Here is a 72089-nt window from a genome sequence, read left to right as displayed (position 1 = left end):
GCACAGGCCTGAGTCAGAGGACCTAGGTTCTAATCCTGGATCTTAATCCTGGGCAAGTCACTTAATTATCTATGCTTCAGTTACCTTAGCCATAAACTGGGATTAAGACTGTGAGTCCCTTGTGGGACAGGGACTGTCCCCAGTGTGATTATCTTGTATCTACCCTAGCCCTCAGCACAGCACTGGGCACATAGTAAGTGTCTAATACCAATAAAAGAAAAAAGAGGTAACAAACAAAAAGTGAGGAGCTACTGAGTGATACCAATCTATAAACTGAAATGGTATATAAATAGAAAAGCTGGAATCCACAAAAGTTTAAATACATAAACAATAGCTCAATGCGGCCTAGCAGTGGGCAACTTGGCAAGGTTCAGGAAGAGCATGACACCGAGAGGAAAAGCAGGGCTATACACTATTGATAAAAATTCTAGAGGGCAACAAGGGTCAATCCTTACGTGTACATAATGTCCTAAGGAACCAGCGTGGCTTAGTGGATAGAGCAAGGGCTTGGGAGTCAGAGGACATGGGTTCTAATTCCAGCTCCACCACTTGTATACTGTGTGACCTTGGGCAAGTCACTTAACTTCTCTATGCCTCAGTTACTTCATCTGTAAAATGGGGATTAAGTGGGAGCCCCACATAGGAACAACCTGATTACCCTGCATCTACCCTAGCGCTTAGAACAGTGCTAAGCACATAGTAAGTGCTTAACAAATACCATAATTATTATTATTATAAGGATGGGCCATTGCACATTTGTGTTTTCAGCCCTACATATCACATAAACTCATAAAATCTCACTGAGCCTGAAGACAGCTATATGAATCCATATGTATTTCTTATTTCCTTGTGATTTGTCACATCCTTCTTATTAACTCCAGTTCAACTTGTTCCTCAATATTTATTTTCATTTCTTCCACTTAATTCTCCATTTCCCTCTTTTTAGTTCTCCTTTTCCATTTGCCCTACTCAGATTTCTTGAGACCACAAACTTAGTATGTCCCAAACAGAACTCATCTTCTCACTTAAACCTTGTCCTCTCCTAGAGTTTCTCCATCACTGTAGGCAACATCTCATGCTCCCGGTGGTAGTAGTAGTAATAATATTATTTATCAAGGGATTACTGTGTGCAGAGCACAGCATCGGGACAGAATACACAGGTGGGAATTAGACATGGTTCCTGTCCCTCAGAGTGCTCACAAATGATAACCTTGGCATTATCCTTGACAGTTCTCTCATTCAACACACGTACTGAATCTGTCACCAAATCCTGACAGTTCTACCTTCATATCTCTATAATCGGCCCCGTTTTCAGCACCCTATTACAAGGCTGATCTAGTCAGTCAGTCGATCATGAGGCCTGTGGTGGCTCAGAGGGAAAGTAACAGCCTTGAAAGGTTGGAGGCCTGGGTTCTAATCCCCCCTCTTGTATGAGAGTTGAAAAAAGATTGTAAATACCTAGGAGGGTTTAGAATAGATCACCTAAGAGTGCTGAGATAAAATTTTCCATCCCCCCATCTTACCTCCTTCCCTACCCCAAAACACCTGTATATATGTATATATGTTTGTACATATTTATTACTCTATTTATTTATTTTACTTGTACATATCTATTCTATTTATTTTACTTTGTTAGTATGTTTGATTTTGTTCTCTGTCTCCCCTTTTAGACTGTGAGCCCACTGTTGGGTAGGGACTGTCTCTATACATTGCCAATTTGTACTTCCCAAGCGCTTAGTACAGTGCTGTGCACATAGTAAGTGCTCAATAAATGCGATTGATGATGATGATTTACTGAGTGATTACTTTATGCAGAGCACTGTATTAAGTGCTTGGGAAAGTACAATATAACAAACATATTCCCTGCCCATAACAAGTTTACACTTATATCCCACCTCGACTACTACCAGGGAAGCAGTATGGCTCGGTAGAAAGAACACAGGCTTGGGAGTCAGAGGTCATGGATTCTAATCCTGGCTCCGCCACTTGTCAGCTGTGTGACTTTGGGCAAGTCACTTAACTTATCTCTGCCACTTGTCTGCTGTGACACCTTAGGCAAGTCACTTAACTTCTCTGTGCCTCAGTTATCTTATCTGTAAAATGGAGATTAAGATTGTGAGCCCCATGTTGGAAGACCTGATTACCTTGTATCTACCCCAACGCTTGGAACAATGCTTGACATAGAGTAAGCGCTTAACAAATACTATTATTATTAGTATTATTAGTATTATTGTATCAACCTTCTTGTTGACGTATCAGCCTTCTATCTCTTCCCTGTTCCAGTCCATTCTTCACTCTGCTGCCCAGATCAAGTTTCTAAAAAAGTTCTTCTGCACTCATCAAAACCATTCAATGGCTTCCATCAACACTGAATTACTGTTACTGATATGCCAATACTAATAGTGGCTATAATATTTGTTAAGCACTTACTCACTGGACTGAGTATAAAACAGTCCCTTTCCCACTTTGGACTCAGTACAGGGGCAAAAGTGAACAGTTATTGAATCTCCATTTTACAGATGAGGAAACAGGCACAGAAAAGCAACTTGCCCAAGATCACACAACAGGCAGTAGCAGAGCTGGGATTAGAACCAAGATCAACTGAATTCTGGGTTTCTTCTCTTTCCATTGGGCCACATTTCTTCTTAGATTCACCACAGCAGCCGCAGGGAGAGGAGCCAGATTAACCCTTCCTTGTGGCCCAGGGTAATCTACCTGGCAGGACTCCAATATGAAGCATGACACGGTTGCATCAATCTACATGGCACATTGAAATGACATTATATCATGCTATGACAGTTGGACAGAGACTGCCTTCCATGGATTTGGCCCAGGTTCTGTCCAAGCATGGCTTCCCATCTGTGTCTGTGAGCAAACTTGAGGCATAAAATCCTCTGTGTCTCCATTACCATGCTGAGGTGGGAAGGAGAAGCATGGCCAGGGCCCAGTCTCCATGGCCAAAGCTGTTCTTTCCGGCTGGGATCAGAGTGTCATCCCAGCTCTTTGACCCTTTCCTCATGGCACACAGACAAGAATAATAGTGGTACTTATTAAGTGCTTACTATGAGCACAGTGCTGTTCTAAGCACTGGAGTAGATACAAATTAATCAGATTGGACACTGTCCCTGTTCCACATGGGCCTCAACTTCTTTACCCCCACTTTGCAGATGAGGGAACTGAAAAGTTAAGTGACTTGCCCAAGGTCACACAGCAGACATGTGACAGAGCCAGTAGGAGAACCCAGATCCTTCTGACTCCCGGGCCCGTGCTCGATCTACTAAGGTAAGTGATGTCACACTGGCTCTCTCCATGGTTTACACTGGGGAAGTAACAGGGATCACCACTGTGATCCTGACAGAAAACAGCCCTCAGCCACAGTAACAGGGCAAGAGAGGGAGCCCCAAGGGCAAGGGAATGGGAAGCTGCTTGCAGGGACAATATGGAAGTATTCACTGGCTCTACTAAAAGCTATGAGAAGTACAATAGAAGCAAAATATGGAATCCCTGTTCAGAAGAAGCATAATAATTATAACTGTGGCATGTGCTAAGTGTTACTATGTGTCAAGCACTGTACAACACTGAGTGTTGGGGGTAGATACAGGATAATCAGGTCAAAAGCAATCCCTGTCCCAAATGGGGCTCACAGTTTTAGGAGAGAAATCAGGTATTTAGTGCCCATTTTACAGATGAAGAAACAGGAATACAGAGCAGTTAAGTGACTTGCCCAAGGTCACACGGCAGGCAAGTTGCAGAGCAAAGGATAAGATTCCAGGATATCTGATTTCCAGGCCGATGAACTATCCACTAATCCAGACTTCTTAGAATCAGGTCAAGATTCAGTGGATATTGAAACAATTGTTCTGGGCCACCACGGACTGTTTCCTACTTGGAAGATTTTATGGGCACCAAGCTCCACACCCCATAGATTTGCAGGGTTGTAGGTAAACACCATGTGGCCCAGAGCCTCTGTCTTGCCAGCTTCCCCTGCCTGCCTGTCCCCACGTGAGCCAAACCTGCCTTCCCATCTTTGAGAATGCTGGGGTGATGAACAAGAAACAGCAGCATGTAGTGGAAAGAGTACAAGGTGGGGCTCAGAGGACACTGACTCTAATCCCAGCTCTGCAACTAGCCAGGTGTATCATCATCATCATCAATCGTATTTATTGAGCACTTACTATGTGCAGAGCACTGTACTAAGCGCTTGGAAAGTACAAATTGGCAACATATAGAGAAAGTCCTTACCCAACAGTGGGCTCACAGTCTAAAAGGGGGAGACAGAGAACAAAACCAAACATACTAACAAAATAAAATAGAATAGATATGTACAAATAAAATAAATAATAAATAGAGTAAGAAATATGTACAAACATATATGCATATATACAGATGCTGTGGGGAAGGGAAGGAGGTAAGATGTGGGGGATGGAGAGGGGGACGAGGGGGAGAGGAAGGAAGGGGCTCAGTCTGGGAAGGCCTCCTGGAGGAGGTGAGCTCTCAGCAGGGCCTTGAAGGGAGGAAGAGAGCTGACTTGGCGGAGGGGCAGAGGGAGGGCATTCCAGGCCCGGGGGATGACGTGGGCCGGGGGTCAATGGCGGGACAGGCGAGAGCGAGGTACGGTGAGGAGATTAGTGGTGGAGGAGCGGAGGGTGCGGGCTGGGCAGTAGAAGGAGAGAAGGGAGGTGAGGTAGGAGGGGGCGAGGGGATGGACAGCCTTGAAGCCCAGGGTGAGGAGTTTCTGCCTGATGCGCAGATTGATTGGTAGCCACTGGAGATTTTTGAGGAGGGGAGTGATATGCCCAGAGCGTTTCTGGACAAAGATAATCCGGGCAGCAGCATGAAGTATGGATTGAAGTGGAGAGAGACACGAGGATGGGAGATCAGAGAGAAGGCTGATGCAGTAGTCCAGACGGGATAGGATGAGAGCTTGAATGAGCAGGGTAGCGGTTGGGATGGAGAGGAAAGGGCGGATCTTGGCAATGTTGTGGAGCTGAGACAGGCAGGTTTTGGTCACGGCTTGGATGTGAGGGGTGAAAGAGAGAGGAGTATGGCCACAGAACAGTTAAATTCTCAGTGTCTGAGTTCACTCATCTGTGAAATGGGGATAATAGCATCTGCTTCTATCTGTCTGACAGGAATATTGTGGTGCTAAAAAGTAGATAAGCAATGTGAATGTGCTTTGGCAAAGTAAAAGTGTTATAAAGAGTCATACAAATATAAATGTATAGAATTTATTATTTTCATTCCTTAACCTGTTTTCATTGTAATCATAGTTTGTTTTTCGTATCTGTTTTATCCCAGCAGATTGTGAGCCCTTTGTATGCCATAGGCCAGGTCCTAAATGAACCCAGCACTTAGTAAAGTGCTTTGCATCCAATAGGCACTTAATAAGTGTTAATTATGGTAATAGCAAAAATAATCAATAACCCTAGTCTGGGAAGAGGGATAGTTATATTTCAATATACATTATCCATAATTTCAATTCATCTCTACTATAAGATGTTTTACTTCATCTTGTAACTTGAATCAGTGTTGAACTCTTTATTCCCTGAAGGATCCCTTTAATGGGTGTCTGTGGCAGGGTGATTTATGAGTTTTATTATTTAAGGGATTTTTCTTTGTCTCAATTAATTTTCTGAAACAGTCTCCTTGTATACACATTCACAAAATACTTTATTGGCATTTTTGTTAGGAGAGGTCTTTGGGGGAGTATTACAGAACCAGATGTTCCAAGTTGGAATATTTTTATTTGCCAGGTCAAAAATAAAATATTGTCCCTTCGGATACGTAACAGAGTCCCAAGAAAGACTGGCCCATTTAGATGTTTAAAAATGATAAAGCTCAGCCAGAAAGAAGACCTAATTTCCACACAGTCTGCAGAATAAATGCCCTTTTATTGAACATTATTCTCTACTCCCTTCCAGCTCCTCATCTTTGTATCTCTCACAGGAAACATGGAACCATAAAACTGGACTCCCTCCCTAAGTATCTTCCAGGTCTCAGGCAGTGTTCTACATATCTTTAATAGAGAAATATGCTGCCCTGTTAGTAGTAATTCTCAGAAGAAGGCTCATATCCATTCGTTCAGCATGGTTTCAATCAGTCTCATTAAAGTTCTGCGGAATTTGCACTAAATGAATTATGTAGAGAAATGTCTTTGAAATTTCCCCATACCCTCTGCATTGCACAGCTGTGGTAGAAATATGCCCAGGAAAGGGTATCTTTTGAAGGAGGCAAAGAAAAAGGAGAAGTAGAATATAAAGAGAAAGAAAAGAATGCAGTCTAGGATGTCCTTCAATCAATCAATCTTGTTTATTGAGCACTTGGTGTGTGCAGGGCACTGTAGTAAGCACTTGAGAGATCATAACACAATATAACAGACATTCCCTACCCACAATGAGCTCCCAGTCTAGAGTCTATTACAGTCATCTATTACAGTCCATTATTACATATTTTACTGATAATTAGATGCTATCCATGTAAAACAATTACAATGGTGTTTCTGCTACATCAAGCAGAAACTCCTCACTAATCAATAAAATCCATGCCGTTTATTGAGCATGTATTGTGTACATAGCACTGTGCTAAGCATTTGAGACAGTATTATGGTGTACGTAGACACAGTCCTTGCCCTTAAGGAGCTTCCAATGTAGTGGGAGAGACAGATGTTAAAATAATTTACAGGGAGGAGAAACAACTGAGTATAAGATGTGTACCTAAGTCCTGTGAAGGGGTGAGATGAATACTTAAGTGCTCACCAATTGGCTTTAAGATAGTCAATTTTCTTTCTGCCATCTGTCCTTGTTCCTCTCCTAACACAAAACAGCTTGCACACTTTCTCCTCTAATGCACAGCGACTCACAGACTTGCTGTCTCTCTCATATTTGGCCTCTCGCTAACATCTTCCTTGCTGCCTGGACCTCCCTACCCCTTCATATTTGACAGACCAACAGTCTTCCCATCTTTAAAACCCTATGAAACTCATTTCTTCTCCAGTAAGTCTTTCCTGACTAATCTTTCATTTCTCTGTCCTATTTTCCTCCTCTCTGTATCACTTATGCACTAGAGTCTATAGCTCCTAAGCACTTTGTCACCCCTCTCTCTCTCTCACACACACACACACACCTCCTAATCTCAGTTTCTTCCCCTATTCGTAATTCATTTTAATGCCCTGCTGCCCCACTAGATTGTATTCATTCAATCATATTGATTGAGTACTTATTGTGTGCAGAGCACTGTACTAAGCACTTGGGAGAGTACAATACAACAACAAACAGACACATTCCCTGCCCATAACTAGCTCACACTGTAGGCACCTTGAGGTCAGGGATCACCATAATTTGCTCTCTTATACTCTTTCAAGTGATTAGTACAGTGTTCTGCAGCCAGTAAGTGCACAATTTGTACCTTTGATGGATTGTGTCTGGAAAATTAATTCCCTACACTGTACACATGAAGACTGGCCTGTCATGCTACTGTGTTTGTTATTTGAAGCTCCAGTATTTGTTTTCAAACCTCTTTGCCTTCCAATAGTCACCAAACCTCTGATAGACAAGATCAACCCTATCCTGATTGGTCTGTTGGAGCAATTTTCTCCCAATAACCCACTGTTGGAGCACATCTCTTTAGGTTGCATTACTGTGGCCTTAAAATACTTATCCTGCCTGTGTCCTCTTTAAATTCACTATGTACCTAGTGAGTATTCAACTATGACCCATTCTCGTTATATGTTCCACCCAGATAAACTATTTTGTGAAGCAGCGTGGCTCAGTGGAAAGAGCACAGGCTTTGGAGTCAGAGGTCATGGGTTCAAATTCCAGCTCCAGCCAATTTTCAGCTGTGTGACTTTGGGCAAGTCACTTAACATCTCTGTGCCTCAGTTACCTCATCTGTAAAATGGGGATTAAGACTGTGAGCCCCCCGTGGGACAACCTGATCACCTTGTAACTTCCCCAGTGCTTAAAACAGTGCTTTGCACATAGTAAGTGTTTATTAAATGCCATCATTACTTCAATGCTAGTTATCCAACAGCATTCTATCACTTCATTAATGGTGATATTGCCTTGCTCTTAGACACTGAGTGTGCCTTACCGACAATACTGATGCAGTTATTCAAAAAGTTGGTGGTGTCTGCTAGGTTAGCTCCAAGCCTCACATTTCTACATAACATTGGCCACTAGTCCAGCTTTACAGACTTTAAGTATGAAATTTGATACTTTGTTGTTATTCATTCTTTGCTAATCTCCTAGAGGAGATGCTGGTAGTCTTAATTTGATTTGCTTTTCTACTCTGTTCATCTTTGCAATGTTCAATGGAGTACCACCCAAGTAATCAAATGACAACATTCTGCGCTATGTTTCTGATGGAAAACATCTGTCATAAGAAAATGTTCTCTGGTTAATATCTTAAAGTTTTACAATGCTTTTATTTTTCCAAAGTTTTTTCACATTAATTTTCTCATCTTATCCCCCAAACATTTCTATGAGGCAGGGAGATTTGAAAGATGAAGAAACTTGCAGAAAGATATTAAGTGACTAACCCTCCCCACTGCAACCTAACAAATGCCACTGTGCCTCCCACCATGCTCTACGGCTTATGTGCCACAGCTATGCCTTGAATTCAAAGTCACAAAGAACCCGAAATTCTTCTCTTCAAGTCTCAGTACCCTACTGATCTTTGTCTTGATTTTGTGCATTTGTCCTTATCTGTTTTGCTGTTTTAGTGTTTTCTTGTTTCGTCACTCCTAATGCGTCCCTCTCCTTTCCCCCTTATAATCTCAGATTGAGAGTCCTTTTAAAGCTAGGGACTGTTGAAATTCCAACTGTGCACTCTTTCCCAGTGCTTAGAACAGTGTTCTGCACACTGTAAGCATTTAATATTATTACTACTGGAACTACTACTTTACTTGGCAGAGTTGTGGTTGGAACCCGATACTTTTTCTACAATAGCACGGTAGTTCACTTTGGTTCAAAATATTAAGTTATTCTTCCACCATCATCAGTACATATACCTCCCCAGTGAGCATTGAGGAAAATGAACACTTCTGCAAAGATTTAGACAGACTCAATTCAAGAGTGCTAATAGTTAACAAACTGACCAGTGAGATTGGAGGATTTCAAATCCTGATTTGCTAGAAATGCCAGGTATCGAAAGAGTCAGACCCTGTGTGCTTAGAAAGTGATGATAATAGTAATAATTGTGGTATGTGTTAAGGGCTTACTCGGAGGCTGTCACTGTACTAAGTGCAGGGGTGGATATGAGCAAATTGGGTTGAACAGAGTCCCTGTCCCACATGGGGCTCACAGTCTTCACCCTCATTTTACAGATGAGGTAATAGGCACAGAGAAGTGAAGTGAATTGTCCAAAGGCCACAGCAGATGAGCGGTGGAGCTGGGATTAGAACCCATGACCTTCTGACTCCCAAACCTTTGTTCTCTCCACTATGCTATGCTGCTCAGTGAAAGTGCCTCACCATCAGATGATTACTCACGATTTTCCATCTAACAATGAAAAAGACCCATCATGCTAAGCTGTGAATCCAGGAGATTATATTATAATTTGGCAGAATAATGAGAAGTGTGTCCAGACCTCAGCAGCCATGTTCAGAGCAAAGTTTTGGTCAATCTGCTGATACTTTCCAAGCTGACTAGACAGTTAAAATGTAACCTCCTAATAATGATGACAACTGTGGTATTTGATAAGTGCTTACTAAGTACCAAGGACTGTAGTAAGCTCTGGGATAGACACAAGATAATCAGGTCCCACGGGGTGCTCACATTCAAAGTGGGAAAGAGAACAGGTATTGCATCCTGATTCTGCAGATGAAGAAACTGAGGTACAGAGTAGTTAAGCCACTTGCCCAAGGTCACACAGCAGTTAAGTAATGGAAACAGTATTAGAACCCAAGTCCCCTGATCCCCAGGCCCGTGTTCTTTCTACTAGTCCCTGCTGTTTCTTGTCACCAAGACAGAAAATCTTATTCCTGGAAAATGAAGGCAGCAAAGATCCCTGCAGGGACATTTCGGCAATGCTTTTGGGAACTCCATCCCCACTGCAAACAGGGATTAAATGTGTGTCTATGATGTTTGAATGACAAGAAAACCATCAGGATATTGGGTATGGCTTGTCAAAGCCATTACTGAAAATGACTCTGGTAAAAAGATTACTTTCAGAAAAACAAATAGTGACTATGTCAACGGCATATTGGAGCACCTTACAGTCCCGACGAAAGATGACAGGCTTGACCTCTTTTCTTCTCAGCAGTGTTACATTTACTCCAGCTTCCAGAGCATCTCTGCTTGACTGTTCCGCTAATACCTTAAACTTAGCATGTCTAAAACAGAACTTTTTATCTTCCCACCCAAACTCTGTCTTCCTCCTGACCTTCCTGACACTGTAGAAAACACCATTATCCTCCACATCTCTCAAACCTGTAACTTTGAAATTATTCTCAAAAAAATCAAATCGATTAATTAAATGTTTACTGGGCTCATCCCTCATTCAACCAGTATCTTTAATCTGTCATGAAATCCTGTCAGTTCTCTTTTCCCAACATATATAGAGTCTGAGATTTTCTCTTCACCCAAACTGCTACCATGTTGATCCAAAGCACTTTTATCCCACCTTGACTACTGAATCAACCTCCTTGCTGACTTCTTTGCCTCCTGTCTCTCCCCTCTCAAGTCCATACTCCCACTCTGCTGCTTGGACCATTGTTCTCCCCCCAACCCCCGTGCCCAAAGTACAGTCCACATAGTAATAATAATTATGGTATTTATTTAGCCCTTACTGTGTGTCAGGCACTGTACTAAGCACTGGATCTCCCTATTCCTCAAAAATCTCCAAGGGCCATGTCCATCCATGTCTAACAAAAACACCATACTATAAGCTTTAAGACTATCACCACTCCCCCTTTTACCTTACCCCACTGATATGCTACTACAGCCAAACCTGCATGCTTCACTCTGCTAATTCCAACCTACTCACGGTACCTCAATCTAATCTATTTCACTTCCAACCCCTTGTCCACATCCTCTCTGGCCTGCAATTCTCTTCCCCTTCATATCTACCAACTCACCACTCTCTCCAGATTCAAGACCTTCCTAAAATTCACATCTCCAAGAGGCCTTCCCTGACTTAGCTCTCATTTCCCCTGTCAATCAAATTGTATTTATTGAGCGCTTACTGTGTGCAGAGCACTGTACTAAGCACTTGGGAAGTACAAGTTGGCAACATACAGAGACAGTCCCTACCCAACAGTGGGCTCACAGTCTAAAAGGGGGAGACAGAGAACAAAACGAAACATACTAACAAAATAAATAAATAAATCCTGCCCTCTGCATCACCTATGCACTTACCTTTGTACTCACTAAGCACTTTGATACCTTACCTCAGCCCCACAACACTTATGTGAATATCCATATATGCTCCTACTTCCCAATCTGTAATAAATTAGAATGTATGTCTTCCCCTGTATAAGCTTCTTGTGAGCAGGGACTGGGTCTACCACTGCTAGTGTATTATATTTTCCTAAGTGCTTAGTGTTCTGAACACAAAGTACTCAATGAATACCACTGACTGATTGCCAAAATGGAATATGTTTATGGCTTTACACACCATGACCAAACCTAGGATCTCTACATATCATTAAAGAAGCTATAGTATCCCCCTACTCACTATGGATAAGTAGCGTGGCTCAGTGGAAAGAGCACAGGCTTTGGAGTCAGAGGTCATGGGTTCAAATCCCAACCCCACCAACTGTCAGCTGTGTGACTTTGGGCAAGTCACTTGACTTCTCGGTACATCAGTTACCTCATCTGTAAAATGGGGATTAAGACTGTGAGCTCCCCGTGGGACAACCTGATCACCTTGTATCCTCCCCAGTGCTTAGAACAGTGCTTTGCACATAGTAAGTGCTTAATAAATGCTATCACTATTATTATGGCATCATCATTGAAAAGTGAAGTTCCAGTCTTATCACAGACAGGGAATTAATGGTATCCACATTTCAGTATTTCCTAAACATAGTCCACGGTCAAAAAGCAGAATCTTGCAAAACAGAGAAAACCAAGCAACGAGTGAAAAAATTACACTTGTAAAAAATCTTCAAGTTGTCATGGTGGTCAGAGCTAGGAAAAATGGAATATCACTTGGCCATTGAAGCATACCATTTTCATATGCATCATCATCATTATTTCTTATCAATGGTATTTATTGAGCAGTTACTACGTGTAGAGCACTATGAACACAATACAACTGAATTAACAGTCACTTTCCCTGCCCATAATGACCTTATGATCTAGAGAGAGAGACAGACATCAATATAAATAATTTAAAATATGTGACAAAGACACGTACATAAGGGGTATGGGGCGAATATCAAATGTCCGAAAGGTCACGGATCCAAGTGCATAGGCAATGCAGAAAGGAGAGCAAGCTGGGGAAAAGAGGGTTAATGGGGGAAGACCTCTTGGAGGAGATGCATCCTTAATAATTATTTGAAGATGGAGAGAATGGTGGTCTGGCATTTATGGAGGGGAAGGGAGTTCCAGGCTAGGGGGAGGGGGTGAGAAAGCAATTGATGACAAGATAGAAGAGGTTGGGGCACAGTGAGTAAGCTGGGGCTAAAGGAGTAGAGTATGCTGGCTGGACTGTAGTGAACATACAGTGATCTGCCCACAGAAAGTGCTTAAAAACTATCACTATTATTAATAAGCAGTCACTATATTCTGACAGAAATTGTGATTATACATACTTAAGATCTTTCCCCCTTAAGTAGAAGTGCTCACCCCAACTCCCACGGTACCCTTTTTGAATTGGATTGCAGAGTACAATAATAATAATGGTAATAATGGCATTTATTAAGTGCTTGCTATGTGCAAAGCACTGTTCTAAGCGCTGGGGAGGTTACAATGTCATCAGTTTGTCCCACGGGGGGCTCACAGTCTTCATCCCCATTTTACAGATGAGGTAACTGAGGCACAGAGAAGTTACGTGACTTGCCCAACGTCACAGCTGATGAGTGGTGGAGCCAGAATTTGAACCCATGACCTCTGACTTCCAAGCCCATGCTCTTTCCACTGAGGCATGCTGCTTCTCCTAACAGGCCAAAATAATAATAACAATAAATATGGTATTTGTTAAGTACTTATTATGTGCCAGGTTGCTGGGTTAGATACAGCGTTGGGCAAAGTCCCTGTCCCTCCTTGGGCTCACAGTCTTAATCCCCACTTTACAGGTGATGGAACTGAGGCACTGAGAAGTGAAGTGACTTGCCCAAGGTCACACAGCAAACTAATGATGGAGTCAGGATTAAAACACAGGACATTTTTTCTCTTAGGCCCATGCTCTACCAACTAGGCTATGCTGCTTCTCTGGGTTAACTAGAAATCCAGCAATGTGGGAGCGAGATAACACCATTATACTGTATTTCACACAAGATCCAGCCTTTGCTGAGCTGCTTGTTGAAACAATCAATCAATCAATCGTATTTATTGAGCGCTTACTATGTGCAGAGCACTGTACTAAGCGCTTGGGAAGTACAAATTGGCAACACATAGAGACAGTCCCTACCCAACAGTGGGCTCACAGTCTAAAAGGGGGAGACAGAGAACAGAACCAAACATACCAACAAAATAAAATAAATAGGATAGAAATGTACAAGATAAATGAATAAATAAATAAATAAATAAATAGAGTAATAAATATGTACAACCATATATACATATATACAGGTGCTGTGGGGAAGGGAAGGAGGTAAGATGGGGGGAGACGAGGGGGAGAGGAAGGAAGGGGCTCAGTCTGGGAAGGCCTCCTGGAGGAGGTGAGCTCTCAGCAGGGCCTTGAAGGGAGGAAGAGAGCTAGCTTGGCGGAGGGGCAGAGGGAGGGCATTCCAGGCCCGGGGGATGACGTGGGCCAGGGGTCGATGGCGGGACAGGCGAGAACGAGGTACGGTGAGGAGATTAGCGGTGGAGGAGCGGAGGTTGTGGGCTGGGCAGTAGAAGGAGAGAAGGGAGGTGAGGTAGGAGGGGGCGAGGTAATGGACAGCCTTGAAGCCCAGGGTGAGGAGTTTCTGCCTGATGCGCAGATTGATTGGTAGCCACTGGAGATTTTTGAGGAGGGGAGTAATATTCCCAGAGCGTTTCTGGACAAAGATAATCCGGGCAGCAGCATGAAGTATGGATTGAAGTGGAGAGAGACACGAGGATGGGAGATCAGAGAGAAGGCTGGTGCAGTAGTCCAGACGGGATAGGATGAGAGCTTGAATGAGCAGGGTAGCGGTTTGGATGGAGAGGAAAGGGCGGATCTTGGCAATGTTGTGGAGCTGAGACCGGCAGGTTTTGGTGACGGCTTGGATGTGAACAATGTTCTTTATAATGGGACATACTGGAAGAAAACAATTAAGCCATTGGGAACTATTAAAAACTAACCCCCAGCCCTTTGAATCTCTTGTGATTTAGGTGTAAGCTGTTTTAGCAGTTTATTTTCTCTCACTAAAATGATGTTAGAAAGTGGCAATAAGCTATAACACCTGGAATAACTCAGTTTTAGGGGAAACATTAAATATCTTTCTTGAAGATTCTAGGTAATAAGAAAAACATAGTAGCTTTAGAAACTCATTTGGGGAATATTTCAAGAAAAATGATTTGATCCTTTTCTCCAACAAAGCTTCGGTAACGGAGTCTAAATTTTAATGTATGGGTCCTTTTGAATCCTGATTAGAGAATCACTTTTAAATTGCTTAATTTTACGTTGTCATCTACAGGTAGCAGACAATCTCAAGGTGTTTCATGTTAGAAAGTGGAGAATGTAAAAGGAGAAGCAACCCCTGTGAGAAGAGGAAAATTATATTTTGATTGAATTATTCTTTATCTATAAATTAATTTCTTTTCCACACTTTTCCAAGCAAAGGTGTTTCAATTTTCTTCCACTGTGCACTTCTTTATACCCTCGAGTTTCCCCAATTTTTTCCTCTCATGATTCTTTCCCACACTTCATTCCTCCATACTAGACAATGTGCTTACACCAGAGAGAATTCTTGATCTTCTAAATGCCAGCATGTTCAATTTCACTTTGCTGTCTATGGACTCCACATAATGGAACAGGAATGTACTATGGTGGGAAAACAGATCTGGACACAATACAGGTTGGAACAATTAAAACAAGAATATTCCCATTACTACTAGATTCTGCAAATGTCTCCTAATGGATTGGCTTTCGATGGTTTATAGTAATGTGCTTGAAAAATCCTCTCAACTAATTTCCTAACCAAAAATGATCCCATAATCTGGACCTACATCGGAAAGCAAGGCAAGAGGAGAGGGAGGGAGGAGCAGATTGATAAAGGAAAGTTTGCTGGGAACAAGAGGAGGGGGAGAAAGATTCCTTGATCATGTAGGTCTAGCAAACTGGAAGTGAACAATAGCAAAGGCAGCTGTCTCCTTAAAAAAAAAAAAAATCTCTCCTCTTGTTCAACTCCTGTCTAAATAATCACCCTCTACTGGGACTACTACACATTTTTGGATTACTATGTGTTTTCCACATCATCTGAAAACCTTTCAAATTCATGTAGTGGCAATGATTTTGAGAATTGATTTAAGATGTGGGTTTGAATTAATGATGCATATTTATATACATCAAAAAATCAAGTTTCAAAAGAATTACCTCTACATAGAGAATAAAATTTAATTACTACTTCTATGAAAACAATAATCTGGTTCAAAATACAGGAGAACTTCCTCCATAGACATATTTCTCCAGGTTCCTTGGATATTATTTCTTCTTCCACTCTATGGCTCTTTACACAACAGGTTATCTTTGGTTTCCCCAGTTATTAAATTGCCAATATTGAACTCTATTATCTTGTAGGAATGCAGGTATGCAGGTACACATGCAGGCTGACCTGAAAGCAGACATTTTTGCCTCGATCTCTGCATCACTGAGTCCTCTTCAGCAGTATAGTTAATAATAATTTTTACCCTATGTGTCAAGCACTGTTCTAAGAGCTGGGATAATAATAATTATAATAATAATAATAATATTTATTAAGCACTTACTATGTGCAAAGCACTGTTCTAAATGCTGGGGAGGTTACAAGGTGATTAGGTTGTCCCAAGTGGGGCTCACAGTCTTAATCCCCATTTTACAGATGAGGGAACTGAGGCCCAGAGAAGTGAAGTGACTTGCCCAAAGTCACACAGCTGACAATTGGCAGAGCTGGGATTTGAACCCATGACCTCTGACTCCACAGCCTGTGCTCTTTCCACTGAGCCACGCTGCTTCTCTGGGTAGCTGCAAGTTGATCAGGTTGGACATAATCCTTGTTCCACATGGGGCTCACCCTCTTAATTCCCATTTTTCAGATGAGATAACAGTCACAGAGAAATGAAGTAACTTGCAGAAGGACACACAGAAGACATATGGTGGAGCTGGGATTAGAACCCAGGTCCTTCTGACTTCTAAACTGGTGCTCTATTCACTAAAAAACTCTGTTTCTCAAACACAACTGAGCCACCACAACGCCTTAGTCCAGTGCACCCACAGATTCAATAGGATTAAGTCTGGATGACATGCGGGATTCCAGTATTTGGAATAGGCTTGGAGGTGCCACTCCACCCTGGAACAGAATAACAAGCGGCCTTGCCCTGGATACTCATTGTAATTTCATGTCTTCTGTCACCTGCGGATGGGTCCGGGAATCAGTATGGTGAGAGAAAGAGATTGGGTTCCAAAGGGTGAGTCATACAAAATATATTCCGTATGGTGAATTGAACTTCCCTTTTGGGAGGAATATAATTATGTGTTTGGATGTGGTGAAGGGATTTTCCCTTTGGGAGGAATTCACTTATGCGCTACCCACCCATAGTGAAGCACCCAACTCTCAACCATGAACGCTTCCACTGGGAATTCACTTATGCATTGCTTGCCTATATTGAAGTACCCAGCTCCCTCCCACAAGTGCTCAGCGAAACACACACCTGCCCCACAGTCCTCACTTTAGCCCACTGTTGTCAGAGCAGGTGTCCAACACTCTGGACAGGGTTGACATGTGAACAGCTGCTGCAAGTCTTGATCCACTGTGCAGAACATTGGAGGAGGCAGGTATTTATCACCTGCACTTCATTCATTCAATCGTATTTGCTGAGCACTTACTGTGTGCAGAGCATGTGTACTAAGCGCTTGGGAAGTCCAAGATGGCAACATATAGAGACGGTCCCTACCCAACAATGGGCTCACAGTCTAGAAAGGGGAGACATTCATTCATTCAGTCATATTTATTGAGCGTTTAGTGTGCAAAGCACTGTACTAAGCACTTGGGAAGCCCAACTGGGCAACATCTAGAGCCGGTCCCTACCCAACAATGGGCTCATTCATTCATTCACTCAATCATATTTATTGCGTGCTTCCTGTGTGCAAAGCACTGTATTAAGTGCTTGGGGAGTCCAAGTGGGCAACATCTAGAGCCGGTCCCTACCCAGCAGTGGGCTCCCAGTCTAGAAGGGGGAGACGGACTACAAAACAAAACATATTCACAAAATAAACTAGAATAGCAAATATGCTCCCAGGCTTCGTCCCTATTTCCCAAGTGCGGTGACTGAGGCCCAGCACAGTGAAGTGACTGGCTCATTCATTCAATCGTATTTACTGAGCGCTTACTGTGTGCAGAGCACTGTACTAAGCACTTGGGAAGTACAAGTACTTCCGAGCTGTTCCAACTTCCCATCTTCCCTGACCTCCCCACCTCCATACCTGATTTGATTGGCACAGAGAGGGACACATACTTCTGCACCTCTGGCCTGGGATGACACAACCCACTCTTCTGAGTTCCACCTTGCTTGCTCAGGAAGTCAAGGATATTCATTAACTCATTCATTCAATGGTATTTATTGAGCACTTACTGTGTGCAGAACACTGTACTTAAGCGCTTGGGAAGTACAAGTTGGCAACATATAGAGACAGTCCCTACCCAACAGCAGGCTCACAATCTAGAAGGGGAAGACAGACAACAAAACAAAACATGTGGACAGATGTTTTGACGTTGAGATGGTGGGTGCCCGGGTTCACCTTGGCACACCTAGCAGAAAGAGCTTGGATCTAGGAGTCAGAGGCCCTGAGTTCTAATCCCAGCTTTGCCTCTTGCCTGTTCTGTGACCTTGGGCAAGTCAATTAAATCCTCTGGAAAATGAGGATTCAAAACAAGTTTTCCCTCCTACTTGAATGAGCGCCACATATGGAAGGGATTGTGATGTCCAACCTGCTTACCTTTTATTTACCCCAGCACTTAGTACAGTGCTTGGCATGTAATAATTACTTAAAAAATATAATTATTATTATTATACTCTGGATACTTCTCCGGAGGTCACCAAGGGCCATGGGTGGCTGTGATAGCTGAGGGAGAGTGCCCAGGGATTTGCCCACACAGAACTTAGCCCATTGCTACTCATAGGCCTCAGAAAATCATGTCATGAGAAGTAGGCAAAGGCATGGCAAGGTTTGGCAGTGTGATTGCTCCCTGGGCCCTGCCAGTGCCACTCCTTGAGTTGTGCACCAATCAATCATATTTGATGCACAATCACCAATCAATCTCCATCCCCCCATCTTACCTCCTTCCCTTCCCCACAGCACCTGTATATATGTATATATGTTTGTACATATTTATTACTCTATTTATTTATTTATTTTACTTGTACCTATCTATTCTATTTATTTTATTTTGTTAGTATGTTTGGTTTTGTTCTCTGTCTCCCCCTTTTAGACTGTGAGCCCACTGTTGGGTAGGGACTGTCTCTATATGTTGCCAATTTGTACTTCCCAAGCGCTTAGTACAGTGCTCTGCACATAGTAAGCGCTCAATAAATATGATGATTGATTGATTGATTGAGTGCTTACTGTGTGCAGAGCCCTGTACTAAGCGCTTGGGAAGTACAAGTTGGCAACATATAGAGACAGTCCCTACCCAACAGTGGGCTCACAGTCTAGAAGTGGGACACAGAGAACAAAACCAAACATATTAACAAAATAAAATAAATAGAATAGATATGTACAAGTAAAATAAATAAATAGAGTAATAAATATGTACAAAGAGGAGCCACAACAGGGAAGTAGTATAGCCTAGTGGATAAAAGACTGGGTACCAGAGGACCCGAGTTCTAATCCAGGCTCCACCATTTTCCTGCTCTGTGATCTTGGGCAAGTCATTCTGCCTCAGTTTCCTCAACTGTAAAATGGATATTCTATACCTATTTTTCCTCCTACTTGACTGTAAGCCCCACTTGGGACAGAGACTATCGCCCACCTGATGAACTTGTATCCATTCAAGTGCTTAGAAGAGTGCTGGACACATAGTAAGCATTTAAATACATTAAAGCCTGGCAAATTTCACTTCCAGATGAAGTTAGACCTGACTTCCCAAGCAAACTATATATGCCTTACCCCACCTGTCAACCATGTGCCATCCACGAACCCCCAGCCCCACTTCCCCATTTCCCAGACAGTCAATCGTACTTATTCAGTGCTTATGTGCAGAGCACTTTAAGTGCTTGGGAGAAGGAGAGGCAGCATGGCTCAGTGGAAAGAGCCCAGGCTTTGGAGTCAGAGGTCATGGGTTCAAATCCCTGTTCCACCACTTGTCAGCTGTGTGACTTTGGGCAAGTCACAACTTCTCTGTGCCTTAGTTACCTCATCTCTAAAATGGGGATTAAGACTGAGCCCCCCGTGGGACAACCTGATCACCGTGTCAACTCTCCAGTGCTTAGAACAGTGCTTTGAACATAGTAAGTGCTTAATAAATGCCATTATTATTATTATCATCATTATCAGACATCCCCTGCCCATAGCTTACTTATAGTTCAGCAACACCCGGCTCAGCCATCTTCACCGCCCCTTGTTCCCTTTACCACTGCTCCTAAACCCACCATTTCGTAGAGCATTTATGTGGCCACCAAGTGAAGCGAAATGCCTAAGAGGGCTTGGAACACCACATCTCTAGGCTGTGCTTCTCATGGGCATAGAGAGGAGCAGCATGACCTGGTGATAAGAACATGGACCTGGGATTCAGGAGACCTGGACTTAAATCCTGGCACTTCCCCTTGCCTGCATTATGACCCTGGGCAAGTAGCTGGATTTCTCTATGCTTCAGTTTCCTCATCTGAAAAATGGGGACTGTTGTCCCTCTGCTGTACCTTTTATGCTGTAAGCTCCATGTGGGACAGGGACTGATCTTATTTCATTGTCTCTACACCCACGCTTAGTACAGGGCTTGACACTGACTAAACATTTAAATAACATATATCACTATTATTATTTTCATTATTAAAATGAAATTCAATTGGCACTTGCACCACTTTCTCTCGTATCCACTCAAAACCTTGTCACATGTCTCAGAACAAATCATGCATGGGGGATAGGGAGGCTACCCCCGACTTGTGCAGGTAGCTTAATAGAGGTGAGTCAATGAAATGTTTCTTTTTATCATTCTCTTGAACCACCTCTTTACCTCCTGCCAGCTCCCACTTTTCCTTCCCATAAATCCAGCTTGTTAAAAACTACTCTGTCATTTAGACATGTCTCAATGTCCTTATTCATTACACAGCCTTGTCACCAACAATGATTTAATTCTTAGTTACTTATTGCACAGTATATTGTGCACAGCAATGCCTTAAAATCACTCATTATGCTACTTTCTATCAACTGACATCTTGTACTTTGGGGTACTTCAGGATATTCCATTGTGTAAAAGAAGCTAGGAAACATTAGATTTTGTACCCTATAACCCCATTAGTCCCTAGTGCTGAAAATACGATTGCTGACAATTTTAGATCTTAAGAACTCATTTATTGCCCATTTAGATATTGTTCAAAAGTTTCTGAAAAATAACTACCTTGATAGAAAGAAATTATACACTTTCTAGATATCTCTTTTCAGAATGCCTACACTGGACCTGGAATAAAAGGTTCCTTTCTGGAAATGCCAAATTGACTAGAGTGACTTTTAAAAATCCAGTAACAAGAAGGGCTATGTTTTTAAATAAGGAATCAAATATCCAGTTTGTGAATATTCAATGGTACCAAGATTGGAGGTTATCGTAGGGAAAGGCGACAAGATAAGTTGCTGAGAGGGGCTGTTTGTAGTTTGGGTGGTGGGTAGAGGGTTAGTGTTTTATAATTGCTTATATTGATTTTTTAAAAATGTACTGCTCAATGAGGATGAAATTAATTGTATATTTCAGTCCATTCTGACAGCAAGCAAGATGAGACAGACCTTCAAATAGATTTTCCCCAACAACTGAAGAAGTCACCCTTATGTGTATTAGTTTATGGAATTTATATTGATGCTTTCTAATGAACCAAATCAACTTTTCCATTTGGAAGGGGATCAAATAGCACGAAACACTGAAAATTTCAGAAAGTTCAATGTCATTAAAGAATGAGAATTCTTATCTTGTGAGGGATGTCAAAATGTTGAAAATGTCATTGTCAGAGGCTGAGTAAAAGCAAATATCAGAAGAATTTTCATATGTCCATTGACTTCAAAGCACTTTATGCCTGTCAGATAAATATGGATTCTCTTACAATAAGCACTTTTCCTTTTCCCTTAGCAGATAAAATCAATTCTATTTATTGAGCACTTACTATGTGCAGACCACTGTGCTAAGCACTTGGGAGAGTACAATGCAACAGAATTAATGGACATTTCCCCTGCCCATTATAAGCTTGCAGTCAAGTCTTCAACTATCAACTAGTTCAACTATCATCTCTATGCAGATAATAACCAAATCTACATCTCCTCCCCTGTTATCTCCCCTTCCCTCCAGGCTCGTATGTCCTCCTGCGTTCAGGACATCTCCACCTGGATGTCCACCTGCCACTTAAAACTCAACATGTCTAAGACTGAGCTCCTTATATTCCCTCCCAAACACTGTCCTCTCCCTGACTTTCCCTTATTGTAGATGGCACTACTATCCTTGGTTCATTCATTCATTCAATTGTATTTATCAAGTGCTTACTGTATGCAGAGCACTGTACTAAGCACTTAGAAAGTACAAATCGGCAATATATAGAGACAGTCCCTACCCAACAATGGGTTCACAGTCCAGAAAGGGGAGAAAGACAATAAAACAAAAAAATTAGACAGGTGTCAATACCATCAGAATAAATAGAATTATAGCTATATACACACACATTAATAGAGTAAAAAATATGTACAAATATATACAAGTGCTATGGGGAGGGGAAGGGGGTAGGGCAGTAGGAGGGAAGGGGGCAATGGGGAGGAGGAGGAGAGGAAAAAGTTTGGGGGCTCAGTCTGGGAATGCCTCCTGGAGGAGGTGAGCTCTCAGTAGGGCTTTGAAGGGAGGAAGAGAGCAAGTCTGGCAGATGTATGCAGGGAGGGCATCGGCCAGGGGTTGACAGCAGGACAGGCAAGAACAAGGCATAGTGAGGAGGTTAGTGGCAGAGGAGCTGAGGGTGCGGGCTGGGCTGGAGAAGGAAAGAAGGGAGGTGAGGTAGTAGGGGGCGAGGTGATGGACAGCCTTGAAGCCAAGTGTGAGGAGTTTTTGCTTGATTCAAAGGTTGATAGGCAACCACTGGAGATTTTTGAGGAGGGGAGTGACATGCCCAGGGTGTTTTTGTACAGAGATAATCCAGGCAACAGAGTGAAGTATAGACTGAAGCGGAGAGAAATAGGAGGATGGAAGATCAGAAAGGAGGCTGATGCAGTAATCCATTCGGGATAGGATGAGTGATTGAAATAACGAGGTAGCGGTTTGGATAGAGAGGAAAGGGTGGATCTGGGCGATGTTGTGAAGGTGAGATCAGCACACTCTGGTGGCAGATTGGATGTGTAGGGTGAATGAGAGAGTGGACTCAAGGATGACACCAAGGTTGCGGGCTTGTGAGACAGGAAGGATGGTAGGGCCATCTACAGTGATGGGAAAGTCACTGTAGCCACGAGCAGCAGCGTGGCTCAGTGGCAAGAGCCCGGGCTTAGAAGTCAGAGGTCATGGGTTCTAATCCCAGCTCCGCCACTTGCCTGCAGTGTGACTTTGGGCAAGTCATTTAACTTCTCTGTGTCTCAGTTCCCTCATCTGTAAAATGAGGATTAAGACTGTGAGCCCTATGTGAGACAACCTATTCACCTTGTATCCCCCCCCAATGCTTAGAACAGTGCTTCACACATAGTAAGCATTTAATAAATGCTATCATTATTAAAGTCAGGGAGAGGACAGGTTTTGGGAAGGAAGATAAGGAGCTCAGTCTTGGACATGTTGAGTTTTAGATGGCGGGCAGACATCCAGATGGAGATGTCCTGAAGGCAGAAGGAGATATGAGCCTGTAGGGAGGGAGAGAGAACAGGGGTGGAGATGTAGATTTGGGTGCCATCCACGTAGAGATGATAGTTGAAGCCGTGGGAGTGAATGAGTTCACCAAGAGAGTATAGATGGAGAACAGAAGGGGACCAAGAACTCTCTCATTCACCCCACGCATCCAATGTCACCAAAACCTCCAGTGGTTGCCTATCAACCTTCATATGAAGCAAAAACTCCTCACACTCAGCTTCAAAGCTCTCCATAACCTTGTCCCTCTTTCCTCACCTCCCTTCTCTCTTCTACAGCCCAGCCCACCCACTCCGCTCCTCTGCTGCTAACCCCCTCACTGTGCCTCATTCTCGCCTGCTGTCAAACACTGGCCCACTTCCTACTTTTGGTCTGGAATGTCCTCCCTCCTCCCATCCACCAAATTAGCTCTCTTCCCCCCTTCAAAGTCCTACTGAGAGTTCACCTCCTCCAGGAGGCCTTCCCAGACTAAGCCCCCCTTTTCCTCTGCTTCTCTGCCCCATCGTCCTTATTCCCTCCCTCTGCTCTACCCCTCCCCCACCCTACAGCACTTGTATATATTTGTACATTTTTATTATTCTATTTATTTTAGTAATGATGTGTATATATCTATAATTCTATTTATTTTGATGCTATTGATGCCTGCCTACCTGTTTTATTGTCTGTCTCCCCCTTCTAGACTGTGAGCCCATTGTTGGGTAGGGATTGTCTCTGTTGCCAAATTGTACTTTCCAAGTGCTTAGTACAGTGCTCTGCACACAGTAAGCACTCAATAAATATGATTGAATGAATGAAGTCTTGTACTTAAAAGTTCATATTCATGGACCTGCTATCATATCTCATTTTAAACACAGGGCCTTTTTAGCTATTTTGCATGTAATTAGCATCTTTAATACATCTAAGTTGCAAATTATTCTTCTACAGTGGTAATGTCCAGAGTTTCACCCAAAAGAAAACCAAGGAAATTTTTTCTCCCAGCCCAGGTCAACATAGAGGCTTAAGCAAGATCACAGTAAATTAAAGCACAGTTATAACATTCATGTCCCAAACCCTGTTTCTGTTAGAGTGCAAACTCCTTGTGGACAAAGAACACGTCACTTGGGTATTCTGTACTTCAAGTATTTGTACAGTGCTTGCATCAAGTGGGTGATATGTAATTGATACTTCTAATGCTTCAAGAGAAGCTAATTAACTGATGGTAGTTGAAGTAAGGTTGGGTTTGAGGGAACATTCATTGCTACTTCCACACAAACCCGGAGGCAAGTACCTAAAGCAGATCAAATAGAATAGCTCAATCTGAACTTCCAACTGATGGAGAATGAGATCTGGGGAAAGGATCCTTTTTATTATATAAACAAAGTGTGGAGGGATAGGGCAGGAAAAATCTATCTGCTAATTCTGTTGAACTGTACTCTCCCAAGAGCTTAGTACTGCGCACATGGTAAGACCTCAATAAATAACATTTAGAGTAAGAATCGAGGTGGAAAGGGAGGGATGTTTTTATACCTCTAGCATTTACATTTATTTTTCAAACATACTTTTGTTGCTCTTACGTCAATCTCAAAGATACAGCAAAAACCTCTGTAATTCAGAATGTCAATAGTATTTACTGGGTAAAAACTATGTGGGGACCATTGCAATGAGCAGCTACTAAGCACACAGCACTTTGGATTATACAGTAATCAATTGATTAGCTATATGTGCATAATTAATTGATAATAAGCTATATATAATAGCAACAATTGAATATATATGGGTGAGAGAGAGAGAGAGAGAGAATAAAAAACTACTTATTCTTTGCCAAGCACTACAGTAAGTGCTGGGGCAGACAAAACCTAATCAGTTTAGACACAGTACTTGTCTCATGTAGAGCTCACAGTCTTACTCATTTTACAGATGAGGTACTTAAGGCTCAGAGAAGTTAAATGACTTGGCAAAGGTCACACAGCAGACAAGTGATAGAGTCAGGATTAGAACCCAGATCTTCTTTCTCTCAGGCATGCATTCTTTCCACTAGGCCACACTGCTTCTCATATTGAGCACTTCCTTTGTGCACAGCACTGCACTAAGCATTTGGAAGAGTATAATAATGTTGATAGATATGATCCCTTGCCATGAGTTTACAGTTTAGAGTAGGACATAGTTATTAATATAAATCCCAGGTCAGGACATCCACCAAGTACAACAAAATGCACATAAGTGCTATGGGGATTGGTGTGTGAGTGTATGGCGGTGGGGGTGGGCTAAGTGCTTGGGAGCAGGACTAATAGCATTGGAGAGATAGTAAAAGCAGAAAAAGAGGTAAATTGAATCAAGTGGTTAGTACAGTGCTCTGCACACAGTAAGTGCTCAATAAATACAATTGAATGAACATTGAAAACAGAAAAATATGATCCTCAACGACACATCTACAATTTGTGATCATTTGCCACCTCTTTCAACCAAAGCTAGGTGATCATGTGTGTGTACACACACACACACACACACACACACACACAATCTCCAGTATCTGAATCCCCTCTACTTGCTCAAATTACGATCTGTCTTTTGGACTCCCTAAAATGCAGAACACCCTGGCTTCAGCACTGCTCTCTCCACTAAATTAGGTCCCATTTCCCCTTCTGCTCTCCACTGCTTATGAAATGCCAGCTTCCCATTCCTGAATTACTACCCTGGTCCTTCACTCTTTCATACCTGAGTATTTCTGAGTTTTGTGGGGGGTTTTTTTGTTTTTTTTTTAAAAAGGCCACCTTCTGCACTATAGGTTTTACCCTCACGTCCTTTCATCTACACAACACTGCTTAACTCATTCATTCATTATATTTATTAAAAACACTTACTGTGCGCAGAGCAATGCACTAAGAGCTTGGGAAAGTACAATATAACAAATGAGACATTCCCTGCCCTTAATGATCTTTCTTTGTCTATTGTCCTGGTCCTAGAGGGCACAGAAAACTGAAATAGGCACTTGAGAGAGTACAGTACTCTGTGCTGACAGTCTAGGTGGAACTTCTCTCCCTCCTTTGTTCATTTGATAGGATTTATAGAATGCCTACTATGATAAAGCACTGGCTAAAGTGCAGGAGAGTGATAATTCAGGTCTAGCCTTGAATACCAAGGGGATTCACAATGTAAGGGGGAAAAGGGAGGGAACTAGCATTGGACAAATGGGGAAAAAGCAGAATGATTAAACACAGCAAAATCAATGGAGAGCAAGGACAATAATAAAACAGTGAGTTTCTAATTCCTACCTGTGTATTCTTTCTCAGTGTTCAAAACAGTGCTCTGCATACAGTAACTACTTAATAAATAGTATAACTACATTACAGGTAAAGGAACAGCTCCCACGGAGAGCTCTTCAGCCTTCCAGAATATACAGAGGAAGATTTTACCTTTTTGTATCAACTGACACCACTCATCAATAAGTACAAATCTAAGTACTCTGAAAGTCAAGTTTCTATACATTAATGCTATTATTCCTTGTTTGAAACATCCATTCCCTAATTGCTATGTCATTCCCCTAAAGTCATATTTTTTTCTTCTTCATTTAAATAAATTTGTCCACGTGCTTCATTATTGTTTGCTCATTTATGCTTTTAACTTTAGCTTTGTTTAAAGAGCTTAAATTGTGAGATGTGACAAGGCCTCCATAAGCTCTTCAAATCATTTATAAAGAAGAAAGAATTTATTTTAGGAATATGGGTGGGGTGGGAGTGCCACTTGGAATAGCTCTATTGGAAGGATTTAATGATTTTAAGACAAAATCTCTCTTCTATTATGTTACCTCATCTATTTTTACTTTGGATTCTCCCCCATTCCTTTTCGAGATTTTGTCAAACTCTTTCCCAAAGGGAAACTATCATGGAAAGTCTTTGAAGAGATAAATCAACATAAATAAGAAAGTACTGAGATTTACTGGTGCTGAATAGCACAGAAACAGAGATTAGAGAAGCATTCTCACTGAAGAAATCCAGAATGAATGGGGGATTATTGAAGTCAGAGGATAAAGAGCTGATTCATCAAAATATCTCTTGTCTTTGTCCTTAGTCCCTACCAAGAAAATAGTATATTTTTACATCCTCATACTTATGTTTTTAAAGTACCTCAGGAAACCTAGTTAAAAAAGAATTCAGCAGGAACTACAAAAATAAGTGATAGAGGGAAGATGAATTAACCAATTGTTTTAAAAAGATGGGCATTAGTAATTCAACTGTGATAAAAATTGATTACATTTGCACCAGAGGAGTGATCAGCACTTCCCCAGAAAAAGCAATGAAGAACTTTATATTTTTTTTATGTGAATTATGGGTATCTTAAGTGCTGAAGGAGTTATCTTCAAGTTTTGATGCTATAAAGTAGTACTAATATCACAATAATGGCATTTTTAAGCATGCAATATGTAGAATGCACTGAGGTGAAATAAGCGAAGGAGTAGATGGAAAAAAATAATGATTATTATATTTAAGTACTCACTATGTGCCAGTCACTGGATTAAACTCTGGAATTATATTGGACACTGTCCCTATCTTACATGAGGCTCAAAGTCTAATTATAATGGAAGACACTAAGGCTCTGATAAGGTAAGCAACTTTCTCATGCTCTTTCCACTAGGTCACTCTGCTTCCCTACTTATTCCAGGGCATTTCTACAAGGATTTCCCACAGGCCTCTAAATGTGCCTTAAACTGAACTCATACACAGGTGGGAATTAGAAACCCCTATTGTTTTATTGTTGTTCTTGTTCTCTTCATTTGCTTTGCTGTATTTATCATTCAGATTTTTCTCCATTAGTCAAGTCTGTAACCTGGGAGGTATCATGGCCTGGTGGAAATAACAAGGGCCCGGAAGTCTGAAGATCTGGGTTCTAATTCCACCTCTGCCTCTTGAATACTGTGCGACCTAGGGCACTGAATTTCTCTGTGCCTCAGTTACCTCATCTGTGAAATGGGGATTAAGACTGTGAGCCTAATGTGGGACATGGACCGTGTCCACATGATTAGCCTGTATATACCTCAGAGCTTAGTATAGTGCCTGGAACATAATAAGCACTTTAAAATACCACTTTTTTGGAAAGTGCTAAAATACCATTAAAACAAAGCAAAAAATTCAGCAGTATTTTTGACTTCTACCGAAATCCTGTTGGTTCTTTCTCCACCATATCTGCAAAATCCACCCATTCCTCTCCATTCATACTGACCCCATACTAGTCCAAGCTCTTGTAAGCCAATTTGGTCACTATGCCAGCCTCTTCACTGACCTCCTTGCTGCTGTCACAAGCCTCTGGTTCATACCAGCCAGGACCTTCTTGGAACGGAGAAGCTTCAGTGACACGTAGTAGAACTCAAACCACACCTCTGATCATCAAGGTCACTGTGGAAAGTGTTTTTACTTAGTTTTATCAGAACGCAAGGAAGTAACACATACACACCCTCACTCACTCCATCAAGGGTCCGATACCAGCCTGTAGTCAAAGGATCCCATTTTGCCAAGGTTTCTTCTTTCTGCTTCCAAGTGCTGCTGTGCTGCTCCAGGTGCTTCCCTCTTACTTCCTCTCTTTGCATGCTTTTTGAGTGCCTCATGCTCCTCACAATTCAAAGCAACCTCCTTTTAACTGCCTTAGGCATCGCAGCTGTGGCTCTATGTGGCAGTCAGTGATTGGTCCAGGCCCGTTACTGGGTAGACCAGGAAGAGAAAGCCCTGCCTCCCACTTTGCTACATCCCCCACAGGCCAGCAATCACCTGTCTCAGGTATAGCCCATCAGTTCCTTTGCAAAGTCTCTCCCTTGTTGTAGCTGTTTGCGGGATCATAAACAGTCACTAAGGAGGCAGCTTGCTGTGGGCTCACCACAGCTACCAGTCTCCCCTCTCCAATCCATATTCCACTCTGTTGCCTGGATCATTTTCTAAAACCTCACTCTGCACACACTCCCCTATCCTTGCATTTGCATCCTTTATTCACTCCTCCCTGCACCTCAAATCACTTATTTACATATCCAATTTATTTATATTAATGCCTGTCTCACTCTCTAAACTGTAAGCTCATTGTGGGGAGGGAAATTATTTACCAACTCTGTTATACTGTACTCTCCCAAGCACTTAGTACAGTGCACTGCACTAATAGTAAGTGCTCAATAAATATGTGTCACTGATTATCCTTAAAATCTCCAAAGCCAATCTAGTCACTGTGCCCACTTTTTTCTTTCTCACTGTTGACCTCTTGTTCACAACCTCCCTTCTGCCTGGGACTCCCCCCCTCTTCATATCCGACTGATCACAATAATCTCATTATCATAAAAGTGCTTCTAAAATTACTTCTTTTCCTAGAAACCTTCTCCAATTACTGTCAGATCTCCCACTCTAAATTCTTCCAAATTCCACTTCAGCACTTCCTCACCACCTAAGCACTTGGGTTTGCACACTCCCTTCTGTGACATTTATATTCAGATCTTTATACTCTATTACCTCAGTCTGTATGTAATTAAATTTGTCTCCGCCTTCACCACTAGATTGCAAGCTGCTTGAGGGTAGTGATGATGCCTCCTAAATTTATTTTAATCTCTAAGTGCTCAGTACAGTGCTCTATACATAACAGATGCGCAATACATGCTGCTGGCCAAATGAATGATGGTAGTGGTAATTTTTATTAAGTGCCTCTGTAGAAAGCATTTTGCTAAGTGCTGGAAGGAAAAGATGGCCAGTGACATATAAAGAAAAATGAAAATGAAAACAACATAAAGGACAAGGATAATGATAACTAGAGCAAGAACAATGAGACATTCCAGATAAAACAGAATTCCAGGCTATTCATGGCTCTGACTTAGTCACAACAGTTACCACAGCCACATTCACATTTTTTTTTTGAGGGGGAGGCATAGGGGGGGCTCTATTTATTAAGCACTTATAATGCACAGAGCTCTGCCAATTGCCAGCTATGTGACTTTGGTTAAGTCACTTCACTTCTTTGGGCCTCAGTTCCCTCATCTATAAAACGGAGATGAAGATTGTGAGCTCCCCGTGGGACAACTTGATCACTTTATAACCTCCCCAGCACTTAGAACAGTGCTTTGCACACAGTAAGCGCTTAATAAATGCTATTATTATTATTAGTATTATGTGCTGGGAAATAGTATACATGTGGGAATTAGACCCAGACCCTGTGCTTCAGAGGTCTCACAATCTACAGCCTTTCCATCATTCTAACTTGGAGAAGGTACACTGTTGTCCCTCTTCATCCGGGGTGGCAGAAGGGGCATCTGGGTGGCCTTATTGGGGGCAGGTGAGTTTCCCTCCGAAAGTGGTCTCAGCATTCTAATGGTAAACTGGTTAGGACTTTGAAAATGTTGGTGGTGTCTTTAATCCTGTGCAGTAGACTCAGAAGCTTAATGAACTTAGCAGGGCATTTACTTAGCTGTGTCTGGATCTAAAATGGAGTCAAATGTCCGTGGTGCTTGGTACTACTCCTTGCACTCATATACCAAGGCAGGATACCAAAGGGAAAGCTGAGAATTTGAAAAGGAAGTTAGGGATGTCAGAAGGTGTATCTCTAAACATTAGGAAGAGTGTCAAATTGAGAAGCCATCGCAGTGAATCTCCAAGCACCTTGTCACTGTCAGATAGTGGGAGCAGCGCTTCACTTCTAGCCAAGCAAAACATCTAATAATTATCACCTCACCTTCCTGAATGCCCTCTGTTCCTTGCCACCACCAAGGCTGAGGAACTCTCTATCTGCCCCTGGCTTGCTCTGCTCTTGACAGCTCAGGCATAAAAGCTGCAGCTGAGTCCCTTTGCCCCCTTTCTCCATTGCTACTAAACAAACCATATTTCCTGTGGGCCCTTGACTTTCCCACCATTATTGAAGACCTCTCTGCCTGCCCGTGGAATGATCTGTGCATGCCAGGCCAGGTATAAAAGGTGCCACTCTGCCTTCTTCACCTTCTGAGACAAACTAAACAACCAGCATTTACAGCCTCTCCTTCCTGGGTATTCTTAGTCTTCCTTACTACAGCTGAGCCAACTGCCTTCCTTCCCTGTGTGACATTAAGCTGACCCCATCCCATTTTGTTTTCCACTACCCTGGCAGGAATGAGAACAGCACCTGCATCATGAGGTCTCATAAAACCTTAGAAAAGGGATTGGCTGTGTGGCCATTGTTGTAGAATGAAGAATGCTGTATAGAATGTTGTTGTAGAATGAATGAATGTTGTAGAATCATGAAAAGAAATTCTGCTTCTCTACCCACAGCTCCCTACTATTTATTTATATTGATGTCTGTCTCCTCACTTCTAGACTGTGAGCTCGTTGTGGGTGGGAATTGTCACTTTATTGATATATTGTACTTTCCCAAGTGCTTAGCATAGTTCTCTGCACAGAGTAAACAATATGATTGAGTACTAATTTTGATTTATTTTGTTTATAACGTATTTGTCCTTATCGCTTATCCTGATTTGCTGTTTTAGTATTTCATTGCTCCCAATGTGTCTGTCAGTAAGCTTCCCCACACCCTACCCCACTACTTATATTCTTAGGTTGAGAGCCCCACATGTGAGAGGGTCTGTGTTTAATTCCCACCTACATACTCTTGGCCACTGCTTAATACATGGCTCTGGGCACAGTAAGAGGCTACCATAGTTAGGGGGGTGTGAGGCAGGAAAGGGGTCTGTGAAAGACAATGAGAATGAGTGTCCAGGGAGATAGGAGGAGAACTAGGATAGGACAGTGTCAATGAAGCCAAAGTTGGGTAATGTTTCTAGGGGAAATGGGTGGTCCACAGTGTTGAGGGCAGCTGAGAGGTCAAGAAAGATTAGGAATGGAACAAAAGCCATTGGACTTGGCAAAAAGGCAATGATTGGTGACTTCGGAGAGGGCAGTTGCCATGGAGTGAAGAGAGCTGAATCCTGATTGGAGGGGATCAAGGAGAAAATTGGAGGAAAGGAAGTGAAGACAGATAATGTAGACAACTCAGTGAAGGAGTTGTCTACAGTCCTGTAGTACTCAGGTTCTTGTAAAAGAGCTGTCTACAGTCCAGTAGTACGCAGGTTCTTGCAAAATTAATTTGAAAGGATTCCCTCCTGTGAAAAGTTTTAAGAATATTGAATAAGCATTGTTGATCCCCTTCCCAGCCTGGTCTCTGGAAGAATTCCAATTATGAAGATCATCTCTCTAGACTATTGTTGGTTGCTTTATTTTTATCAACACAAAACACAAGGACTCAGTCTTCAGTTATCTACGATCATGATTGTTTCTATATTAGTGAGACTATACTTAGCTCACCAGTAGGCAAATTTCACTGTTAATGGCATCTCTGAGTACAAAGGATAACTACATATACACATACAGTCAGTGGAATTAAAAATGAAGCCAAACTGCTACTATGCTGATTCAAGAACTTATCATATCCTGTCTTGACTACCACATCAGCATTTTCAGTGACCTCCCTGCATCTTGTCTCCCCTCTTTAGGGGACAAGACATGTCAAGATGTGTCTGCTGTCTTTCTTAAAAAAAATTACCTTCAGTCCACATCTCCCCTCTCAATAGCCTCCAATAGTTCCCTATACACCATCATGTTAAACAGAAACCCCTTACCTTTGGCTTTAAAGCATTCTATCAGTTCTCTCCTCTTATATTACCTTGTCAATTTCCTACGATGACCCAATCCACTCACTTCATTCTTCTAAAGCCAATGTATTCACTGTTCCTCAATCTTATTTATCCTACAGCTGACCCCTTGCCCATGTCCTCAAACAACCTTTCCCTTTATATACAAGAGACAACCCACTCTCCCCATTTAAAGGCCTTATTAAGATCATATCTTCTCCAAGAGACCTTCTCCATCTAAGCCCTCATTTCACCCACTCCTTTTCCCTTCTGCATCACTCTTGCACTTGATTTGTACGTTTTAAGCATTTGATAGTTACCATGCCATCAGCCACTCAGTACTTAGGGACATATCTGTAATTTATTTTAGTGCCTTTCTCCCCTTGTTGACTAAGATCCTTGTGGGAAAGGAACATGCCTATCAATTCTATGGTACTGTACTCTCCTAAGCTCTTAAAGCAGTGCCCTACTAGTTCTCCTCCTTCCTCTAAAGCCCTACTGAAGCTCACCTCATCCAGGAGGCCTTCCCAGACTGAGCCCCCTCCTTCCTCTCCCCCTCCTCATCCCCCCGGCCCTACCTCCTTCCCCTCCCCACAGCACCTGTATATGTTTGTACAGATTTATTACTCTATTTTACTTGTATGTATTTACTATTCATTTTATTTTGTTAATATGTTTTGTTGTCTGTCTCCCCCTTCTAGACTGTGAGCCCGCTGTTGGGTAGGGACCATCTTTATTTGTTGCCAACTTGTACTTCGCAAGCTCTTAGTACAGTGCTCTGCACACAGTAAGCACTCAAATATGACTGAATGAATGAATGAATAAGCACTCAAATACAGTTTGATTGGTTAGACATTTAAAAGATTCTTTTCTTATGGGTTAACCATCCACATCTAACAAGACTCTACAGCACAGCCCCACTAAACTTACTGAATATCATTTTTCATTGGCCTAACAATTGTAACATACTTCCCATCGTTAATGTTAATGGAAAAAGAAAATAAACTCACCAAGCCACAATAGGAGTATTGGTTTCACAATCGAATTTACTAGCTTATACAAGACTCCAAATATTTCAATTATGGAAAGGAAGCAGTATGTCCTAGCAGAAATAGCACAAGAGTCAGAGGACGTGGGTTGTAATTTCGCCTCTGCAACCTGCTTGCTGTGTAACCTTGGACAAATCACTTATCTTCTTTGTGCCTCAGTTCCCTCAGCTGCAAAGTGAGGAGTTCTTCCTCCTGTTCAGGGAGTCTCCTGTTCTCCCCTCTTCTTACATTGTGAACTCCATATGGAACAGGGATTGTATCTGACCTGATTAACCTGTATATATCCCAGTGCTTAGAATAGTGGTTGATATAGTAAGTGCTTAACAAATACCCTAAAAAAGTGGCTAACATTATAAATATATCTAGAAACAAATTATTACCTTCATGTGTTACCCAGGTAGTGGCTTATGATAGCAGGATCCCAACATATTTGTGATATAGTTGGCAAAAATCGATGGGCAGCCTAAGCTATTCCATAACAGGTGTATATAAAAAAATTCCTCCTTCAGACTAATGCATTTAGACATCAGTGGAATTTCTTGGGTGCTTACTGTGTACAGACCACCGTTCTAGGTGCTTGGGGGAGTTAAAGACTAAGTAGAAATGATCCCTATTCTTATAGTTGCTATGTCCTTCTCCAGTTTTGAATGCTTCCTGTCTTCCTGATCTGATATTTCTGCTGATGGAAGGAAACTTCTTCCCTGATTATTATGGCCAATTATTATGGTCAGAGAAGCAGCATGGCTCAGTGGAAAGAGCACAGGCTTGGGAGTCAGAGGTCATGGGTTCAACTCCCAGCTCTGCTGATTGTCAGCTATGTGACTTTGGGTGAGTCACAACTTCTCTGTGCCTCAGTTACCTCATCTGTAAAATGGGGATTAAGACTGTGAGCCTCACATGGGACAACCTGAGCACCTTGTATCCTTCCCAGTGCTTAGAACAGTGCTTTTCACATAGTAAGTGCTTAACAAATGCCATTATTATTATTATTCATGGCTGCCACTTGCACTGTCAGCAAACCTGTGTTGCTTTATAAGCATTGTTTCAATCTGATGAGCTGATAGGATTTCAAGAGTTCATTGTTGATGGTCCTGTCTTGTTTGATGTTAAGTATGGTCATCAATCTTAGTACCCCTTTGAAGGGTTCAAATTTCACAGAGTTATAAGAGGTTGGATTCCATAATATCTTTGGAAGCCTTTAATTAGGTGTAATGCTGCAGTATAGTAATTTATGTTGGTCACCTATGTCACCTAGCTTCTTGAAGATGGTGATTGAAGTGATGACTGAAGTCCTGAATGCAAAACCCAGCCATGAATGGTTCACTGCAGTCTTTCAGGTTTTTCAAGGAACCCATGGTTTCCACTGAACTATAATTGTCTGGAGGAATTTTTCAGTGATGGTACTGCCTTTGTATTAAATGTAATTAATCTCTAGACCTGTAATGATAATGGTAATTAGAATGATATCACTACTAGTAACGGTACTTATTCAGTGTACACTACATGCTAAGTGCTGGTGTAGACCCAAGATTATCAAATCAGACACAGTCTCTGGCACACAAAGTGGTGGCAATGTAAGAGTGAGAAAGAGTAGATATCTTATCCCCATTTTACAGAAATGGAAACTAAGGCTAAGGAAGATTAAGTGAATTGCCCAAAGTCACCCAGCAGGCCAGAGACACACCTGGTACTAGAAGAGATGACCAAGAAGGGAGTTAGAGAAGTCAGAAAGATGGCGATAGAAAAATATTAATAAGAAAACATATAGTTATACTCTAAACAAGTAGGAGGCAAAGAGAACAATCTAAATTCGTAAGTATCAATCAGTAGTATTTATTGAGAACTTACTTTATGCGTAACACTGCACTAAGTACTTGAAAAATTGTGGTGCAACAGAGTTAGTAGATATGATCTCTGTCATTCATTCAATTGTATTTATTAAGCATTTATTGTGTGCAGAGCACTGTACTAGGCACTTGGGAAATACAAGTCAGCAACATATAGAGATGGTCCCTACCCTACAACAGGCTCATGGTCTAGAAGGGGACTGTCCATGAGGAGCTTACCATCTACTGGACTGTAATATTACAAATGCTACTTATGTTACTGAAGGAATTAGTCTGACAAAGATATTTTAGGAATCATTTAAAGTCAGTTCTCCATAGGGATTTTTTTTTCCTGATGTGTTTATTTGGGAATCAATCAGGGGACTTTGGTCTGTCATTACATGCCTGTGTAGAATGTGATATTGGAAGAAAGACTGTGTGCATGCACTTGGCATCAGACATGGCTAGAATATCTTAAAGCAAGTTTTCCATAATGCAATGCTTGTCAAGAATAAAACTCTCATGCTATATAAGAAATGATGGATCTATTATGCTGAAACAGCACCATTCTACTGTTTTCAGATTTATTAAGGAAAGGCCCCAAAGGACAATGTGGTAATGATGAAAATTAAGTCAGTCCAACAAATAAGGAGAATAGAAATGATTGACTTTTTGATGGCTCATAATACTTTCTGGCTGGTAGAGTAGCATTTAGTTTATTAGTGGTGCATTCCTTTCCATGATCCTACTATAATCTTTTTCTTCCATTTCTCTGCAGGCATTAATAACACATATCTTTTAAGGTAGTTATATAGAACAAAATTTGGCCTCGCAGATTGTGTAAAGCTATAAAATGTTGATGTTTGTTTTCAAGACAATCATTTTCATGAAGTAAGAAAATGGAAATACAGAGTCACTGTCATTGCCACACAAGTGAGAGACAGAAATTGAACTTGTCCCTTTTGAAAGGATGGGATCATATCTTTCAGATATTTTAGAGAACTGCAGGGGGTTCACAATCCTTAATTCAACAAAGTGCTAGGAATGCGTATTTCACAATTAGGAATTATACAATTTCAAGACAGAATCCACTTTTGATTTTGACTAGAATTTGGGAGTAAATATGCAGCACTATGGAGGTTAGGAAGGGGAGCATCTAGGAATTCATTCATTCATTCAATTGTATTTATTGAGCACTTACTGTACTAAGTGCTTGGGAAGTACAAGTTGGCAACACATAGAGACAGTCCCCACCCAATAGTGGGCTCACAGTCTAGAAGGGGGAGACAGAGAACAAAACAAAACATATTAACAAAATAAAATAAATAGAATAAATATGCACAAATAAAATACATGAATAGTGATAAATACGTACAAACATATATACATATATACAGGTGCTGTTGGGAGGGGAAGGAGGGGGCTCAGTCTGGGAAGGCCTCCTGGAGGAGGTGAGCTCTCAGTAGGGCTTTGAAGGGAGGAAGAGAGCTAGCTTGGCGGATGGGCAGAGGGAGGGCATTCCAGGCCAGGGGGATGATGTGGACCAGGGGTTGACAGTGGGACAGGCGAGAATGAGGCACAATGAGGAGATTAGCAGTGGCAGAGGAGCGGAGGGTGCGGGCTGGGCTGGAGAAGGAGAGAAGGGAGGTGAGGTAGGAGGGGGTGAGGTGATGGAGAGCCTTGAAACCGAGGGTGAGGAGTTTTGGTAAATGTGAAACTATTTGGGGGCCTGATTTCATTGTTTTGCTTATTGCTTTGTTTATGTCCTTGCAGGGATCCTGTAATGACAGCTTATGGTTCCAACAGCCCCTTTTTAAAGAATGAGGAAGGGCATCTGTTATGTGGATGGGCAGAATAATTAAACCGAGTGAATGAAAAAGTGATGGTAAACCATGTCATCATTTGTGGGACTGTCAGATGAAGACAAACAATAGGAGAAAAAAATACAAAGGGTAAATTAATCTAAAAGGGTAAATTGAGAAAAAGGTAAAAATGTAGGCCAAGGATTAAAGAGAAACATTGACCCTCAATAGAAAGAAAAAAATGGAGAATTCATAGGGAGTATGTAACTGCATCATGTAGAAAGGAGAAATAGGAAAGCATTTAGAGGATTCACATTCTTGTATCCCCAGGGCATCAAGGAGATGGCTCCAAAACTTTGGGAAGAGCTTAGCTAAGAGCTAAAGTCCAACACTATCCCCCACCACACCCAATTTATGGGGAATTCCAATAGCAACAAAACTCTTCCCTCTGACTTCGAGTGGAGCTTCAGGCATGAAGATGAACTTTCTTTAGGATGATGCTATCCCCAACTAATTTTCCTCTGCTGTTTTTTTCTCCAAACACACCTGGATCTTGGGGCCAAATTTCCTTGGTATTTAAATGCTTGGAAATAGGCATATCCCTGAAGTGACCAGGCATGGATTTAAGGGGAAAGGAGATCTAATGTAAGGTTGCTCTTGTTGTTGGTCTGTGATACATATTTCAGGATGGGGTAAGTCTAGATCCAAAGGTTTGAGGTGGAATGATCACTCAGCCTTGGATCTCCTATGCAGATTGGCTAGTCCCCAGAATACTGCACCTACTGGGATCTGTGTACCGTGCCCTCCAGAGTCTATTTGGATCTGGATTTGGGGATCCCTAGTAACAAGTAATACTTCCTTGGAGCCAGAAGAGATAGGTAGCAATGGGAGAAGGGGGAGGTTCTGGACCAGAATAGAGAATGAGAGACCAAAGGGGAAGCCTCAATGCCCACACCTCAAGACTGAATTCAAAACTGAGACATGATTGTTGCCAATCTTAGTCAATCGGGTGCACACAGTGAAGCATGCATGCCCATACGCACCCCACCCCTGCACATGGCTATACTGACAACCGCAACCACACATGAATTGTGACTGGATGGGCAGTTTGACAACCAATACTTCGCTCTGAGAGAATAGACCCAAGTCCAACTGTAATTAGAGAAATAGTTACCGACAAGGGAGGAAGGGTGGTCTCGTGGAAAAAGCATGGGCCTGGTATTCAGGAGACGTGAATTCTAATCCTACTTTGAAGCAAAAAGCAAACAGGCTCAAATTTATGCACAGAAGAGTTAGCTTCATAGTAGGCTAAAGGTGCACAACCTGAACCTCTGGATAAAAGTGATAAAACAAAAAACCTAGGCCTTTACTTGGTCAGGACAAAGAGCTCTCTAGTCCAGAATTTTGTTTCCACATTCACAAGTGGAGGTTTGGAGGAACAATGTAGTTATAGGTTATCATCTAGTATTGGTAGCATTCTTCCCCAATTTCCTAACTTTATCTTTAACTCCACTGAAGACCAGTCATCCTAAATTCATTCAGTCATATTTATTGAGCACTTACTGTATGCAGAGCACTGTACTAAGTGCTTGGGAAAGTACAATTCAGCAACAAAGAGTGACAATCCCCGTCCATAACAAACTCACAGTCTAGAGGGGGGAGACAGACATCAGTACAAATAAAAACACATCAATATAAAGAAAAAAATTACAGATACCTAAGTGTTGTGGAGTGGGAATAGGGGAACACTAACCAACCTTCATTCCGTAGGCCTATTGTGTACGGGTGAAGAAATATTTTCTAGTTACTTTTGACCCTCTCAAATATTTCTCACTGAGCAGAACACAGTATACTTCCCAATTATATTTATGCCAGTCTAGACCATATGAAGTCCTTCTGTACTTTCTGGCAGAGATCAAGGTTCCTGAACTGCCTTTGCAACAAAGCATATACACCGGGAATAAGCAAGGGAGCCACATTTCCACAGTGTTTTTATTCTGCCTTTCCAAAGGCCAGTTTTTCTGTGTTGGGGAGGATCAATGAATTATTTTATTTTATTATGGAATTTGTTAAGTACTTACTGTGTGCCAGGAAATACTAGGCTCTGGGATAGATACAAGCTAATCAGGTTGAATACCATTCATGTCCCACATGGGACTCACAATCTTAATCTCCATTTTACTGATGAGGTAACTAAGACCCAGAGAATCAATCAATCATACTTATTGAGCGCTTACTGTGTGCAGAGCACTGTACTAAGCGCTTGGGAAGTACAAGTTGGCAACATCTAGAGACAGTCCCTACCCAACAGTGGGCTCACAGTCTAAAAGGGCTCACAGTCTAAAAGGAAGAAGTGAAGTAAGAGAAGTGAAGTAACTTGCCCAAGGTCACAAAGCAGACAAGTGGCAGAACTGGGATTAGAACCTAAGTCCTTCTGAGTTCCCGGCCCGTGCTCTATCCATTAGACCACGGTGTTTCTGAATGTTTCTCATGTGCAGGCCACTATATTAAGCACCAAGAGAGAACAGTAACAGAGTTGGTAGACATATTTGATGCCCACAAGGAGATTAGAGTCTAGGGAAGGATGTACAGTCTGGAGGATATTGATTTTCCCAACTATTCTTACACTTTTGATTCTAAGATCATTGTGGGCAGGGAATGTTTCAACCCTCCCAAGTGTTTAGTACAGTGCTCTGCATGCATTAAACACTCAATAAATGCAATTGATGGAGTAATTGATTACACCCAACTTCCATTTCCACAGTGAGGCCCATAAAGGCTAACTGAAGGGGTATTTTGGCCCCACTGATTTCTCTCTTCATTATTGAAGTTCCTGACAGTCAGTGCTGTAGATGACCTGTCTTACATTTGCCTGAAAACCAAAAGAATCAGGTCTCCATTAGTGGTCTGTGCTGGAGTAAACTGATGTAATAAAAGCAGAATATTTGTGCCTCATTGCATATTACTCCACGTTTAGAGAGTTTAAATAATGTATCACAACCTATAACATTTTTCTTTTGGTTTCTTAAAATTTTGTGATATTTTTGTGTAGTTTCAACTCATTTCTAATCTTTCCCTTTGTCCCCGAGGCCCGCATTCCACTCATTGATGAACTCTATTTGTCATGCAGTGAATTATAAAGTAATTCTTCATGAAATAGCAGTTAAACTAAAACCCCCAATTCAAACTTTATTTTAAAGATCCAAAATGGAATTATGTATCTTAAATGCAGCAAGTTTAAATATGAATATTACTTATAATCTCCCATAGAGATACTGTGTTGTAAAAACATTCTTATTTCAATCTCTTAAGCACAATATTGATGCCAGATGCTGCATTGAAACCATAATCATAAACTGTTTCAGCAGTGGAATTCTAGTTCTTCAAAAAAATGGAAAGAGCCAAATTATATGTCAGTGCAGAACAAATGGAAAATCCAGTTTGTGATTAAAACAATACAGTTCTCTACATAGGACATGTATTAGTGTATAGATTTGACTAATAAAGGTGACCAGATGTTCCAGCCTTGATGGCACAGTCACTTATTTAGTTAGCTGGTCCGTGATTCATGGATGCTCTGAATATCCACTTTGGAATCCCACTTATTCATTCAATACATTCAATCATATTTATTGAGCGCTTATTGTGTGCAGAGCACTGTACTAAGCACTCGGAAAGTACAAGTTGGCAACATATAGACACGGTCCCTACCCAATAATGGGATCACAGTCTAGAAGGGGGAGCCAGACAACAAAGCAAAACATGTCGACAGGTATCAAAGTCATCAGAGCAAATAGAATTAAAACCATATGCACATCATTAACAAAACAAATAGAATAGTAAATATGTACAATTAGTTACCTGCAGCCTGCTTAGACCAGAGGGGAAAAAAAGCTGCCATTTGTTAAATAATTATGGTGCCAAGAAGTGTACTAAGCACTTCCTGAAAGATAATCAGCTTGGACATAGTCCCTGTCTCACATGGGGTTCACATCCTAAGGAGGCAGGAGAATAGGTATTTATCTCAGATGAAGAAACAGGCTCAGAGAATTTAAGTGACTTGCCCCAGGTCACACAGCAAGCAAGTGGCAGAGCTGGGATTAGAACCCAGGTTCACCTGACCCTTGACTCCAAGGACTGTGTTCTTTCCATTAGGGCAGAATGCTTCTCAACTTTTCATAAACTGTAAGTTTTCAATATTAGTGCAAGTGATCATATGTGGGCCTCTTCGCTTCTGTCATTGATCTTTAAAGGCTACACGTGTGTATAAACACCGACAGCCCTCACTGTGGGGCAACCCACTGGTGAGCAGCAGCTGGTAGAACAGTCCCTGAGAAAGTCTACAGAGGAGAACAAAAATTGGGTGAGAAGGTTGTGTAGCAGGGGAGATACACCAAGACAATGGAGTTTGCCGGAATACTGGAAAATGCAAGAGGGTGAGACAAATTTCCCTTTCTGAAGAGGTCTCAGTGAGTAGTTTTCCTTTTCTGTTTCTATCTTTCTCTCCCAATATCTGTCATCGTTGCCCATAATTAGGCCACCAGTCCTATTCCTGAAATTATTATTATTATTCCTGAAACCTAACCCCATCCCAATTTCTGTTATAGATCACATCACTGTATAACCTTAGGCAATCACTTAAAAAGACTCCTAGTTATGCAACTGATAGTGCTGTGGATCATTGCCGGTCTATAAAAAGTACCATTACAATGTATATTGTATCAGTATCTTTCAGGTAGCAGTTAGGATTTTACTCATGAGAAGAAATGCATTTCTATTGGAGAGAGGAGTACATTTTCTATTTAAACTGGAGAGAAAAATAAAACCTTGCTTACCTTTGCCACAGATTTCACCTCCTTAGTTATTACTGGAGTTGCTGTTGTTTTGGTTAAATACCGACTACAAAGCAATGAGAAAGTTTGATCAAAAGGGGCTTCATACTGATTAATATTCACAGAAATCTTCATGTACTGGTGATGCTACAAAAATCATAAAACAGCAGGGCTCAAAGAAGCCTACGCTTTAGTCCTCTTTTAGCAACAGTGGCTGGCAACTATTTTCCTCTGTGAATACAACTGAGGTTTTTTGTTTGTTTTTTTAAGCAGGGTGTTTATTGATGGCTTTAGAATAGCTGAAAGTCAAATTAAGCAGCAGATCACTAACAAATAGAACTGAATTGTGTTGGATAAAAGTTCATTTATTTTTTATACAATTATAAATGAAATTATATCCATTAGGACATTTATTCACAGCAGTACTCTAAATTAGATGGCTGTAATGACATCTATTATAACAGTTCTGAGATGAATAAATCTTAATATTTGAAGATGAAATAAACATTTGAGAATTTAGATGCTTACTAACTTGTGATTTCATAGCCTTATTAAATTTTAGGTGAACATAAAATGAAAAGAATAGAATTTTACAAGGAAAATGTTACTGCTTTAATTATTTATCCTACTTTGATATTAGTGGTGGAGAACTAGAATATAGTTTCCTGGAAGTTTTGTTTGTCAAACATTATAGACCCTTCACAATTCAACTCACAAAAGTCAATGGTCAGGATTCCACGCTCCACAGCACTAATAGAAATCACATTATGGTGTCTCAAACACTATTCTATGCTAAGCAGCAGCATGGCCTAGTTGCTAGAGCATAAGCCTGGGATTCAGAAGGACTGGGGTTCTAATCCTCCCTCTGCTACTTGTCTACTGTGTGACTATGGGCAAATCACTCTACTTCTCAGTGACCTCATCTGTAAAATGGGATTAAGACCCAGTGAGTCCATCAATCAATTGTATTTATTGAGTGCTTACTGTGTGCACAGCACTGTACTAAGCGCTTGGGAAGTACAAGCTGGCAACATATAGAGACAGTCCCTACCCAACAGTGGGCTCACAGTCTAGAATATGGGACATGGACTGTGTCCAAAATGATTAACTTGTATCTACCCCAGCAGGACAGTGCTTGACACACAGTAAGCACTTATCCAATACCATTATCTTGTTATTAATAAGAACTGCACTAACTGCTGGGGGAGCAGAATAAATTCATTCAATGAGAGAGAGAGAGAGAGAGAGAGAGAGAGAGAGAGTGTGTTCACTGTGTGCAGAGTACTAGTGCTTGGGAGAGTACAACATAACAATAAACAGACACAGTCACTGCCCACAAAGAGCTTACAGCCTAGGGCAAATGGGTAGTAGAGTCATATTTTAGGAGTTTGACACCACTTGGAAGATAGATCCATGAGACATCCCAGAATGGTGGATGAGAACATACCTGCCGGTAATGGCAGCAATATGGCAGTGATTGTTGCTGTCACAGAGAAGTAAGTCTATTCTTCTTCTGTGGTTGCAGTAATAACAGCAACTCCTGCTGAGCTGCCACCAATGCCCGGGTGGGGATGACTCGCATCTGGCAAGAAATTCAGTGACCTCTATACAAGGTGGGATATCCTTTACCATATACTAAAGCCTATGCAAATAGTAAGTATGGGAAATCGCTACTCAGGTGCTTAGGTCAGCAACAGTACCTAGAAACTTCGTTGGTGTGTGAGCTGCACTGTTCAGAAAGCACCTCGATCTTTGACGAAGGAGCTAGAAACAACGTCTTTATTACACTCACTTGACTCAAGTCTCACCAGAAGGTGAAACTAACTGGAATTTAATGCCTAGAGAGTTACAGACATTATCCAAACCTATGGGCTGGTACATAAAAAATTCAAAAAAGAAAGAGCAGTTGTGGAAAAATGAAGAACTGAGGCTGAGAGAGGTTAGGTGACCTATCCAAAGTTATAAGCGGGTTCAGGGTGGAACTGAAATTATAAATAAAATCTGACTTCCAGCCCTGTGCCTATTTCTCTAAAACAACAGATTCCATCCTATTCTTAATTTCATTTTAGTAGAACATCCGTGCCTCCTCTCAGACTAAAATTGACACCTACTGGTAGCATATCTATGGGCTAATACTACTACTTAACTAGTGTTAAGATTTAAAGTGTTTTTTTATGGTTTTTGTTAAGCACTTACTATATGTTCAAGGCACTGCACTAAGCACTACGGTAGGTATAAGATATTCGGGTTGGATGCAGTCCCTGACCCACATAGAGATCACAGTTTTTACCCTCATTTTGCAGATGAGGTAATTGCCACACAGAGAAGTGAAGTGACTTGACTGAGGTCACACAGCAGACAAGTGTTAGAATGGGATTAAACCCCAAATCCTTCTGACTCTCAGGCCTTTGTACTACCTACTAAGCCACACTGCCTCTCAAGTGGTTCTCACTTGTCATATGGCAGGAATATTAATAAATTATACGGACTTGCAATTTCAATAAACTACTGGAGAGCAAGAAAATTCTATCTGCATACTCACTTTGGAAATCAGAGATTAAATTCACTTTTCACACTTTCACAATGTATGTGTACATCTAAACACAATTATCTCCTTGATGAAAGAGACCAAGGAGACTTTAGAACAGTGATGCTTGAGTCTTCCATTTTACATATGCCCTGATATTTTCAAGAAAGATCACTGTTTGATGACATTCAATTTAATCCTCTGAATTTCTCTGTGCAACCAACCCTTCCAAAAGAATAACCTGGGTGAAACAGTAACCTTTCATTTTTCTAGCAGTTTGAAGTATTGCTATTCTACTGCTTAATATAGCCCTTCCATTGTAATGTTGACAGAGGTTTTGTTCATCATCTTCTGTTTTCTGTAACAAAATCTGAAATCAATTTAAAGGGCCTTCCAAAAAGTAACTGTCCCATTTAATGAGGCGAACTAAAACTATCTTCACCTTTGTGGCTACAAAGGTCCATCAACCTCATTTTCTCTTCTCTGAAAGGGTGAAGTTAATCTCCAGAGATTACTGATGAGTATAGTGGTGATTTTTCCAGACTCCTTTCTTCCAAATAGAGTACACAACTTCATTTCATTTGGCTATTTTTAAACTTTAAATTCCTTTGAGTCCAAAATCCTCTTCATGGATATTCATGATAATCAGAATTTTTATTTTCTAGAATATTCCTGGGGTCTGTCATTTTACATTCCTCTCATTTCTCCTAATCACAACTTCTCTTCATTCCATTGTCTATTTTTAAACCACAAATTCCTTTGAGCCCAAAATTATCTTCATGGATATTCATCATCAGAATTTTCGTCTTCTAGAATATTCCAGGGGTGTGTCATTTTATGCTTCTATCATTTCTCCAAACTGTAGACTACTATTTTTGTAGTCTGACCATCACCTGAATTTTCCTTCCATTCTTTCTTGAAAAGGAGTACCTTAAGATTCAACTGGGTTGTGTTCCCTGAAAATGTGATTTTAATCATAAATGGTTGAATAATATAGGTTAATTGACCCAAAGACTGACTTGAATTTGAGTATGTTACAGAGCTCCTGGAAAAGCAACATAAAAATCCCTTTAAAGGCTGTAATTATTAGCGATAAATGCCATTAAACTATGGCTTAATTTTTTGTCTACTTCAAAGCATAATATTGCAATACATTCAATTCTTCCATAATGTATGCTTTCATTATGTGTATTGATAGATTTATAAAAAGGACACAGGAGATGTTCTTTTGATAAGGCATTTTATCTCGATTGTAACTACGTTTCTATGTCGGAGGAAGCAGTTGTGTGGATGTATACGGCACCAAAGAGAGGGAGCAGTATAAGACAAGTTGTGTACCTCCTTGTGATGCCCATCAAAGACATAATCCCCACAGTATAGAACAACTGAGTGTGCTGAATCAATCAGGAATCACAATAGGATGATAAGTCTTTGCAGGAGGATGGAAGGCAAAAGATTGTTCTGCTGACTATGCTAGTTTTTCCAAATTTAGTGAAGAAATAATACAGTTTATGCTGTCCATCTTATTTTCATTAAGTACCTTTAAGCAGGTTAACTCCTGATCAGCTCTGCACACAATTTCTCTCCATTAGGACCCTCTTTTAAAAAATGTACTTGAAAATTCATCTCCTTTCTTGCAAATTGTCAAGACTTTTCAATTCTCAAATTTTAGCTGATGGGGCAGATCATAACACTTTATCCATCTGTTTTGGCATCTTAAAATGATGCAATTGCATGTACAATGAGGTCTTCACGTGACAATTCCTTAATGAGATGCAACTCATTGGCATCTCCATCTATTCAAAATTCACTTGGACTCAGTTGCCACATTTGGTGGTCTGATCAGACTTCCTTCAATCAATCATATTTATTGAGCACTCACTGTCTCAAAGCACTATAACACACACTTGGGAGAGTACAATATATCACACAATATATCACAATATTTGAGAAGCAGCGTGGCTCAGCAGCAAGAGCACAGTCTTTGGAGGCAGAGGTCATGGGTTCTAAACCCAGCTCTGCCTCATGTCTGCTGTGTGACCCTGGGCAAGTCACTTAACTTCTCTGAGCCTCAGTTACCTCATCTGTAAAATGAGGATGAAGACTGTGAGCCCCATGTGGGACAACCTGATGACCTTGTATCCCCCTCAGCGTTTAGAACAGTGCTTCACACATAGTAAGTGCTTAACAAATGCCATCATTATTATTATTATCAGATCTCGTAAACATGTTCCCTGTCTACAAGAAGCTTAACAGTCTAAAGGGGGACATAGACATTACTATAAATTATGGCTATATAAGTTAATGCTGCGGGGCTGGGAGTGGGGTGACTAAGGGTGCAAATCCAAGTTCAAGGGCAGCGGAGAAGGGAGACAGTAGAGGAAAGAGGGCTTAAGTCAGGGAAGGCTTCTTGGTGGAGATGGGATTTGCATAAGTCTTTGAAGGTGGGGAGAGTGATAGTATTACACATATGAAAAGGGAAGGAGTTCCAGACCAGAGGAAGGATGTCGGCGAGAGGTCGGCAGCGAGGTAGATAAGACTGAGGTACAGTGAGGAGGTTGGAATTAGAGGAGCAAAGTGAGATTGCTAGGTTGTACTCAGAAATCAGAGAGATAAGACAGTAGGGGGTAAGTTGATTGAGTGCTTGAAAGCCAACACTTTAACAATCAGGAATTTTCTCAGTGAATGGATAAGAGGCCAAGGACAAATTCTTTTACCTCTGGTGCTTAGCCAGAACATCAAACTGGTTGGATTTGTGCACATGGAAAGGCATTAAAAAAAAATGCAGGTTGTATCTCCAGGGTGACTGTAAACTGGGAAATGCATGATTTGGATAACAATATCCTTATTTCCGGGCTTCTGTTGTTTTTCTGTACTGAACATCCAAGTTATATTTGAGTGCTTTCTGTGTGCAGAGTACTGTACTAAGTGCTTGGGAGACTACAACAGACTTAGTAGACAGATTCCCTGCCCACAATGAGCTTACCATCTAGAGAGGAGACAGACATTAACAAAGGGATTAGGGGAAGAGGTAATGAGGGCTTAATCAGGGAAGGCTTCCTAGAGGAGATATGTTTTTAATAAGGACATTTTCCCAATGGTATTTGTTAAGCACTTACTATGTGCCAGGCACTGTAGTAAGAACTAGGGTAGATACAAGCTAGTCAGGTTGGACACAGTCCATGTCCCACATGGGACTCACAGTCAATCTCCATTTTACAGATGAAGTAACTGTGGCACAGAGAATATAAGTGGCTTGCCCAAGGTTACACAGCAGACAAGTGGTGGAGGCGATATTAGAACCCAGGTCCTGCGGACTCCCAGGCCCCCTGTTTTATCCACTAGGCCATGCTACTTATTTTGAACGTGGGAAGAGACTGTCTGTCTGCAGGATATGAAGAGGAAAGGTGGTCCATCCAGAGGCACAATGTGGACAAGAGGTCCAGGGATGAAGTACTGGGAGACTTCTTGAAAGAACATTATAAATATAAATTCCTTAGAGGCTGGAAGCCCAATATGAAAGATTTTTTTATTGAAAGGAAGGAGGGTAAAATATTCAATAGAGACAAATGAAATGGGGAAGAAATTGTGAGAGAAATTGTGAGCTATTCACTCAGCTGGGGAAACATGGTTCATTCATTCAATCGTATTTATTGAGCTCTTACTGTGTGCTGAGCACTGTACTAAGCACTTGGGAAGTACAAGCTGGCAACAGATAGAGACGGCCCCTACCCAACAGTGGGCTCACAGTCTAGAAGGGGGAGACAGAGAACAAAACATATTAACAAAATGAAATAATTAGAATAAATATGTACAAATAGAGTAATAAATATGTACAAACATATATACAGGTTCAGATTAGAAGATGCTTTGCCAACTACTGATATGTGTATGCACCTGATAAAACCTCTTCCTTTGTTACTAGGAAGTGATGCAAGGTCACTGAGGTCTTTTTGCAAAATAACTGAAAATAAAAATCTTGGATAAAATCATGCCAGAGAAATGAGGTTTTCTCATATTAAATCAGGCAGGTAGCCTGAATTGTCATAGGTAGCTTAGGTTTTCATGACCATTTAAATATGAAAGAGAGCATGTAGACAAGAAAATTAATCTCATGGGATTAATGAAAGGAGGAAAGGTGAATAATGCCCAGAACCTAAACAAATCAGTGACATAAGGGAAATGTCCATCACATTTCAACGGACCTTAGATGACTGCTTCACTTATTTATATCTACCACATTCATATATTTAGATAACCCAGTTCCATCTATATGAAGTACCTTGCTTCAGCAAAAATACCCTGGATCTATATATTGGATCTGAGTTTTTTTATGTAAGTTTCATCTTGGGTTCTGAAAATTAGAAACATATTCTTAGCTTCCAGATGTCTTGCTACAGAGGTGATTGCTACATCAATAGTACTTGTTCTCAGCTTCTCCCTTACGATGGAAGAACTGAGGCATGCCACTCTAGGCAGATGCTGCCCCCAATCCCCCATATGCCATCTGAATGGTGGGATGACAGCCTGTAACTATTCAACCCTGGATAACCCCCATATAGGCAAGGAGGAACCCTCCCTAGCCACAAGGTTTTATTGCTCTATTGTCCTTATGTTCTAATATTTTATCTTCATCAGTTCAACCTTTCTTCGATTTTTAGACTGTGATCTCCCAGCGGAATGGGGTGGGGGGCACTTCCTCATTGCCTGGCAGTACTCTGCCTACAGAAGGCACTCAATAAATATCACTGAATGAATGCATTTCCAAGGATCACAATGAAATTGATAAATATTTGAATGGTAGTTTCAAACAGAATGGAAGAGGAAGGAGAGGGACAGAGAGAAAGAGATAATCTTCAGAGAAAGAGGTCAGACTGTATGCTTGTTGTGCACAGGGATCATATCTAACGACTTTGTTGGGTTGTTCTCTGTCAAATGTTTAGTAAAGTGCTCTGCACACAGTAAGCTCTCAAATATGACTGGCTAATGTTTGAAGATCAGAATGAATGGCTAGGAGAGAAATGAATGGTGAAGTGCTGAAAATCACATTCATAGGAAAAGTGGAAACAATAAATCAAGGACTCAATGTGGAGAACAATAGAGAAGAGAGAAAAAGAGAATTATTCTGCTTCTTCGGAGTTATCTTCCTCCTGGTTCAGTGATGGGCCAATCTTGGTTCCAGTAACTGGATGCCCTGTCACCAAACAGAAAATGGCGAAGAAAAAAAATTTTTTATCTTTTACATGCATTCATTCATTCAATTTTATTTAGTGAGTACTTACTGTGTGCAAAGCACTGTACTAAGCCCTTGGGAAAGTACAACCGACATATTTCTGTTCATTCATTCATTCAATCATATTTATTGAGCACTTACTGTGTGCAGAGCACTGTACTAAGCGCTTGGGAAGTACAAGTGAGCTCACAGTCTAGATGGGGAGACAGACACTAAAATAAATGAATAATACAGATATATACATATGTGCTGTGGGGATGGGAGGGAGGATGAATGAAGGAGAAAGTAAGAGCAGTGAAGAAGGGAGTGGGAGAAGAGGAGAGGGCTTAGAGAAGGCTTCTTGGAGGAGATGTGCCTTCAATAAGGTTTTGAAATGGGAGAGAGCAATTATCTGCCTGATATGAGGAGGGAGGGCATTTCAGGCCAGAGGTAAGATGTGAGCAAGAGGTGGGTGGGGAGAGACATGAAATGGAGGTACAGTGAGAAGGTTAAGATTGGAGAAGCAAATTGTACAGGGTATGTTGTATAAGAGTAGACCGTGTAAACAAATTACATGTCTGTTTAGTCCCCCCTCTAAGATGTTAAGTTGCTTGAGGGTAGGGGCCTCATTTACTTCTGTTGAACCCTCCAAAGAACCTGTGCCAGTGCTTTACATACACTATGTGTTTTGTTTTGTTGTTTGTCTCCCCCTTCTAGACTGTGAGCCGTTGTTGGGTAGGGACTGTCTCTATATATTGCCAACTTGTACTTCCCAAGCGCATAGTACAGTGCTCTGCACACAATAAGCGCTCTATAAATACAATTGAATGAATGAATGAAGAGTAGCGAGGTGAGGTAGGAAGGGGCAAGGTGATTAAGTGCTTTAAAGTCAATGATGAGGAGTTTTTGTTTGATGGGGAGGTGGATGGGCAACCACTGGAGTTTCTTGAGAAGTGGGGAAACATGATCTGAACACATCTAGGGGGAAAATGATTCGGGCAGCATAAGGGAGTATGGACTGGAGTGGTGAAAGACAGGAGGCAGGGAGGTCAGCAAGTGGGCTGATATAATCAAGGCAGGATAGGATAAGTGCATGCATTAATGGGGCAGCAGTTTAGATGGAGAGGAAGGGAAGGAATTTGGTGATGTTTTGAAGGAGAACTGACAGGATTTATTGATCACATTTATTGAGCGCTTACTGTGTGCAGAGCACTGTACTAAGCGCTTGGGAAGTAGAAGTTGGCAACATATAGAGACAGTCCTTAACAGTGGGCTCACAGTCTAAAAGGGGGAGACAGAGAACAAAACCAAACATACTAACAAAATAAAATAGAATAGATATGTACAAGTAAAATAGAGTAATAAATATTTACAAACATATATACATATATACAGGTGCTGTGGGGAAGGGAAGGAGGTAAGATGGCTTCAATAGTAGCAGACCTAAGAAGGAAGAGTTATGTTTAAGTCACTTAATCTAAACTCTCCCTTCACTCAATTTCCTTGTAATCATGAGCAACTAAACCATCTCTCCTAAGCCAAATCAGTCAATGGCATTTACTGAGCATTTATGCAGAGGGCTGTATTAAGTGCTTGGTCCTTAATTTAGTCTTCTAAACTCTTCTCACCTTGTGCTCATTGTGGGTAGGAAATGTGTCTGTTTATTGTTATAGTTTACTTTCCCAAGCACTTAGTACCACTCAGCACACAGTAATTGCTCAGTAAATATAATTAACTATGACTGACTCATCTCCACCAGACTTGTGGGAAATGGGTAAGCACTTGGGCTTCTCCTTGCCCCTAAACAGCCCCTCCATCCATCACCTGACCTAGTCATACCCTCACACTGCTCCTGTTTTTGTGAGTGACTTGGATGCCTTTCTCTCCACCCTTCTCTCATTCCTCCTCCCCCACACTGACCCTCAGGGACTTTGCTATTCATTTAGATATTCCCAATGACCCCAACAGCCATCCACATTCTCTCACTTCTCAAAGAAGTAGTGTTTTTCAGTGGCAAGAGCCCGGGCTTTGGAGTCAGAGGTCATGGGTTCAAATCCCAACTCCGCCACTTGTCAGCTGTGTGACTTTGGGCAAGTCACTTCACTGAGCCTCAGTTCCCTCATCTGTAAAATGGGGATGTAGACAGTGAGCCCCCCGTGGGACAACCTGATCACCTTGTATCTACCCCAACACTTAAAACAGTGCTTGGCACATAGTAAGTGCTTAATAAATGCCATTATTATCATTATTATTACTATTAAATACATATACCTCCTGCACCACCCACCTCAATATCCCACCAGTCCAACATCAAAACACACTATCTTGTCATCACTGGTCATTTTTTATGGTACTTGTCAAGTACTCATTATGTGCCAGGCACTGTACTAAACGCTGGGTAGATACAAGCTAATCAGGTGGGATACAGTCCATGTCCCACAGGGGGCTTACAGTCTTATTTCCCATTTTACACATGAGGTAACTGAAGGACAGAGAATTAAGTGACTCACCCAAGGTCACTCAGCAGACAAGCGGTAGCGACAGGATTAGAACCAACATATCCGCCAAACTAGCTCTCTTCCTCCCTTCAAAGCCCTGAGAGCTCACCTCCTCCAGGTGGCCTTCCCAGACTGAGTCCCCCTCTTATCCTCTGTTCCTCCTCACCCTCCCTCTGCCCTATCCCTTTCCCCTCCCCACAGGACCTGTGTATATTTGTACATATTACTCTATTTTATTAATGTACATATAGCTAATTCTACTTATTTTGATATTGACACCTGTCAGCTTGTTTTGCTGTCTGTCTCCCCGTTCTAGACTGAGCCTATTGTTGGGTAGGAATTGTCTCTAAATGTTGCTGAATTGTACTTTCCAAGTGCTTAGTACAGTGTTCTGCATACAGCAAGTGCTCAATAAATAGAATTGAATGACTGAACCCAGGTATTTCCAATGCCCAGGCCTGTGCTCTACCCATTAGGCCATGCAGTTATTGTACTTTTCTCAGCCTATCCACTCTTCCTCCTCATCTATATTAGCATCTCTAGTCTAGCCTTTTCCCTCTCCAGTACATTCTTTACTTTGCTGCTTGGGTCATTTAAAAGAAAGAAAAAAACATTATTCTGTATATAGCCTACTCATTCCTTAAGTTATTTCTGATGCTTAGTTGTTCCTGTCTGCATCATGGAGAAACTACCTACTATTTGCATGAAAATGCTCGGCTATCTCCCTTCTACACTACACCCCACCTCGCTCCCTTTCCTCTCAGACTCACTGTGCCCCATTATCTTTCCTTTTTCTGACCTCTTGCTCAAAACTTCTACCCTGTGATGCTATTCTCTCCCTCCCACAGTTCCTATACTTTTGCCACTATAGGTCAGGTGTCTTTTGGGAAATCCATCTCTGAGTAAGACATGACCCAAACCCCCACCCCATATTAGAGACATGGCACGCCTTGACGTGTCCCAAATAGACTGAATGAACATTATTTGACAGTTTGGTTAAGGGTAGGTTCAGCAGGACATGTGAAGCAATTCTGTTAGGATAACTAATACACTGCCCTCCATGGCAGTTCCCTTAAAGTCTACAATGGCCAGAGCCATGTGTTGTTGGTGTCTATGGGAATCTACCACTTTCTGGCAAAGACTTATTCATTCAATCGTATTTATTGAGCACTTACTGTGTGCAGAGCACTGTACTAAGCGCTTGGGAAGTACAAGTTGGCAACATAGAGAGACGGTCCCTACCCAACAGTGGGCTCACAGTTAGAAGGGGAAGAGAGACAACAAAACATATTAACAAAATAACATAAATAGAATATGTACAAGTAAAATAGAGTAATAAATCCGTACAAACATATATCCATATATACAGGCACTGTGGGGAAGGGAAGGAGGTAACGTGGAGGGGATGGGGAGGAGGAGAGGAAGGAGGGGGCTCAGTCTGGGAAGGCCTCCTGGAGGAGGAATACACATTTTACATTAATATAAAGAAATAAATTATGGAATTGGACATGAATGCTGTGGGCCTGGGGGTGGGGGGGTGAACAAAGGGAGCAAGTCAGGGATTGACAGGGAGGAAACGGAGGCTCAGTGAAGTGATTTGGCCAACGTCCCACAGCAGGTGAGTGACAGAGCCGGGATTAGAACCCAGGTCTTGTGTCGCCCAGGCCTGGGCTCTTTCCACCAGGCCCTGCTGCTTCATCTGGTCTACCAATTTAGGGCCCTTCACCAAATGCGCTATAATAAGAGAAGCAGCGTGGCTCAGTGGAAAGAGCCCGGGCTTGGGAGTCAGAGGTCATGGGTTCGAATCCCAACTCCACCACTTAGCTGTGTGACCTTGGGCAAGCCACTTAACTTCTCTGTGCCTCAGCTACCTCACCTGTAAAATGGGGATTAAGACAGTAAACCCCACGTGGGACAACCTGATCACTTTGTATTCCCCCCAGGGCTTAGAATGGTGCTTTGCACATAGTAAGCACTTAAAGAATACCATTATTATTATTATTATAATCCTTTCTTGGGATAAATTTCCTGCTTCTCCAGCCTAGAACCCAATAACAACCAATAGCATTTGTTGATCACCTACTGTAAGCAGTGAACTGTAGTAAGTACTTTATAGTTACAAAAAAATTGGTAGGCATGGTTCCTGTCCTTGAGAAGTTTAGGGTCTAGGAGGGCAAGACCCACTGAAATTAAAGATAAAAACTTCACTCCAGGAGACAAAATTAGGAGAGTGCCTGAAAGGTTTTCCACCTCGAGATCAGAATAGGAGAATTCAGCTATGTATAGGCTAGGCACGTTTTTTATACTACTGTACTCATTCTTTGACAGTGCCATTTTCCATAGTTATGAGTTGTTTCATTTCAAAAGAAAAGTGGTTTATAATTTAAAAAGAAAAGCAATGGGCCCAATATTCCTGTGACAGTCCCTTAAATATATCCTCTGATGTATTTTTGGTTAATGAAAAATCCACCTTAGGGCCAAGCTTTGGTAGACTGATTCAAATGATCTAAAAGAAAGAGGCTATCATAGTTCTAAAGACTGATAGGATGGGTGCTTTGCTTTTTTTAAAAAAAAAAAAAACAACTTGATTTTTGAAGATCTAAAGCAGGAATTTTTTTTACTCTGTCTGAGGCTTTATTAACTATATGAGTAATCTTCACTCCAGTTGAAAAGTTGGTTTTATTTGAGAGGGGTTTTGAATTAAGCATATATTCTTTCTGACCACATTCAACTATTGTAACAATATGAATTATTTAGAATTATTGGCACCAGTGGATATGAAGTGGAAAGAAGAAGAATTATTTGGTTCATCAGATCATAACTTGCTTAAATGGCTTTTTTGACTCACTGGAGTAATGAAAACATGCAGTTTAAGTCTTAATTCATTATTAAGCTCAGCAGACATTCATTTTCAAAGAAGCTGGTTCACAAAAGCCATGCCCAGAGTTACATAACCGGGTGAATCTTTTTTTTTTTTTTTAACTAAAATACTCTTTTATGATCCAGCAAATAGGGACATGGTATGATACCAGTTTCAACCAAAAAAAATCCGAGCAAATATACAATGCACTTATCAAAAACCCCAAACACCTCATTTAAAATTTTTCTGTGATACAGATAAGGTTTCAGCTAAAGATGCACTTGGAATATGGGGGAAAAAAATAACATGGCTGGAAATATCAAAAGAAAACAGGATCTTCCCAAAATACAGTAAAATGAATGTATTAATTACTCTAGCACATTCCTATATATAATGTGACTAGGGCCACAAACAGAGTCAAAGTAAGCTTCAAGAGACAGTGGATAAAAGAGCAGGTGGCAGCCCTGATGCTGCAGACACAATGCACAATGATAAATAAATTTTTCCCCGGTATTTATTGATCCACCCTTTCAGGTTCACACCTGGAGAGTTTCCAGTACTCTATCAATCTCGACTGCGGGAAGGAGAGCCAAGCAGAGGCATACTTATTGCATTCCTAGCTAGACCAGTGACTAGTGAGTGGAAAGTAATCTACTACAAGTCAAGACTCCCCTGTGCTGGGCAGCAGTGGCACAGGAGAGAGTGGAGGATGGAGACTCAAATTTACTGCACGGAAGGAAACAATGGTAAATCACTTCCATGTTTTTACTAAGAAAACTCTATGGATACACTACCAGAACAAATGCAGATGGAGTGTTCTGGGAGAGATGTGTCCATGGTGATGCTTTGGGTCAGAGATGACTAGACAGCATAAGACATTAATTGATTATCTACTGAACTCAAAACACTGTACTTAGCACTGTGAGAAGTATGGACAGAAGCGAAAGATCCTTTTTCTATTCATAAGAAGTCAGTGGGGTAGCCAGATATTCAAAATACAGTGACAAATAGTAAGAGCAGGAGGAATAACAAGGATTACATGAGTAGTACAGTGAATGTATAAGGGTGAAATGCACTAGAATGTCAGAATTGAATGTAAAATTGGATCACACATGCACATAAGTACTAATTATGGGTAACAATTGTGGCATTTGTTAAGTGCTTACTATGTGCCAAGCACTGTACTAGATGTTAGGATAAAAACCAGATAATCAGGTTGGATACAGTGCCTGTCCCACATAAGACTCATGGTCTAAGATAGAGGGAGAATGGGTATTTGATGCCCTTTTTACAAGTGAGGCAACTAAGGCACAGAGAAGTTAAGTGACTTGCCCAAGGTCACCCATACGTTAAGTGGTATAGCTGGGAATTGAAGCCAGGTCTTCTGACTCCCAGGACCATTCTCCTTTCACTGGTTCAGAAGTACATAAGTATTAAAGATTGTTATTTGTTGGCTTTAGTTGAAGTAATACTACTTCTGGATACTATTCCATGCATCCAGGAAGTACAAATCAAGTGACGTGCTCCCAGCTCACTAGGAGCAGTGCTCTGCACACAGTAAGTGCTCAATAAATACGATTGATTGATTGTAATGGGAAGACAGACATAAGATTAGAACCCATGTCCATGTTCTTTCCCTAAGGCCATGCTGCTCCTTGTTATGGGACTCCAGAAGTGAACCTTACAGGATGCCCACAGTATGAGGATGAGAGGCAGAAAAGGAAAAGTGAATGATATTGAGGAATGGTCAACAAGGTAGGAGATGCTGACTAGTATCATGTGGGCATCATATTTTGGAAGTAAGGAGAGATCCACAGTTTCAAAAGCTGCCGAGATGTCAAGGAGACAGCACAGAGTAGAGCCCTGTGGATTTGGCTATAAGGAGACACCTTTGAGACTGCAGTCTCCATGGAGTGTAGATGCTGGAAACCTGATTCATTCATTCAACTGTATTTATTGAGCACTTACTATGTGCAGAGCACTGTACTAAGCACTTGGAAAGTACAATTCAGTAGACGGAAGGGAAATCAAGGCAGCAAGTTGATATGATCTGTTGGAGGAGTTTGCTTAGGTATGGGTGCAGAGATGGGGCAATAGGGTATTGGTTATTAACTGAGGAATGCTTGGAAAAAATTAGAGTGCTCTACAAATTCTAGTTATTGTTATTACAAGCCATTTTTCTCCAAACTGTTCTCATCTTTCTGTCAAAATTCAGAATTGAGCCCTTAGGAACTATAGAGTAAAAATTAATGTTTTAAATTAAACACATGTACTCTTGTTTCTATTCTCATGAAATCTCTCTTAGTGCTATAAATGATGATATTAAATCAGCACCAAACTTAGAAGTGACAGAATAATGAAAATTCCCACTGGTTGTCTATGTCATAGAGCTTATACTAGTTACCTATAGGCTAATTCCATTATAAATTTTACATTTATTTTTATAAGTAACTCTGATTCTGACTTAAAAAAATCTAAATTAAAGCAATTTGTAAATATTAACATTTCAACCATTAGAATACAAAAATGCCCTATATGTCAGGCAACTACAATTTAAATTGGATGAAAACATTTTACTGTGGCTTACCTACTAATGGAGGAGTTTAAATCTACCAAAGTCCTCAGTTTCAGTAAAGAACTTGAACAAAGGGGATGGTCATGTATGAGAATGTGTATTTCATTCAAGATGCCAAGGGTAAAGAAATAAAGTGTTTATGACCATTTCATTATAATAAGAAAAAGACTGCAAGTTCCTTTAGCTTTCAAAAGCTCTTATCTTACCTCTCCAATTTCCTACTACAACCCAGCCAACCCATTTTGCTCCTCTAATGCCAACTTTATTGCATCTTGAACTTGTTTATTTCGCCTCTGACTCCTCACCCACATCCTGCCTTAGACCTGTTACTCCCTCCTTCTTCATGTCAGAAGACATTCACTCTCACCACCTTCAAACCCTTATTAAAGACACATCTTCTCCAAGAGGCCTTCCCTGACTCAGCCCTCATTTCCTCTGTTTGATCCTTTATTAAAAAAGAAAATAATGGTATTTGTTAAGCACTTACTATTTGCCAGAGACAGTACTAAGAGCTGAGTAGATACCCACTCCCTGCTGCATTTCCCTTTCAGTAGGATTTGCCCCCCCCCCCCCTTTTTTTTTTATTATCCCTACCTCTGGCTGCACTTAGCCACCTCTCAAACAAAAATTCCTCACTGCAAGTTTTAAAGCACTCAATCATTTTGCCCCCTTCTACCTCACCACTCTTCGTTCCTCTAATGCCAATCTTCTGCATTGCCCTGACTGTTCCCTCCATTCAACCTCTCTCCCATCCCCAAAGCACACATGTATATCACTAATTTATGTATATTAATGTCTGTGTCCCGCTTTTGACTGTGAGCTCATTGTGGGCAGGGAATTTGTTATATTATTCTCTCCCTAGCACTTAATACAATGCTTTGTACACAGTAAGCACTCAATACATTTGAATCAATGAGTATATATTATTTGGGCAAGTCTTTGGGCAAGTCACTTCACTTCTCTTTGCCTGTTACTGCATCTGTAAAATGGGGATTAAGACTGTGAGCCACACATGGGACAACCTGATCTCCTTGTATCTACCCCAGTGTTTAGAAAAGTGCTTGGCACATAGTAAGCACTTAACAAATATCATTATATATATATATATATATATATATATATATATATATATACACACACACATACATACACACACACACACACACACACCTGTCTCCCTCTCTACTGTGTTAGTTTGTTGCTGGCAGGGAACATGTCTGCCAACTCTGCTATACTGTACTCGCCCAAGCACTTAGTATGGTGGTCTGCACACAGTGAGCACTCAATAGATTCATTGATTGATTTAAAAATAATTCATACCCAAATTTGAAAGTTTTATCTTTTAAGTGATCAGCTTTTTGAACTTCTCTCATTTTCATATTTCTGTGCTTGAATACTGCTTTTATTACCCTTGTCATTGTTTAAATATTTTGAACTAACTGGTAAAAGGGAAAATTTTGCAGAAAGAGTAGGAGTTCATTCAATTGGAAATTGACTATATCTAAGTTGGCCTTTACCTGAGTTGTTCCTTTCATTTTTTATTCTGATCTCGTTCACTCATAATTTTAACTACTGGTTGCATGGTGATTACTAATGTTTTATATACCACACCACCTTGGAATCTTTGCTGAACTCACCGACAAGATTTGTTTAAATTGCTGGATTATCCATAAACTTATTTTCCACTACGTTGTTAACAACACCTATAAAATTACCAACAAAATTCAGTAAGTATATTAAATATGTGAGACCAGGGTTAGGTCCATTTGCTAACATTTTGTCATTTTCTTATTCTTACTTCTCTGGTTGTTAAAGATTACATTAATGTTATTTCATAGGGTTTCAGTAAGGCATTTTGCTTCTGGAATACTTTCTTAAAATCAATACAGAATTTGGGTATGGGTGAGAGGGGAAAGTATGTGGAATTCATTGCTACAGGAAGTTTCTATAGAATTTTTGATTCTTAAAATAAAGTACCAGAGGGAAAATATGTATATGTGAGTTCAGCAAGGTTTTTTTTTTTCTTTGTATCTAGGTATTTCATGCTTTTTGGTTATTTATCAATCTTTGTCCTATCAAAGGTTTTTATTGAGTGCCTGACAGATGCAGGTACAGATGCACCGTACCAAGCAGTTGGGAGAGTGCAAAATAATGATTTTAAAAAATTATATTCAAATCATTCTGAATGCATTACTTTGTAAATATAATCTCTCTATAGAATGGAAGCATGTTACTTGATAATGCTGTACACCCCAAGTGTTTAATACAGTGCACCACACCATTAGACTAAGGTTGTTGAGGGCAGGGAATGTGTTTAATTGTATATTCTTCCTAGCGCTTAGTACAGTGCTGTCCATACAGTAAGCACTCAATACATAGGATTGATTGGATGCCCACTACATGCTATTACTATTACTACACCCCTCATTTTGTACTTGAAGACAAATAGTTCCTAATGATCAGTGTTTAGAATAGTGCTTGACACATACTAAGTGCTTTACACATACTAAAAATAATAATAATAACAATAATACCGCCACGGGGTGTATTGCAATTCTATCAGTGGGAAAAATTTGATTAAATGGAAAAAGCCAATAGCAGATAAATAAAAATCATAAAGTTTCTAAGAGAAATTGACAAAGACTATAATAGTCACAGAAGAGATTTAAGCAACTTACTAGGTCCTCTAGTTGAGCACTTATCAAAAACTTTTAAAAGATTAAAAGTTTATTTTTATTATTGAATTAGTCTTTTAAGTGGGTAAACTTTTTTTAAAAAATGGCAATGAAATATGTCTTTCATCCAAATAGACACAGTATTTCAAATATCATGTGTGCTTTAGAGTAGGAGCTTTTAGATATTTCATCAGAATTTTAGTGATGAATTGCAATGATGTATGACCAAGGCATTTTATACTACTTCACTTACTTTGTAAGTTAAGTTGTTTTCAGTTTTTTGTTTTGTTTTTTAAAGATTCTGGTGGTGGTTTGAGCAAATCTGGATTTCACTGATTTCAAACCAGCACTGTCCTGTCAAGTCCTCTTGCCCAAAGGATATCCATTTCAAACAACCCATCAAAAGCTAAGTTGTATCTCTTACTACACTAATTTGTACTCACTAAGCTTAGCAGAAAAAAAATGCTGCTAAGACCCATCACCAATGATACCATAATTTGTGCTACTGCACCATGGAAACTCAGCCATCATTTATCTCAAAGAACACTTACATTCATAGGTTCCTTGGGTTACCTTGAGAAACTAGATAATCAAGTAATTCTACTAATATCCTCTCAAATCCCTGAAGATAGGGTTAATGGGCTTAGTAATATAATTTACATGACAATTGGTCTTCTCAGAGTGCAATGATATAACCTTTCAAGATCATATCAGGATATCCATTCCCAGAAACACATTTAATTTTACCTAATACTTTCCAGGGCCTATGAAAGCAAAACTTATTTAAGTGAATTTATACGATCTTAAGGAAATGAATAATTAAATGATGAATAAAGCTCAACTGTCTTGAGGGATTCAATACTTTGGGATACCTAGAAGGATAAAGATATGGAGAAATGAATTCTTAGAAATAAAGTAATGAAAATTAATACTGTATAATAAATTTATGATATTCTCCTTTAAAGGTAAGGTCAAAAGTCATTGTAAGTTTAAGTTTTTGAAACTCAAAATGTATTCAAAGGGATCTGGGGAGTGTATAGGACATGCTCCCAGGTTTTCATGAATTGCAGTTAGGTTACTACACCAAACTTTTGGTGAACTGGAATGCATTCTGAATATTAGTTTAGTACTGCTTTATCTTTTCAACTCCCAGAACATCAGGTAGGGTTCATGTGAATGTTTCAAGGCCCTATTTAAAAAGTTCTGAAAGATTGGATCAACTTTTAAAATTTGGTGTGAATCTCTATCAGATAAGTGTACTCATTTGCAAATATTAAGAACATTAAATACGATAATAAAATACAGTTAGTCAAATGTTAAAAAAGTAGATTTTACGATAAATGTAACAATATAGAGTTTATAAAAATCTGCTTTCAAATATGATTTGTATAATCTCTTAAAACATAATTTAGCCCAATATTTTATTTTGTGTCATTTCATTTACAATTCACCTATTATTCCAAAATGACTTCATTGATATGATAAGCATTCAATTATGCCAATGTGCAAAAATATTTGTACTATAAAATGAATTGTATACATACATTTTTCACTTAAAATTGAATGCCACTGGATTTTCTTCCTTAATGTTGGATATCTGAAACCTTGGAGGCCAAACTGCAATATATGACAAATTGAATAGCAGATAGCATCCAACTGCATTAGGATTTGCATTTAGTATAGGAAAGTGATCAAAATATCAGAATGAAACAAAAAGTCATGGGGAAAAAAGGGGCTTTCTTCTCCCCTGTAAGGAATATGGGAAGATCTGCCAACACCTCTAATGGATTCTCCTATTGATGGATAGGAAAAGCAAGATGGATCTTTTCAATACATTTGACTGATCTCCAAGAGGGAGTGAGGATGATTAAAAAAATGTCTGCAAGTTTTGGGAGGTCATGGGAAAGTGTGTGGGAGCAATTGGAAGAAAGTTACAGTGTGAAAGTGGGATAGATAGGATCATGTTGCATTATTCATAAAATCACAAAAGACTCATTCTGGAGGTCAGAAAGATAGGATCTACAAGAGTCAACCCATGGAGAGAGTCATCAGAGTTAGATTCTTGCTCCTTATAGAAATTAACTTCTGATAGCTAACTCAGGAGGCTATAATTCTCAGAGTTTGGTCTTGTCTACTATTTTCAACCAATCATACTGAGTAGTTACTGTTTGCAGAGCACTGTATTGTTTTATAATAGAAACATGAGAAGCAGCATGGCTTAGTGGAAAGAGCACAGATTTGGGGGGGGGGCGGTCAGAGGTCATGGGTTCTAATCCCAGCTCCACCGCGTTTCAGCTGTGTGAGTTTGGGCAAGTCATAACTTCTCTGGGCCTCAGTTACCACATCTCTTAAATGGGGATTAAAACTGTGAGCCCCACGTAGGACAGCCTGATAACCTTGTACCTACTTCAGCTTTTAGAACAGTGCTTGGCACATATGAAGTACTTAAATACCATCATCATTAATAGAACCAATTTTAAAATACCAAAAAGTAGATCATTTCCTACAGCACAAGTGTTTCATGCTTCCAGAAACTCGGGTTAAGCAAAATTCATTTTGTCGTATTCATAGCATGTGCACAACCATTTCTTCCAAAAGCGTGGTGCACTGTACCCAGACAGGCTGCTACTGCCAGAAGGATGCTCCCAAGTCACTAACAACGTTCTTGCCAAAATGCATAGTGAAAGCATGCATTAGAACAGAACTGAGTGAATCTGAAAATGCTTTCTGATCACCTACTTTGTGTCAAAAATACTCCTGGTGCAATGTGTCACCCAGTTTGCTTTGGGATATTTAAAAAGTTTCCCAATTCCTAATAGCAATTGATGTCATGAACACATTAGCTGTTAAATAAATTAGTTGGTAAAATAGTAGCCTCTTTTCCCTATCCAGTCAATTAGCTCATGAGTTAAATAGTTTGATGGAGAGAGCACTACCTAATCAACCAATCAGAAACTGAATTAGCTTTAACCTTGTCAGGTCTTAGTAGGCATAGGAATTAGATAAGGAGAATAGGAAGCTTTTTTCCCCTGTTCTGCTACCAAAGATTCACTTAACCTCTTTTCCTCAATTTCATTCCCTTCAGAAAAGGTGGCATATCTTCAGTGGACAGACGAGTATTGGTCCAGCATCATATATGACTGAAATAAATGGAACCTAATTATGCCTATTATAAGAATGAATCATAAGAACCAGAGCCTAATATTTATATACCTATCCAGGTCCAAAAGATGTTTCCATCCCTGAGAGTTGAACCCATGTAATATTGGGCAGACCAATTCATTATGGACAATCCTGTCCATGACATACAAGTTGTGAAATTATTTTCATAAGCTATTTCCTTGCGACATCGTATGCCCCCTGAAGTCTGTACTCTAAAATAAACACTCCTAATTGCTCCAGACAAGAATCTTTTCTATCAACTCTATTGTATTCTATTTTCCCCCAAGCTCTTAGTACAATGCTCTGCAGACAATAAGCACTTAAATACTACTGATTTATTGCATCTACCAGCTACTATTCATCCCCAAAGGGCCAAGATAAACCTGCATTTCCTCAGGATAAACTTGGTGATATTTTAAAATCTATTTTTCAGCCTCCTTTCTTGTGGTCCCAGAACTTCAGATGGCCAACCTACTGTAGTCTACTCTTCTATTCTCAGCAATTCTCCTCACCTCCTTCCAATGAAAGTGAGGAGAGAGGAGCATTGCTTTGATGCCAGTGGATCACTAGAGCTTCAAGACGTCATTTGTGATCATCTCCTGCCATTTGATGTTGAGTAAACCAGGGAGGGGATCCCAACAACTAGCACAAAGGCAAAAGCTTAGCCGAGAAACTTTGACTCTGATCTAAAGGCTCACATTTGATGGTAGCTAGCTAACTGCTTGAAGCCTTTGATTCCAGAACAGAAGTTGAATGAGAAAATTGTACTTCCACACCTTCCAATTGAAATTCTAGAGTTTGAATATGTGAAACTTTGTATGGCTTGGAGATAATCTGCTTTCTTTAGAGATTATCTTTGCCTTTGTATTTTAAGATTACATGTCTCCATGACTTGTTCCCTTTTTCTTCCCCACTCCCAGCCCCACAGCACTTATGTACATATCTAATTTATTTATTTGTGTTGATGTCTGTCTCAAGCCCCTCTAGACTGGAAGCTCCTGGTAGACAGGGAATGTATTAATTTATTGCACTCTCCCAGGTGCTTAGAACAGTACTCTGCACACAGTAAGTGCTTAATAAAATTGAATTTTTTTTTAATCAATTTGTGACTTTCCTGCTTAAGTTTACATTTAAGTAATGCTACTCTGATTACTGTTCTTCTACAAATAATTTGTTGTCTGTTTGGAAGAATTCAGTACCCAGAGTCAGATAGTCATACTTATTGAGTGGTTACTTTGTGCAGAGCACTGTATTAAGTGCTTGGGTGAGTACAACATAACAGGCACATTCCCTGCACACAACTACCTTACAGTCTAGACAGGGAGACAGATATTAATAACCAAATTACAGATATGTACATAAGTGCTGCAAAATTGGGAGGGGGGATGAATGAAGGGAGCAAATCAGGGTGATGCAGAAGGGAGTGTTTTGTTTTGTTGTCTGTCTCCCCCTTCTAGACTATGAGTCCATTGTTGGGTAGGGACCGTCTATATGTTGCCAATTTGTACTTCAAGTGCTTAGTACAGTACTCTGCACTCAGTAAGTGCTCAATAAATACTATTGAATGAATGAATGGGATATGAAAAAAAAAAAAAAGCATGGCCTAGTGACTAGAGCATGGGACTGGGAGTCAGAAGGACTTGAATTCTAATCCCAGCTCTGCCCACTTCTCTGCTGTATGATCTTGGGCAAGTCATTTCACTTCTCTGTGTCTCAGTTTCCACATCTGTAAAATGGATACTAAGACTGTGAGCCCCATGTGGGTCAGGGACTGTGTTCAACCTGATTTGCTTATATCTGTCTCAGAGCTTGGTACAATGCCTGACACGTAGTAAGTGTTTAACAAGTACCCCAGTTATTATTATGAGAAGAGGAAAGGAGGACTTAGAGAAGGTTTCATGAAGGGGGCCGGGGTTGTGGGGAGTAACTGTCAGATATTTCTTCCTCCCTTCAAAGCCCTACTGAGAGCTCACCTCCTCCAGGAGGCCTTTCCAAACTGAGCCCCCTCCTTCCTCTCCCCCCCATCTCCCCACCTTACCTCCTTCCCCTCTCCACAGCACCTGTACATAATGTATATATGTTTGTACATATTTATTACTCTATGTGTTTTACTTGTAATATTTATTCTATTTATTTTACTTGTAATATTTATTCTATTTATTTTATTTTGTTAATATGTTCTGTTTTGTTGTCTGTCTCTCCCTTCTAGACTGTGAGCCTGCTGTTGGATAGGGACCGTCTCTATATGCTGCCAACTTGTACTTCCCAAGTGCTTAATACAGTGCTGTGCACACAGTAAGCGCTCAATAAATACAATTGAATGAATGAATGAATATGAAGAGGAAGGCATTACAGGCCAGAGGCAGGATGTGAGTGAGAGGTTGGTGACAAGAGAGACAAGATCAATGTATTGTGAGAAGGTTAGCATTAGAGGAGTGAAGTGTACAGTCTTGGTTGTAGTAGGAGAGTAGTGAGGTGAGGTAGGAGGCAGCAGTTCATTCATTCAGTTGTATTTATTGAGCACTTACTGTGTGCTGAGCACTGTACTAAGTGCTTGGAAAGTACAATTCGCCAACATAGAGACAGTCCTTACCCAACAACAGGCTCACAGTCTAGAAGGGGGAGACAGACAGCAAAACAGAATAAGACAACAGGGGTTAATACCATCAAAATAAATAGAATTGTAGATATGTACACATCAGTGTGCAATGTGATTGAGAGATTTAAGGACAATGGTGAGGAGTTTGTTTGCTATGGAAGTGGATAGGCAACAACTGGAGGTTCTTGAGGAGAGGAAAAACATGGCCAGAATATTTTTAGTAGAAAAATGATCTGGGCAGAAAAATGGTCAGGGCAGCAAAGGGAAGTACAGAGTGGAGTGGAAAGAGACAGGAGCCTGGGTGGTCAGCGAAGAGGCTGATACAGTAACCAAAGTGGGATAGGATAAGAGATTGGATTAACATTGTAGCAGTTTGGATGGAGAGGAAAGGGGGTAGAGGCATTCAGTTAATAGTATTTACTGAGCACCCACTACGTGTTGAACACAGTTAAAAACTAGGAGAATACAATAGAAGTAAAAGACTTGGAGCTGCCTTCAGTGTGTGTTGTGTCTGGGTTGTTCTTTCTAGTTGCTGTGGTTGGCTTCTTTTCCAGATTCCTGGTAATAATAATAATAATAATAATAATAACAACAACAATAATGGCATTTATTAAGCATTTACTATGTACAAAGCACTGTTCTAAGTGCTGGTCATCTCCTGGATGATAATTCATTGCTCCAAACTGCCTAAGAATAACAATTACCACTTTGACTACTAATACTAGCTAAACACTTACTACCTGCTGAGGTTTGGGATGGATGCAAGGTAGACAGTGTCTGTCCCACATGGGTCTCACAATCTAAGTAGGAGGGAGAACAGGTATCTTATCTCCATTATACAAATAAGGAAGCAATCACTGAGAAGTTGTGAATTGCCAATGTCAAACATTAGGCAAGTGGCAAATTCCCAATTAGAACCCAGTTATCTTGCTCCAGTACAATGGAGTGCAGTTAAACAAAGCCTTGAAAATGTTGTCTCCTCAGCTGGAAACAGGGAGACAGTTGCAGCAGACACACCTCTTAATATGGAAACTTTACAACCAAGAAAAGAGCAATCTAAGATCAAAAGCTTAAAGGAATGCCAGACAAAGAGATGAATGAAGAAAAATATGATTGTGCTGCACGGTTCAATAAAGGACCATCTGTGAATATCCTATTCCTTTATGGGATAATAATAATAATACTAATAGCATTTATTTAGCACTTACTATGTGCAAAGCACTGTTCTAAGTGCTGGGGAGATTACAAGGTGATCAGATTGTCTCTCCTGGGGTTTACAGTCTTAATCTACATTTTGCAGATGTGGTAACAGGTACAGAGAAGTTAAGTGACTTGCCCAAAGTCATACAGCTGACAATTGGTGGAGCTGGGATTTGAACCCATGACCTCTGACTCCTAAGCCCAAAGCCAGGCTCTTTCCACTGGGCTACGCTGCTTCTCTCACTTTGGTCTTTTCAGCCAAACATGCATGTACGGGTGGACTTTACCAAACAATAGTGTCTTCTGTGGCTTTTAAGGACAAAATTATAAATGCCGTTTTAGCAAATCATAGGCACAAAGACCCTTGGATAGTCTAGATGAGAGTTGGAAAGAACATCGGCCAAGGTAAGAAAAATATTACTCATTATTGTTCTCCCAGAGATCCTTATTTTGAGTTAGCTATCCTTTATTCTGCTTGGATTTCCTAAGATCCTATGCCATTACCTTAACACACCATACACATTTCTGTGCAACTCTCTCTGGAAGGGCCTTAGGAATATTTTATCCCTTATTTGTGACTTAGTTGACTTCAAGTGTGCAAATGGCTCCATAAAAGGAGAAGTGGTTATTTTTCTCTTCCACTAATATGGAATTGGCAGAGGACATTTTGGTCACCAGATTACTTTCTAGCATTTCTAAAAGCTGTGTGTTCATTGAACGATACCAATTCACGTGATTCACTGTAACTGGTGGGGTGTTAGAGTGAATACTTTGGCAAAATTAATCTTTATCATTCAGTCACAAACCAAATTTGATGAAACTGTGAAAGCAGCTTTAAATTCTTGATTCAGGAAGACAGTCCCACAGAAATTTTCCCAGAATATTCAACAACCTTTTGGTATGCTTGATGATATAGCTGTGCCAGAAGACAATTCACAGTGTGTCTATCTGTGCAGCAATTTCTTAATCCCTAATGGCAAGACAGTGAAGGTGATCTCCCAGGTACAACCCAAATACCATAATGCTTTTACAAGTGTAAACAATAAAGCAGAATTCCATCTGAATAATTAGATCATCATCCAGAATTGGGTGAGTATGTTTGCCCCACGAGGCCAATTTCTAAAAATGAGGACACGAATGGACAAAAACCACAGCCTAGAAAAATCACATAACAGGTGCTTTATGCTGTTAATAGACTTAACTCATAGCATATTTGCAACAGAACTAAATTGCATTCCTAACTTTGTTTCCACAAACAAATCACATCAATTACATCTGTTTTCTCATAGCTCCGGGAATACCATAGGCACAAGATAATAAGCTCAAAAAAACAAAACAAAACAAAAAAACCCCAACTAAAGGTGGATATACTAACAAGGACTAGCTCAAATACTTCAAACTGGAAATTTGTTCCTCTGTTTTTTTTTGTATTTGTTCTTTGGGTCTGGTAGAAAAATCATTCTCAGTAAAATGTGCACCCCAAAACCAAAGTAAGAGACAAGCCAGTGGAAAGCTAAATGACTAAGTCATTGAGAAAGAGAAGTCACTCTTCAGAAAGGGTTGGATTTACCCTTATAACCACTTGTGCTTTTGGAGCAGACAGGTCAAAGCAATGTTGCCAAACTGGGGTAACAAGAAAGAGGGCTTAACTGAAATTGTTATACTAGATGTGAAGAAATTTCCAAGTGGAATGGCATTCTTCTGAAGGAGCTCAGAGGTAAAATTGGTAAACTCTTGGTGATTGTGAACAGTCACTGCTACAAATGGGGCCTGTGCCAGAAGATGAGTGGATTAATAATTGTGGAATTTGTTAAGCGCTTACTATGTGCCAGACACTGAACCAAGAGCTGGAATGGAGACAAGCAAATCAGGCTGGACATAGTCCTTGTCCCATTTGGGGCTAACAGTCTCAATCTCCATTTTACAGATGTTGTAACAGGCACAGAGAAGTGAAGTCACTCGCCCAAGGTCACACAGCAGACAAGTGGCTTAGCAAGCACAGAAACCAAGCCCTTATAATTCCCAGGCCTGTACTCTATCCTTTATGCCATGCTGCCTCTCTGCTGCAACTCAGATCTACAAGAATGGTAATAGAGATGGTTTGGGAAATCATTAACTGGTGAATCTCTCTTCCACTTAGTACACTACTCTGCACACATAAGCACTCATATGATTAACTGATACCTGGAAAACTGATAGAATCTCAAATTTTGTAAGATTGAGGGAAAAAGAACCTGGTACCTTATGAGGAAAAGTCATATTAGTCTGCTAATTTTCTCAGAAGGGGAAAGTAGAGAAGAATCGAGGTTAAAAAAAATTTATCAATTTAACAAGATTCTATGCTATCTCCACAATTACAACTTCCACACATCTGTGATACCTAAGTACTGCTATACTGATATTCCCAGACAGAATTTAACTCATTTCTGTATTACTCCTTCCTTCTTCCTCAGAATGAAAACTTTTTAGTGCCTGTGTTCCCATCTAGATGGTAATTCACTGAGGGCTGGGATCAGATAGGGAGTAGGACAAAGGGTCCATTTCATCCTAACGTACCTTTGAATTGCCAATTTAATATTCCTATATGCATAAGTACTAAGAATGAGTATAAACACATAAAATAAGCAGCATGGCTCAGTTGAAAGATCCCGGGCTTTGAGTCAGAGGTCATGGGTTCAAATCCTGGCTCCGCCAATTGTCAGCTGTGTGACTTTGGGCAAGTCACAACTTCTCTGTGCCTTGGTTACCTCATCTGTAAAATGGGGATTAAGACTGTGAGCTCCCCGTGGGACAACCTGATCACCTTGTAGCCTCCCCAGCGCTTAGAACAGTGCTTTGCACATAGTAAGCACTTAATAAATACCATTTTAAAAAAAAGCAGAGGTAGATACAAAGTAATCAGGTTGAACATAGTACCTGTGCTACAGCAAAATCAATGATGATTATTGAGCACTGTGCCAAGCACTGTCTGAAGCACTTTGGAGAGTACAATAAGTTGGTAGACATGGTCCATGCCCCCAAGGAGCTTACAGTCTAGCGAGGGAGACATCCATTAAAATAAATTACAAGTAAATTAAGGAACTGAGGATTACAGCTGGGTAGTGGGGATTAGTTGAGATGAATATTTAAATATTTAAACTTTGGGATTATACTCATTGGCAAGGCGATAGAAAAAGGAAATAAGGTGGGAAAATTAGAACACAAGGAAGACTTCCAGTAGGAGATATGCTTTTAGTCGGGCTTTGATGATGAGGAGAATGCTGGTCTATTGGATATATGGGCCTAACAAGGTGGTTGTGAGATTTATATGACTCAGAGTACTGAGAATTAATTGGGAACATTTGGTGGAGAAGGTAGGTGCTCTTCAAAGTCAAAGGATCAGGTCTTTTTTTGTTTAATATTAGTTAAGAACTAAATCTATATCTCCAAACCTGATCTCTCTCCCCCTCTACACACTCATATTTCTTCCTGCATTCTAGACATCTCTACTTGTTAGTACAATCACTCATCCTATCCCGATTGGATTACTGCATCAACCCTCTTTCTGACCTCCCAAACTCCTGCCTCTCCCCACTTTAGTCCATAATTCACTACGTTGCCCGGATTATCTTCCTACAGAAACGTTCAGGGCATGTCACCCCTTGTCCTCAAAAATCTCCAGTGGTTCCTTATCAACCTCCATATCGAACAAAAACTCTTCATTATTGACTTCAAAGCTATCCATCAACTTGCCCCTCCTCTCCTTCTACATCCCAGCCAGCACACTCCATTCCTCTGGTGTTAACCTACTCACTGTGCCTCGATCTTACCTGTCTCCCCGCTGAGCCCTGGCCCACGTCTTACCTCTGGCCTGGAATACCCACCCTCCTCAAATCCACCAATCTCTCCCCCCCAACCCCCTTCAAAACCCTATTGAAGGCACACCTCCTCCAAGAGGCCTCCCCAGACTAAGCCCCTTTTCCTCAGTTCCCCCTCCCTTCCACTTCACACCCGACTCACTTCCTTTGCTCTTACCCCCGCCCCACCCCACAGGATTTATGTATCTTTAATTCTATTTGTTTATATTGATGCCTGATACTTGTTTTGATGTTTGTCTCCACTCCTAGACTGTAAACTCGCTGTGGGCAGGGATTGTCTCTATTGCTGCACTGTGCTTTCCAAGGGCTTAGTACAATGCTCTGCACACAGTAAGCATTCAATAAATGCAATTGAATGAATGAGTACTTGGATGTCCTCCCATCACCTCAGGTTTAACATGTCCCAAATAGAGCTCCTTATCTTCCCACCCAAGTCCTATCCTCCTCCTGACTTTCCCATCCCTGGAGATGGTACCACCATTCTTCCTGCT

The sequence above is a fragment of the Tachyglossus aculeatus genome, chromosome 4 (assembly GCF_015852505.1).
Source record: "Tachyglossus aculeatus isolate mTacAcu1 chromosome 4, mTacAcu1.pri, whole genome shotgun sequence".
Lineage (NCBI taxonomy): Eukaryota > Metazoa > Chordata > Mammalia > Monotremata > Tachyglossidae > Tachyglossus > Tachyglossus aculeatus.
Note: the sequence above shows the minus strand (reverse complement) of the source record.